Genomic DNA, 67002 nt, shown 5'->3' on the forward strand with positions numbered 1-67002 from the left:
CGAAGGTCGTTCTAGGATGGGGACACAGCGAGAACGTTCCGGGTTCTTGCGGGTTCGGAGGTAGCTAAAGCTCCCCCGTCGTGGACTCGATGTCCCAGCTGGGTGCAGAGATAGGCGAGCCAGCAAAGAGATGAGAAACATGGCCCTGGGGTGCCTGGCCGGCCTGGTCGGGGGACCTTGATGTCAGGACTGTGAGCTGGAACTCCGTGTTGGGTGTAGAGAGGACATAAACGTAAAACCTTTAACAAATAATAAATGGATGAACTAAGACAGCGTGACGTGGAAGGGGAGTGCTCGCTTCAGGACAAACCTCAGAGCGGACCATGTCTAGCCTGCGACCTGTTCTTGATGGCCCCGCTCGCTCTCCCGGGCCCAGATGACGGGGTCCCCCACGAGGGACGGTCCCGCCCGAGTGGGAGTGGGCCTCCTTCCCCGTAAGGCCCGTGCCTCCCCTCGTTCTGCAGGACAGAAGAGCCGGGAAGGCACGAGCTCGGGGGGATCAGCATAAACCTCGGCGATGGTCCTTCCCGATCCCGGGAGCCAGAGCTCGGCCTCCTTTTGGGACCCGACGTCCTAAAGAAGCCCGTGTGGTCAGTGGCTCGGATGCAGGGCGGAGGCCGACGGAGAATCAGGAAGAGCAAAATGGGGGGAGGCGGGGGGGACCAGAAGCTGAAGGAGAGGGGGACAGCTGTCAGCATCGGGAGCCTTCGCGGGGACCCGGCGTCCTTTCCCAGGAGGGGCCCCCCTCTGTAGGGTGCTTCCCGCCGCCCCGCGCTCCCCGTGGGCACCCGCAGGCGCATCCCCGGGCCTCCAGCGCCTCTGCAGCCGTGGTCTGGAGCGTCCTCCGTGTGTCCTACCGGGGACCCCAGCGTCACGTCTGTAACCGTCCGGCTGCTGTCTGACAACAGTCGGGGGATTCCGACGTTTGTTGGGTTTGGGGTGTGTGCCTGTCTGTCGCCGTGCCGCGATCTGATCCTCGGGCCGCGTCGTCCTGACGCCGAAACGGTTGAAACACCATCATTTCCGGTGCTGGCGCTGGGCGGCTAGCTGGGTTCTCCCGGCCGACCCGGGCCCCCTCGTGCCGTCCCGTGCCGTCCCGTGCCGTCCCGTCCCGCCGGGGGGTCAGCTGAGCTGGAAGGTCCGGCTCGGCCACATTCCCGTGGGTGGCAGCGGGTCCCCGCCGAGCGCCGGCCGCTTCTCTTCTCCCCGATGCCTCTCCAGCGGGGAGCCAGACCTCGGGGCCGCCCTGGGGGGAGCTCCTGAGGGGCCGGCTGCCCGTGGGGGGAGCCCTGGGGCTGCCTGTGTGTGTGTGTGTGTGTGTGTGGGAGTCGGGGTGGGGACGGGGCCGGGGTCCCTCGGTCCCCTGCGCTGCCTGCCCCCAGGCCGAGCCCCGCGCTCACCCAGCCCCTACTCTCCAGGGCGTGCAGGGTGCCCTCCACACTCTGGTGCGAGGGATCCAGCAGCACCGGGTGTGCACGCTGAGCCCGCCCGGTGAGGGTGGCCCAGGTGTGAGAGCTGCAAGGGCCTGCTGTCCTGACGTCCGCTCCGGGGCCACGCTGACCGCCCCGCGGGCCCTCTGTGCCCCAGGCGCACAGGCCCGGGGCGGGGAGGGGAGGAAGCGCCCCGGAGCCCGGGCAGCCCAGACCCCCTGGACAGAGGGGGCACAGACCTCCCAGGGCGCTTAGCACAGACCCTGGTGACCTGAGGCTCCCCGGCTGTCACTCTGTCCCAGGCCCGTCCTGGCCGCGGGCGCAGGCTGAGTCGCAGTAGAGTCTGCGGGGTCCTGACCCTGGCGTCTGGCCGCCCCGGGAAGGCACGTGGGGACGTCAGCCGTGTGTGCCTGGCGGCGCCCCCGCAGGGGCTGGTCGGGGCCTGGGCGGCGCCCCCTCCTCCTCTCTGGGGGTGTCTCCGCACCCCGTGCACAGAGCTCCGGGAGACGCAGAAACGAGCCGGCCGTGCCCTCTCACACAACAACACTTTATTGAACTTGCAACAGCAAACAGGGGCTCAGAGCCAAGGGTGCGCGCCTTCCCCTGGGAGACCTTCCTGTCCTTAGAGGAAAGCGGGAATCCCACAGGGGTGCGGGTGCTGGAGTCGTCCCCCGCCTGGGAGCCTGTGCGGACTCGACTCCGGGTGGGGGCGCGTGTCCTGAGGTCGGGGCGGTGAGAGGCGGTTCTGGGGGCGGCAGGGCTGACGTGGACCTACGGCCCATGGGCTCCTGCGCTGGGTCCCCGCAGGGCAGCTGGACCCCGGCCTCGGGCCCCCTGGGGCCGGGTGACTGACTGCTGGAGCCCCAGCGCGTGGAGGAGCCTGCCTCCTGGTGTGGGTGTGGGTGGGGGTGGGGGTGGGGGTGTGGGTGGGGCCCACGGGCCTGCCCCCGCTGCCCTGCCCTGGGGTGTCCCGGGATCCCCAGGGCTGCCCTAGGTCAGCGACCTGGGTCTGTGGGGCACGCCCAGGGCCCAGGAGGCCACATCCTGCTGTGAGAGGGCTCGTTCGGCCCGGGGCCAGAACGCAGGCCTGGCCAGGGCCCCGGGGCGCTGGATCCCATTAGCGCTGGGCCTGGGGCAGGCGCTCGAGTCGCCCCTGCCCCCACAGAGCCCGGGGCCAGGCCAGCCCAGGTCCCTCTGGGTCAGGGGCTGGTGTCCCGTGCGGGCGGTGCCGCCCTCCGGGAGGCACAGCGAGACGAGGCAGGGCACGGTGACGGCGGGCCGGAGCCTCCGGGCCCCCGCCCTCACCGCCACGCTCTGCCCCCGAGGCCCGCAAGCATCGAGCTGCCCCGTGGACGCGGGGGGCAGAGGGTCCCGGGCCTGTGCGGGGCCTCGGGGCAGCGGGCTCAGCGCCGCCCTGGCTCTGCCCTGGCTGTGCCCGTCACTGCCCAGCGAGGGGCACGAGCTGCAGTGGCCGCGGGGCAGGAAGGGTGTCCTGGGCCCGACAGCGTCATCCCTAGGGGGCTGGGGGGACCGCGTGATGGGAGTCCCGGGGGTGCTCCAGGGCCCGGTCCGTCGCGGGGCCTCTGGGGTGGCCCAGGCAGGTGCCAAATGGAAGGAGACCCCGTTTTCTGTCTTGAAGCCCGCCGTGTCCCGGGGCCGCCTGCCTGCACCGCCTTGTTGCCCCGGGAGGGTGGGGAGGGAGTTCCACCGCCGGGGCTGGGGGGCAAGTTGGACGATGGCCTGGCCGGGAGGGGGTCCGGGCGGCTCAGGCCGGGCGGCTGGGCCCGGGGAGGCCGGCTCCTCCACCCTGGGCGGTGGCTCAGAGGCCGGAGAAGGGAGGAGAGGCCCGGGCGCCGGGGACACTGGCTCCAGGCCCAGGGGCCTCGTGGGGAACTCCTCAGGTCCCGCTGGAAAGAGGCCGACGGGGTCAGCGTCTCCAGCAGGCTGTGTGTCCCCCGCTGGGGGCCCCGGGGGTCCTCACGGCTCCCGCATGACCCCCCCCCCCCCGGCCTGACCCTGTGCTCAGCCCCCCACACTGCCGCCCGGGCCCTGCAGTGGGTACCCGCCCGCCCAGCCCTGGCCTGGGGTCCCCGAGGCTGGAGCAGAAGAGGAGAGCCCCAGAGATGAGGACGGGGGCCCCGGGGGCTCTGTCCCCTGTGGGCGGCCCCAGCAGGCCGAGTCGGGAGGGGCCGGGGCCCTGAGCCCACCTGGCGGGGGCAGGTCGCACCGCATCCTGCGGAGCTGGGTCATGGAGGCCCGAAGGTGTCTCAGCACGGCCTCGTCCTCCAGGGCCCAGGGCTGGGCCAGAGAGTCCTGGAGGAACTCCCGGAGCCCTTCCAGGGGCAGCTTCAGGAGGCGCTCTGGGCGGTGGGCGAGAGTCAGACCCAGAGGGCCCCGCCCTGGGGCCCCCGGGGCCCCCAGGCCAGCGGCTGGGGTCCCGCTGTGCCCAGGAGCGCCGCGGGCAGTGCGCTGGCCGGGGTGGCCCCTGCCCGCTGCTCCACTCGGGGAGCCCCGCTGCACCCGCCTGCCCCGCCGTCCCCCCGCCCCAGGTCTGGGTGCTGCTCAGAGCCCAGGGTCACCGCCCCTGCCCCCCGCCCCCGGCACACCTGGGCTCCCGGGGGCTCACTTACTCCTGTGCACCTTGAGGATGGTATAGGCCATGGCCGTGAGCACCCTCTCCCCATCCAACACGTAGGCATCCCACAGCTTCAGGGTGAGCGAGAAGGGGGTCTAGGGGGACGGCGGGGTGGGAGGAGCGGCCTGAGCAGGGCCCCTGGGGGGCTCGGCTGGGGCTAGGCTAGGCCTGCCATCTGGCCCCCGGCTGCCTGCGACAAGGCCCCGCAGCGCCCGCCCCCCGCCCCCCGCCTCCCCGTGCGTGCCCTCCTCCCAGGGAGATCAGGGACTCCCGGCCGCTCCGGGTTCCGACCCCGGCCAGCACCTCCCGCACCCCTGGGGGCACAGACTCTGCCCGCACTTGACGACAGACACCACGCCTCGAGAGGACCCCAGGCTGGCCGCCCGATGGGCCGAGGGCCCGTCCACACCCCGGGCTGACCCGGCCTCCCCCGGGGGAGCTGAGGCAGAGACGGGCCGCCCCCCGGGACCTCGTCCAGGGACCCTCTGGGCTTCTCCAGGACGGGCTGGGCTGCGAGCCTCAGCCTCAGCCTCAGGACCCCGGGGTCGGGCCTGGCTCGTCTGGAGGGTGGGGCTGAGCTGGGCCCTCCCCGGGGGCAGGGGGCAGGTCCGGGAGCGGGGGTCCCGGGGGCGGGCCTCACCCGGCCGAGGAAGCACTGGAGAAACCATTTGGGGCTGTAGATGCCGGTGGACATCTGCTCCTCGTCCTGGCGGGAGGGCAGGGGGTGCTCAGGCCCCACGCCGCGGCCCCTGGAGCCGGGTGGACGCGCTCCCCGCGGCCCAGCCCAGCCCCGAGGGCGCCCCCGGGCCCCAGGGGGAGGAACGTGACCCCAACTCTGGGCAGCTCGGAGGGAGGGCCATGCCCCCCACCCCCTGCCCCGGGCTCCGGGGACGGAGCCTCAGGAGCTCCCACTCGCCCCCACTCGCCATGTGCTTCCTCAGGTCCGGGAGAGCTCTTTGGAGGACCCGCTCGTGATGTCTCTGGAACCTGAGGAGCTTCGGGAAGCCCGGGACGAAGAAGCCTGAGAAGGCCCCAGGCCCCCACGGTCAGGGCCTCCTCCTGCACCAGGCGGGGTGGGGGGTGTCGGGGCAGGGGCCTCCCCGCCACGCCCTGACCCCCGTGTGCCCACCGCCCTCGGAGCCCTGGCTGGATCCGCTCTTCCCAGAGGGCAGGGCCTGCCTCCCAGGCCGGGGGCGCGGGGCCCGGGGACCCTCGTCCTCACAGAGACCCCGCGGGGCGTGGGCTGGGGGCTGAGGACCGGGCCCGGCTGACCCAGCACCCTCTCTCCTGCGGGGGCCGCCGCGGGGACAGGCGGGTCCCCAGCCCCGAGGGGCAGCGGGTGCAGGCCACGGGGAGGGTGATGGGCGTGCACGGCCCTCTGCTGTGGGGCTTGGGAGTGAGGCTGGGGGCCCCCGGGAGGGGGAGACGCTGCCCCCTGGGCCCCGTGTGGCCGTGGGCTGGCAGGGGGGCCTGGGGGACAAGCCGGCGGCCCGGCGGGAGGCTGGGGGAGCAACGGGAGTGCGTGCCTGGCCTGCAGACGGTGGGGCGGGTGGCCGTGGCTCCGGGACCCCGAGGCCACCGGGGAGGCGGGGCCCTTGCCCGTGGGGGGGCGAGCTGGGGGGTCCCCGCCTGCCCCCCGGTGCAGCAGCCTGCAGGGAGGCCCTCCTGAGCTCCCCGGCGGGCCCCTACCGTGCATGGAGTGCCGGTCGCCCACCATCAGCTGGGCCAGCGCCCAGAAGGCGTCCTCCTCGGGCAGGAACATGAGGAGGACGGCCGCGATCTCGCTCATGCCCTGGCAGTAGCCCACCTCCTGCAAGAGCCAGAGCCCCACGGAGGGCGTGCGCCCCGAGGCCCCCTCTGAGCCCTCCCCGCGGGCGTCAGGCTCCCCCGGGTCCCTCCCAGCCCGGGCTCCCGGAGGGGGCTCCCAGAGGGCGGGGGAGCAGGTGAGGGCCACCCGGACCAGCTGGGGCGCGAGCACCCCGGGTCCCGCTACCGAGCCCTGCGGCCGCCGTGCCAGGACCCCCGTCCTCAGGCCAGCAGGAGGGGCCTCCGTGAGCTGTGCCAGGCTGTAGGGGACCCGCCAGGTCTGGAGACCCCCCAGAGGGCAGGTCGGCGGGGGGGTGGGGGGGCCTGACTGTGGCCCCTGGCAGGTCCCACGAGGGGAGCTGGGCCAGGACACCCCGCGGGGCCGGGGAGCGTGTGAGCTGGGGTCCTCGGGGACCCTTCTGGAATGCGCCGTGGAAGGGGGGCGGCCTCCTGGGCGCCTCGGCCTCGTTCCCTTCGGGGGAGTGGGAGCCTTCCCCGCCCGGGCTCTCGTCGGTAGTGCCGTCTGTCAGGGTCCAGACCCGAGCTCTAGGACGGCCGCGGTGCACGCGGGGGCCCCGGGCAGCCCCGGCCCTCGGGCACGCAGGCCCTGCCTCCCCTGGGAGGTCTGCACCCCGCCCCCTGCCCGTCCCGGAGGAGAGAGACCCTCCCCGGCATCTCGGGGGCCGTGGAGCCGGGGCCATAACTGTGAGTCCCGCTGGTCACCACCACTCAGGACAAGGCCGCCCGCGGGGCAGGAGGCGGGGGCAGGGACACTCACCGTGTCGTACAGCGAGTAGGCTGCCAGTACGCAGAACAGGGCTCGCTGCCTAGGAGGGGGGACAGCGGGGGGCTCTGCTCAGTCAGCCCCCGCCCAGCGAGGCCGCCGAGGTGCCGACACCGGCCCCGCAGGCCCCGCGGCCCGCAGGGCCCCTCCGCGGGGGCCGATCTCCGGGGTCAGGTCTGCGCACGGGGACAGGCGGCGACCTCACACGTGCAGCGTGCCGGGGGTTCAGTGCACCCTGGGGTGTCCGACGCCTCCGAGCGGCTCCCGCCGTGGGGTGTGCAGCTCCGGGCTCCCCCAGCGCCGCCAGCGCCCCGGGCCTCCAGCCCTGGAGCGGCCCCCCCCCCCCCCCCCCCCCGCACGCCCCCATGGGAGCCAGCGCTCCCCCTGCCCCGGTCCCCGCAGCCCCTGACGCCTCTCCTCCGCTGCCCTGGCCTGGCCCGGCCCCGTGTCCCGGGAACACCACCAGCCCCACGTGACCCCTGCCCCGAGCCCACGCAGCCGGGGCATCCGTGGCCCTGAGCGCACCCCCAGGTCTTCCCAGGTGTCCCTGGGCTGGACTCTGTGGGGGGCACCCCGGGCCCGCCCATCCCAGAGCATCTCGGGGCTCCAGGCCTGAGCCGCCGTGAGGAGAGCAGGGAACGTCGTGCAGGTGTGACCCCGATACAGGCTGCGAACCCCTGGGGTCACTATCTGAGCACGGGGGGGTACGGGGTGCGGCCCCCTCAGCGCTGCCAGGAGCCGCCCGATGCCCCCCGCACGGCGGCCTGAGTCTGCACCCCGGCTCCGCGGCCCCCGGGCCCGGGCTGCTGGAGGCCGGCTCCCCCCGGGCCGGGGGTCACAGGTCAGCCTGACCCGGCCGCGCTCTGAGGGCCGCGGGGGCCCCGGGGGGCAGCAGGTTCCCTGCAGGGAGGAGCACCGAGTTCTCGTGGGGAGACGGTCCGAGCGGCCCGCCCGGGAAGCCCAGCCACCCATGCCTGGCGTCTCCCCAGCCCCGCCCCTGGCGCCCCTGCAGGTCACCCCTGGGGTCCCGGGCTCCCACACACCCCGCCCGCTGCACACACAGGTAGCTGCACCCTATGCTCCACCCACCTGCAAGCCCCTGTCGGGGGGCTCCCTGCCTTCCCCACCTCCCCGCGGCCCCTGGGGACTCTGCGGGACACCCGGGCTTCTGACGGGAGCAGGCCGTCCAGAGAACCCCAAGGTGGCCGGGGAGGCTGAGCATGTCCCACAGGGGGCAGCTGCACCGCGTCCTCGTGGGGGTGGGGTGGGGGTGGGGGCGGGACCGATAGTGTAGGGGTGGGGGTCTGGGGTTGTGGGGGATGGTGTGGGGGGTGATGCAGGGGGATGGCGTGGGGGCGGTGGGTGAGGGGATGGGGTGGGGGGCTGCGGACACAGGGCACCCCCTTCTCTAAGGTGCACACGGAGACGTCTACAGATAAAGGCGACCCCAGTCTGGGGTTTGCTGTGACCCCTGCCCCTGCCCCTGGGGCCCCGTGTGCTCCGCGCAGGGCCTGCCTGGACCGGGGCGGCGTCTGGGGGGGGGGGGGGGGGCGTCATGCCGTGTGTGCTCACCAAGTGCAAATTGTCTAAAACAAAATGCCCAGAATTCAGAAGTACATAAAGCACCGGAGGGTGGGTGTCACCCTGACCTGTCCGACCCTCGTCGGGTCCACGTGTCCCGGTCCAGCCGCGGCCATGCACCCTGGCCCCAGGTCCCCTTCGTGCCCCCCACGCCCCCACCCCGGCCCCCTGCTCTTCACGGGGCCGCCCCTCACCCCCTTGGGGTTCAGCTCAGACGGTGACCCCTGGAGGCCCCGTCCTGCGGCCTCCCCATCCCCGAGACCCTGGGGTTGGGGGCACGGGGGTCATCCCCAGCACCCTACCACGTGGCAGTGTGTTGTTTGCTGCCGTCGCTCCCCCCGGCCTCGGAGACCCCGTGTCCCCGGCACAGAAGCCCCCGGGCCTCTCCCAGGCCGGGCCCCCGACCCCCGAACCCCGCTGGCCCAGCAGCCTCACCCGACCCCGTAGCGTTCCCAGAACATGGTGTGACTGCGGAACGTGCGGTTGACGTCCAGGTCGATCTGCACGATGTCCCGGGAGGAGACCAGGGCCGCCTCCTTCATTGCCTGCGGGGAGACCCCGGGAGGAGGAGCCGGCGTCAGGGACACAGACCCCGACCTGTCAGCAGCTGCCGTCCTGGGCAGGGAGCCCCGGGGCCACCACGGGAGTGTGTCCTGCAGGAACCTCCACCCTTCCCCTGGGAGGCCGGGGACGGCGGGAGTGCCCACCGTGCCCGCGGGGCCTGCGTGAGGGCCTGTGCCCAGCTGTCGTGGGCGGGGAGGGGACTGAGGGTCAGCCCTGGACAGGGAGGGGACGTGGAGGATCAGCCCGGGTGGGGAGGGGACACGGGAGTTCAGCCCCGGGTGGGGAGGGGTCACGGAGGGTCAGCCCTGGGCAGGGAGGGGACCGAGGGTCCACGGGGAGTAGACGGGTCGGGTCCCACCTGGTATTTCCCGGCATTGCTGGCCTTAACCTGGTCGACGTTCAGCAATCGCAGCCACACCTGTCCCCGCACCTGGGGCGGGACCCCCTTGTACACCCGGCGTCGCAGCTGCGGGGAGGAAGGCAGTGCTGGTGAGAGGGGCCCAGGGCGGCCCCTTGGAGCCCAGGGAACACGAGGCATCTAGAAGGTTCCGGCGTCGGCTCCAGGGTGTCTGCAGAGCGGCTGGGTCTCCCTGGATCTGGGCCCCCCCCCCACCCCGTCCCCCGCGAGGAGCAGGGACCCTGGCCCCGACCTGACGCTCCCCCACCGCCGTCCCGGGGCCTGGGGAGGGCGGCCCGGGCTCCCAGCAGACTCTCCCCAGGCAGGGGGCTCCCCCGAGGACGGGGCAGGAGGTCACTGAGGGCGGCCCCCCAGCCCCGTCAGGACGGAGAGCCCTCGGGGGCACCCAGCGCCCCACCTTCTCGCTGGGGAGGTAGTGGTCCCATCGCTTGAGCATTTTTATCCATTTGTCCGCGCGCCGGGTCTCCTGGCGGAGTTTCTGGGAGAGGACAGGCGGGGGCCGCAGGTGAGGCTCCCGCCGCGGGAGGTGGGCGCTCGGGCCGCGTCCAGTGCCCCGCGGGACCCGGAGGAGCCAGGAAGGCACAGGGCCCCCCGCGGACCGCGGCTCCGGGTCTCGGGTGCGTTCCCGGCGGCCCGTGCAGCGCTGGGACGGGGGACTGGGGAGACGCCCGGGGATGTCCTGGGGGACGCGGTGCAGACAGCTGGCCCCAGCTCCCCCCCACGTCCTGCCCGGGGCCCAGGACGGGCTCTCACCTTGGCCTCGCGGGGGCTGGGGTCGGGCAGCTCCCTGTCCCTGGAAGGCAGGAGACGCAGAGCCCTGAGGCCCCGGCCCCACAGCCACACACACACACACACACCCCGTCTGCACCCAGCGTCCTGGGGAGGGCAGGGCTCCCGCGGGGAGGGCAGGGGCTGCCAGCGGCCTGAGGGCGGGCGGGGGCGGCGTCTGGGGGGTCTGAGGAGGGTGTTTGCCGGTGGTGGGCTGGGCGGGGACCCCTCGGCGCCCCCAGGGGGTGACCTGCCCCCCTCCTCGATGGACCAGCCCGAGAGCTGTCAGCGTGGCCCGGGTGCCCCGTGACCGTCCCGCTGAGGTCCCCCCGCCTCCCCAGGGCCTGACTGCCCAGCGTCCAGCCGGCCTCCCCCTGCCCCCTGGCCGTCCCCCTGCTGTCCCCGGGCTCCCCTCTCTGCTGTCCCCTCTGCCACCCTGGCCCATTTCACCTCCCGTCCTGTCGGAGCCCCTGAGCACGACCACCCCTGAGCCATCCCAGCAGACACTGGGCCGTGAGCAGGGCCGAGGGGGCCCCACCTGGGGTCTCCAGCGTCCGTCAGGTTCTCGTGGGGCTGTTGACCCATCAGCCTCGTCCCCTGCGACCTAGGCCACTGGGCTGTCCCCTCCCTCCTTCCCGCCCAGGGCAGCCCCCTCCTCCTCTTGCCTCCTCCTGCCTGGTCGGGGCCTCCCTCTGCGGCCCCCCCCCTCCCTGCGCTGGCCTGGTCCCCGGCATCCACCTGCAGCCCCGCAAAAGCCTTCGGGTGTGGGCGAGAGCACCCCTGCGGACTCGGCCCAGACCAGGCCGTCCCCCTACGGAGAGCACGCCCCGGCCCCAGAGCCCCTCACGGGCGGGATCCCCTGCTGAAGGGACTGGACACCCCACCCCACCACCACCCCCGGATGCAGCAGGCTGACACCTGGGCCTGCCCAAAGCAGGCGTGGGGGCCCCTCCTCTGAGTGTCCAGGGGCCTCCCCCGGGCCCAGCTCCCTTCCTGCCCACGTCCCGGGTCGGCCTCCGGGGTGTCTCGGCTGCAACCCAGCGCAGACATGGCCCTCAGAGGGCTCCAGGGGACCAGGTCGCGACCTGGGGGCGGGGGGGTCAGCCTCCAGAGAGGTGTTCCTGCAAAGGCCACCCGCCCTGGGATGGATGAGGGGTGTCCAGGGGACTCACTGCAGAAAGCCCTGGTGGTCGGCGACCTTGCACAGTGACAGGTCCTGCGGAGACCCTGCTTGGGGCGCCTGCAACAGAGGGGGCTCCGTGGTGGGGACCGATCAGAGCAGGGGAGTGGGGACAGAGACAGGAGGGAGCAGAAGGGCTCCTCCCTCCCCTGGATCCTGAGGGAGCGCCGACCCTCTGAGATTGGCCGGGCGCCAGAGTGGGCGCAGCCTGGCAGCCTCACCTGCTTCTGTCTATCAGTGACGATCCCCCCCTGGGCCTCACCCGGACCCGGCGACTGTGGTCCCCACCTGGGCCTCACTTGACCTGGTGACTCTGATCCCTACCTGGCCCTCACCCAGGCCTGGTGACTCTAGTCCCCAACTGGGCTTCACCCAGGTGACTCTGGTCTCCACCTGAGCCTCATGTGGATCTGCGACTGTGGTCCCCACCTTGGCCTCACCTGAACCTGGTGACTCTGGTCCCCACCTGGGCTCACCTGGACCTGGTAGCTGTGGTCTTCATCTGGACCTGGTGACTCTGGTCCCCACCCGGGCCTCACCTGTACCTGGTGCCTGGGCTCCTCCGCTACCAATGACGAGGATCCAGGATGGACCCTTAGTTGCTACTGACACCGGGACCATCCCCAGGGTCTCACTTGTTCCTGGTGACTGTGGTCCTTGCCTGGGCTGACCTGGCTCATCCTTGGCTCTGATCCCCTCTTGAGCCTCACCTGCTCTTGCAGGTACGGTCCCCCCTGTCGTGGGTGTGTAGTGTCTATGGTCCCTTCTGGGCCTCACCTGATGGTACTGGGCCACGATATTGGCCCTTTGCAAGGCCAGCAGGGTCTCCGGGTCCTCCTGCATCGTGCTGCAATCCAAACACATCCAAGGATGACGGCGCGTGAGAACCTTCCGAGGACACATGCGTCCGGGTGCTCCCCGTGGGCGGGCGCCCCTCTGTCTGACCGGAGCCGGAGACAACCCCGTAGCCCCGAGGGGCACAGGCATCACACACGGGCCCTCGCTGCCTGTCTGTCCGTCGCCCACCGACAGTCCACCTTCCCAGCCACTGTCCCAGGGCACGCCGTCACGCTGGGGTCACAGAGTGCTCCCACCCCGGTATCAGGAGCACACGGGCGGGGGACCCAGGGGCTCCGGGGAACTGCCCACCTGATGCTCGGGGGTGACGTCTCCCAGCCCGGGGCCGGCGCAGAGATGGTGGTGGGTGGGCCGGCCAGCGAGTGTCCCTGCGGGCTTGGGGGGGCGGGGGGGCGGGAATGGAAGGTTTCTCCGAGATTCCACAAGCACACGACCAAGGGGAGAAAGCGACGGACTGGACTTCATCAAAACTAAAACCTGATGCCAGCAAGAGTGCGACCGAACTCCCCACCCTGAGGGCAGCGATGTGTGAATAGCCTGAGGGGGGCCCTGGGGGAGCACGAGGGACTCCACGTTCTTTGGAGCCTGAAGAGCAAGCCTGCTCACGGGCCAGGGGGACCCAGCGGGCACAGGGCGGGATGGGGGGGTGACAGTCACCCCTGTCGGGGTCCATGCGTCTAGGACATGCTGGAAAGGTCATGGCTTGGGTGCCTGCACAGCAGAGGGCTTACAGGGGAGCGGGGGTCCCGGGGGAGCTGCCTGAGTTCCGACTGCAGCCTCCTTCCCTGGACGGGGGCAGCAGGGTGGCCGCTCTCACCCCGTGGGGCTGTGGAAGGGCTGTGGGAGCTGCTCACGGTCATCGCATGGGGGTCGGGGTGTTGTGGACCCCAGCGCGGGAGGCCTGTGCCCCCACCCGGATCCACAGGCCCCACTGTGGCCCGCGGGGATCAGGGATCAGCTGCCACTCACCTGTGACCTGTCGCTGTGTGGGCGCCTCCTCTTTATGCACTGGGGTACTGGGGAGTGTGGGAGGGTGGGGGTACTGGGGAGAGTGGGAGGGTGGGGGTACTGGGGAGAGTGGGAGTAGCGGGGTACTGGGGAGAGTGGGAGGGTGGGGGTACTGGGGAGAGTGGGAGGGTGGGGGTACTGGGGAGAGTGGGAGTAGCGGGGTACTGGGGAGAGTGGGAGGGTGGGGGTACTGAGGAGAGACGAGTCCTGGGCTACTGGGGAGAGCAGGAGAGTCGGGTCGCTGCGAGCCAGATCCGGAGCACCGGTGCCTCCGAAGGTCTGCGGACGCAGAGTGGGCACCAGGCAGCGGTGGAACCCGGGGGCACCACAGTTCCGCCCAGAGCGGGGTCCCGCATCATCACTGTGGGCAGGCGGGGTCCAATCAGCACTCAGCCCTCACCCTGGTGGCCGAGGGTCCCGGGGGAGGGTCCTGTCCCCACGCCGGGCGGGAAGGCGATGCAGGCAGCCTCCCGCATCCTCAGTTCCCATCCTCGGGCCCTGCAGGCCTCCCGCCCTTCAAGGCAGACTGGGGGTCACAGATGCCCCCCTCCGCCCCCCAGGGTTCACAGCGTGGGGTTGCAGTTAGGAGCATTTGAGGGGCTCCTGGGTGGTTCCGTCCGTCGGTTCCACGTCGACTCTTGAGTTTGGCTCAAGCCAGGATCTCCAGGTTGTGGCGTGGAGCCTCGGGTGGGGCTCGGTCTCCGGTGGGTGAGGAGTCCGCTCCAGGTTCCCCCTGTCCCTCCGCCCCTGCCCCCCGCACCGTCTCCCAAGTACATCTTCTAAACATTAACATGAAGACACGTGAGCATCTGGATCCCCTCTGCAGAGGCGCCTTCGTGTGCGTCACGACCGTGTAAATGCCTTTCACGGACCCACCGGGATTCCCACCGGAAACCCCTTTTCCTTGGTATCTATTGAAGTGCCGTCGACACCCAAGGGGACAGTAGTTTCAGGGCTACAGCTGGCGACTTGACAATTCTGTGCCTCGCTCAGCTCTCCCCGCGAGAAGCGGCGTCACCGTCTGTCCCCGTACCGAGTTGTCCCCACGGTCCTGACTCTATTGCCAGGCCGTACTTTCTAAATTTCCGGGATTCCTTTATTTAGAACCACACGCTTGTAGCTTTCCCTATTTGTTCATCCACGTTGCCCACCTGCCCCCCGCGGCCCCTCTGATCACTCAGCACGATCCATCCCGTTAACCAGAGAAAGGACATGGGGCGGCCCGGGGCGGAGGGGGGCGGCGGGGCTCAGCGCTTCAGCGCCTGCCTTCCCTTCGGCCCAGGGCGTGATCCTGGAGTCCCGGGATCGAGTCCCACATCGGGCTCCCTGCACGGAGCCTTCTTCTCCCTCTGCCCGTGTCTCTGCCTCTCTCTCTCTCTCTCTCTCTCTCTCTCTCTCTCTCGTCTCTCGGTGTCTCTCAAGGATATATAAATAAAATCTTTAAAAAAACAACAAAAACAAAGAGAAAGGAGACGATCCCCTCAAGAGTCGCAGAAAACGCATTTGACAGAACAAAGCATGAAAAGCACAGGGGGTTTTAGGAAAGGTCTGTCAACAGAGGAGAGGCCGCGTAGGAAGGCCCGCAGCTGACGTCATCCCCGAGGGTGACGACCTGAAATCGTCTCCCCCGAGAGCAGGAACAAGCCACGGAGGTGCCCTCTCAGCGCTGGGAGTCCCACGTAGTCAACAGACGGGAAACAGCCGTGTGGGGGTCGCGTCCACGCCCACAGGGGCCCGGCCTCCTCAGGACCCACGGGGAGGCTTCCGGGTCAGGGTCAGGGTCAGGGTCAGGGTCAGGGTCAGGGTTAGGGTTAGGGTTGGCATATTGTGCTTAGCATAATACTCTTTCTAGGCTTTAATACTTCTTTAAATGTTTCATAGAATTCACTCATGAAGCCATCTGGTCGTGGACTTCTGCGTTTTGGGAATTTTTTTCCTATTACTCAACAGCTTCGCTGAGAATTGGTCTATTCAAATTTTCTATTTCTCTATGTGTCAGTTTTGGTAGGTTATATATTTTCTAGGAATTTAGCCACACACAAAAGTAAAATCAAAAACTAGAAATTTCATTCTTTGGCTTGTGTCTATCCAGTTTTTCCAACACCATTTGTAGATTTTTTTCCCCACTGGATATTCTTTCCAGCTTTATCAAGGATTAAACGACGACATAGTTGTGGGTTCATTTCTGGGAGGTCTGCTCTGTTCTCTTGGTCTGTGTGTCCGTTGTCGTGCCAGGACTGTACTGTCTTCATCACAACAGTTTTGTGACATAACTGGAAATCTAGCGATGTGAAGCTTCCTACTTTGCTTTTCTTTTGCAAGGCTGCTTCGCCTGTCTGGGGTCTTTTGAGGTTCCATGCAAAGTTGAAGATCATTTATCTTAGCTCTGTGAGAAATGCTGGGGGCATTTTGATAGGGTTTATAGGAATGTCTGGGCTGCTCTCGGTTGTGAAGACACTTCGTACCCTTTCAGTCCACGAGTGTGGAGTGTCTCTTCCCGTTTCTTTGTGTCATCGATTTCTTTCCATCATCGTCTTCAGAGTAAGTTTTTATAGCTGTTTCCTTAGGTTTTTTCTTAAGTATAATATTATTTTTTGTTTCATTTTAAGTTTATTTTTATTAATGTCTTAGTTTCTCTTTTTCTTACCTTCTTACTGAGGTATAGGAATGCAACAGAATTCTGTGCATTAATTATGTATCCTGTGACTTTACTGAATTCATTTACCGGTTCTAACATTTTTTTGTTTGTTCATTTTTGTAGTTTTCTATATATAGTGTCATGGTGTCCATTTCTTGTAGGTTGTCCTATTGGCATATAGTTTCTGATGTGCCATCAAGCCCTCTTGTCTCCACCGTTTCTGTCAGAACCCTGCGTTCACCCTGCCTGTGTCCGAGTTTTGTTTTGTTTTGTTTTTTTTCTTTTTATCTCGGACAAGTGACTGAGTTTCAAACCTCCAAGTTTTAGGGGCTGCCCTGGGGGAGACCCGTGCTCCTCCCGCCCGGGAGGGTCTCCTCCCACTTCTGGCCTTTGCTGGCCCGGCCCAGGGACGCGGCCCCGTGACCGCACAGGGGTTTGCAGTTTGTGGCCACACAGGGCAGACAGCTGGCCCTAGTCCTGCGGCCCTCGGCCGGGGTCCCCGCTCCTGGGCCTGGGAACCGTTGGCGCCACCGTCCTTGGGACCCCGGGGACCCTGAGCCCACCCTGTCGCTCCAGGGGCCGCCCCCCACTTCGCCTCCCGAGCACCGTCGAGGCCGGCGTGTCCCCCCCTCTAGCAGACTTCTGGAAGTTCTGACTTTGTGCTCTGCTGCTTCTAATAGTGTGCGTAGACCCGTCAGCTGGCTCCCTGCCCCTGTGGGATCCGGGGCTGTGTCTCCCCCAGACCGACTGACTGATTTTCTTTTTAAGATTTTATTTTTCTGTCATCTCTACACCCACATGGGGCTTGAACTCCCCGCCCCAAGAACAAGAGTCGCGTGTTCTTACCAACCACCCCAACCACCCCGAGAGCGGCCAGGCTCCCTTTGATTGATTGACAGGGAGTAACTGAAGCCGACGTGCTGCCTGTGTCGTGTCAGGGCAGAAACTGAGCCCCGGCGTCGAGGTGCGGTGGAGTCATTGGGACCTTGGTCGATGTTAAAGAAAGCGGAGCCTCCCCGGGAGCCCCGGGAGCCCAGGGAGCGGGGCCCACACACGTGACAAGTTGGCCGTTTCCTTGACCAGGAGTCATTGGGCTGGCTGCCGATTTATTTGAGTTGCTGTTCGACGGCGAAGGTCGTTCTAGGATGGGGACACAGCGAGAACGTTCCGGGTTCTTGCGGGTTCGGAGGTAGCTAAAGCTCCCCCGTCGTGGACTCGATGTCCCAGCTGGGTGCAGAGATAGGCGAGCCAGCAAAGAGATGAGAAACATGGCCCTGGGGTGCCTGGCCGGCCTGGTCGGGGACCTTGATGTCAGGACTGTGAGCTGGAACTCCGTGTTGGGTGTAGAGAGGACATAAACGTAAAACCTTTAACAAATAATAAATGGATGAACTAAGACAGCGTGACGTGGAAGGGGAGTGCTCGCTTCAGGACAAACCTCAGAGCGGACCATGTCTAGCCTGCGACCTGTTCTTGATGGCCCCGCTCGCTCTCCCGGGCCCAGATGACGGGGTCCCCCACGAGGGACGGTCCCGCCCGAGTGGGAGTGGGCCTCCTTCCCCGTAAGGCCCGTGCCTCCCCTCGTTCTGCAGGACAGAAGAGCCGGGAAGGCACGAGCTCGGGGGGATCAGCATAAACCTCGGCGATGGTCCTTCCCGATCCCGGGAGCCAGAGCTCGGCCTCCTTTTGGGACCCGACGTCCTAAAGAAGCCCGTGTGGTCAGTGGCTCGGATGCAGGGCGGAGGCCGACGGAGAATCAGGAAGAGCAAAATGGGGGGAGGCGGGGGGGACCAGAAGCTGAAGGAGAGGGGGACAGCTGTCAGCATCGGGAGCCTTCGCGGGGACCCGGCGTCCTTTCCCAGGAGGGGCCCCCCTCTGTAGGGTGCTTCCCGCCGCCCCGCGCTCCCCGTGGGCACCCGCAGGCGCATCCCCGGGCCTCCAGCGCCTCTGCAGCCGTGGTCTGGAGCGTCCTCCGTGTGTCCTACCGGGGACCCCAGCGTCACGTCTGTAACCGTCCGGCTGCTGTCTGACAACAGTCGGGGGATTCCGACGTTTGTTGGGTTTGGGGTGTGTGCCTGTCTGTCGCCGTGCCGCGATCTGATCCTCGGGCCGCGTCGTCCTGACGCCGAAACGGTTGAAACACCATCATTTCCGGTGCTGGCGCTGGGCGGCTAGCTGGGTTCTCCCGGCCGACCCGGGCCCCCTCGTGCCGTCCCGTGCCGTCCCGTGCCGTCCCGTCCCGCCGGGGGGTCAGCTGAGCTGGAAGGTCCGGCTCGGCCACATTCCCGTGGGTGGCAGCGGGTCCCCGCCGAGCGCCGGCCGCTTCTCTTCTCCCCGATGCCTCTCCAGCGGGGAGCCAGACCTCGGGGCCGCCCTGGGGGGAGCTCCTGAGGGGCCGGCTGCCCGTGGGGGGAGCCCTGGGGCTGCCTGTGTGTGTGTGTGTGTGGGAGTCGGGGTGGGGACGGGGCCGGGGTCCCTCGGTCCCCTGCGCTGCCTGCCCCCAGGCCGAGCCCCGCGCTCACCCAGCCCCTACTCTCCAGGGCGTGCAGGGTGCCCTCCACACTCTGGTGCGAGGGATCCAGCAGCACCGGGTGTGCACGCTGAGCCCGCCCGGTGAGGGTGGCCCAGGTGTGAGAGCTGCAAGGGCCTGCTGTCCTGACGTCCGCTCCGGGGCCACGCTGACCGCCCCGCGGGCCCTCTGTGCCCCAGGCGCACAGGCCCGGGGCGGGGAGGGGAGGAAGCGCCCCGGAGCCCGGGCAGCCCAGGCCCCCTGGACAGAGGGGGCACAGACCTCCCAGGGCGCTTAGCACAGACCCTGGTGACCTGAGGCTCCCCGGCTGTCACTCTGTCCCAGGGCCCGTCCTGGCCGCGGGCGCAGGCTGAGTCGCAGTAGAGTCTGCGGGGTCCTGACCCTGGCGTCTGGCCGCCCCGGGAAGGCACGTGGGGACGTCAGCCGTGTGTGCCTGGCGGCGCCCCCGCAGGGGCTGGTCGGGGCCTGGGCGGCGCCCCCTCCTCCTCTCTGGGGGTGTCTCCGCACCCCGTGCACAGAGCTCCGGGAGACGCAGAAACGAGCCGGCCGTGCCCTCTCACACGACAACACTTTATTGAACTTGCAACAGCAAACAGGGGCTCAGAGCCGAGGGTGCGCGCCTTCCCCTGGGAGACCTTCCTGTCCTTCGAGGAAAGCGGGAATCCCACAGGGGTGCGGGTGCTGGAGTCCCCCGCCTGGGAGCCTGTGCGGACTCGACTCCGGGTGGGGGCGCGTGTCCTGAGGTCGGGGCGGTGAGAGGCGGTTCTGGGGGCGGCAGGGCTGACGTGGACCTGCGGCCCATGGGCTCCTGCGCTGGGTCCCCGCAGGGCAGCTGGACCCCGGCCTCGGGCCCCCTGGGGCCGGGTGACTGACTGCTGGAGCCCCAGCGCGTGGAGGAGCCTGCCTCCTCGTGTGGGTGTGGGTGGGGGTGGGGGTGGGGGTGGGGGTGGGGGTGGGGCCCACGGGCCTGCCCCCGCTGCCCTGCCCTGGGGTGTCCCGGGATCCCCAGGGCTGCCCTAGGTCAGCGACCTGGGTCTGTGGGGCACGCCCAGGGCCCAGGAGGCCACATCCTGCTGTGAGAGGGCTCGCTCGGCCCGGGGCCAGAACGCAGGCCTGGCCAGGGCCCCGGGGCGCTGGATCCCATTAGCGCTGGGCCTGGGGCAGGCGCTCGAGTCGCCCCTGCCCCCACAGAGCCCGGGGCCAGGCCAGCCCAGGTCCCTCTGGGTCAGGGGCTGGTGTCCCGTGCGGGCGGTGCCGCCCTCCGGGAGGCACAGCGAGACGAGGCAGGGCACGGTGACGGCGGGCCGGAGCCTCCGGGCCCCCGCCCTCACCGCCACGCTCTGCCCCCGAGGCCCGCGAGCATCGAGCTGCCCCGTGGACGCGGGGGGCAGAGGGTCCCGGGCCTGTGCGGGGCCTCGGGGCAGCGGGCTCAGCGCCGCCCTGGCTCTGCCCTGGCTGTGCCCGTCACTGCCCAGCGAGGGGCACGAGCTGCAGTGGCCGCGGGGCAGGAAGGGTGTCCTGGGCCCGACAGCGTCATCCCTAGGGGGCTGGGGGCACCGCGTGATGGGAGTCCCGGGGGTGCTCCAGGGCCCGGTCCGTCGCGGGGCCTCTGGGGTGGCCCAGGCAGGTGCCAAATGGAAGGAGACCCCGTTTTCTGTCTTGAAGCCCGCCGTGTCCCGGGGCCGCCTGCCTGCACCGCCTTGTTGCCCCGGGAGGGTGGGGAGGGAGTTCCACCGCCGGGGCTGGGGGGCAAGTTGGACGATGGCCTGGCCGGGAGGGGGTCCGGGCGGCTCAGGCCGGGCGGCTGGGCCCGGGGAGGCCGGCTCCTCCACCCTGGGCGGTGGCTCAGAGGCCGGAGAAGGGAGGAGAGGCCCGGGCGCCGGGGACACTGGCTCCAGGCCCAGGGGCCTCGTGGGGAACTCCTCAGGTCCCGCTGGAAAGAGGCCGACGGGGTCAGCGTCTCCAGCAGGCTGTGTGTCCCCCGCTGGGGGCCCCGGGGGTCCTCACGGCTCCCGCGTGACCCCCCCCCCCCGGCCTGACCCTGTGCTCAGCCCCCCACACTGCCGCCCGGGCCCTGCAGTGGGTACCCGCCCGCCCAGCCCTGGCCTGGGGTCCCCGAGGCTGGCGCAGAAGAGGAGAGCCCCAGAGATGAGGACGGGGGCCCCGGGGGCTCTGTCCCCTGTGGGCGGCCCCAGCAGGCCGAGTCGGGAGGGGCCGGGGCCCTGAGCCCACCTGGCGGGGGCAGGTCGCACCGCATCCTGCGGAGCTGGGTCATGGAGGCCCGAAGGTGTCTCAGCACGGCCTCGTCCTCCAGGGCCCAGGGCTGGGCCAGAGAGTCCTGGAGGAACTCCCGGAGCCCTTCCAGGGGCAGCTTCAGGAGGCGCTCTGGGCGGTGGGCGAGAGTCAGACCCAGAGGGCCCCGCCCTGGGGCCCCCGGGGCCCCCAGGCCAGCGGCTGGGGTCCCGCTGTGCCCAGGAGCGCCGCGGGCAGTGCGCTGGCCGGGGTGGCCCCTGCCCGCTGCTCCACTCGGGGAGCCCCGCTGCACCCGCCTGCCCCGCCGTCCCCCCGCCCCAGGTCTGGGTGCTGCTCAGAGCCCAGGGTCACCGCCCCTGCCCCCCGCCCCCGGCACACCTGGGCTCCCGGGGGCTCACTTACTCCTGTGCACCTTGAGGATGGTATAGGCCATGGCCGTGAGCACCCTCTCCCCATCCAACACGTAGGCATCCCACAGCTTCAGGGTGAGCGAGAAGGGGGTCTAGGGGGACGGCGGGGTGGGAGGAGCGGCCTGAGCAGGGCCCCTGGGGGGCTCGGCTGGGGCTAGGCTAGGCCTGCCATCTGGCCCCCGGCTGCCTGCAACAAGGCCCCGCAGCGCCCCCCCCCCGCCCCCCGCCTCCCCGTGCGTGCCCTCCTCCCAGGGAGATCAGGGACTCCCGGCCGCTCCGGGTTCCGACCCCGGCCAGCACCTCCCGCACCCCTGGGGGCACAGACTCTGCCCGCACTTGACGACAGACACCACGCCTCGAGAGGACCCCAGGCTGGCCGCCCGATGGGCCGAGGGCCCGTCCACACCCCGGGCTGACCCGGCCTCCCCCGGGGGAGCTGAGGCAGAGACGGGCCGCCCCCCGGGACCTCGTCCAGGGACCCTCTGGGCTTCTCCAGGACGGGCTGGGCTGCGAGCCTCAGCCTCAGCCTCAGGACCCCGGGGTCGGGCCTGGCTCGTCTGGAGGGTGGGGCTGAGCTGGGCCCTCCCCGGGGGCAGGGGGCAGGTCCGGGAGCGGGGGTCCCGGGGGCGGGCCTCACCCGGCCGAGGAAGCACTGGAGAAACCATTTGGGGCTGTAGATGCCGGTGGACATCTGCTCCTCGGCCTGGCGGGAGGGCAGGGGGTGCTCAGGCCCCACGCCGCGGCCCCTGGAGCCGGGTGGACGCGCTCCCCGCGGCCCAGCCCAGCCCCGAGGGCGCCCCCGGGCCCCAGGGGGAGGAACGTGACCCCAACTCTGGGCAGCTCGGAGGGAGGGCCATGCCCCCCACCCCCTGCCCCGGGCTCCGGGGACGGAGCCTCAGGAGCTCCCACTCGCCCCCACTCGCCATGTGCTTCCTCAGGTCCGGGAGAGCTCTTTGGAGGACCCGCTCGTGATGTCTCTGGAACCTGAGGAGCTTCGGGAAGCCCGGGACGAAGAAGCCTGAGAAGGCCCCAGGCCCCCACGGTCAGGGCCTCCTCCTGCACCAGGCGGGGTGGGGGGTGTCGGGGCAGGGGCCTCCCCGCCACGCCCTGACCCCCGTGTGCCCACCGCCCTCGGAGCCCTGGCTGGATCCGCTCTTCCCAGAGGGCAGGGCCTGCCTCCCAGGCCGGGGGCGCGGGGCCCGGGGACCCTCGTCCTCACAGAGACCCCGCGGGGCGTGGGCTGGGGGCTGAGGACCGGGCCCGGCTGACCCAGCACCCTCTCTCCTGCGGGGGCCGCCGCGGGGACAGGCGGGTCCCCAGCCCCGAGGGGCAGCGGGTGCAGGCCAAGGGGAGGGTGATGGGCGTGCACGGCCCTCTGCTGTGGGGCTTGGGAGTGAGGCTGGGGGCCCCCGGGAGGGGGAGACGCTGCCCCCTGGGCCCCGTGTGGCCGTGGGCTGGCAGGGGGGCCTGGGGGACAAGCCGGCGGCCCGGCGGGAGGCTGGGGGAGCAACGGGAGTGCGTGCCTGGCCTGCAGACGGTGGGGCGGGTGGCCGTGGCTCCGGGACCCCGAGGCCACCGGGGAGGCGGGGCCCTTGCCCGTGGGGGGGCGAGCTGGGGGGTCCCCGCCTGCCCCCCGGTGCAGCAGCCTGCAGGGAGGCCCTCCTGAGCTCCCCGGCGGGCCCCTACCGTGCATGGAGTGCCGGTCGCCCACCATCAGCTGGGCCAGCGCCCAGAAGGCGTCCTCCTCGGGCAGGAACATGAGGAGGACGGCCGCGATCTCGCTCATGCCCTGGCAGTAGCCCACCTCCTGCAAGAGCCAGAGCCCCACGGAGGGCGTGCGCCCCGAGGCCCCCTCTGAGCCCTCCCCGCGGGCGTCAGGCTCCCCCGGCTCCCTCCCAGCCCGGGCTCCCGGAGGGGGCTCCCAGAGGGCGGGGGAGCAGGTGAGGGCCACCCGGACCAGCTGGGACGCGAGCACCCCGGGTCCCGCTACCGAGCCCTGCGGCCGCCGTGCCAGGACCCCCGTCCTCAGGCCAGCAGGAGGGGCCTCCGTGAGCTGTGCCAGGCTGTAGGGGACCCGCCAGGTCTGGAGACCCCCCAGAGGGCAGGTCGGCGGGGGGGTGGGGGGGCCTGACTGTGGCCCCTGGCAGGTCCCACGAGGGGAGCTGGGCCAGGACACCCCGCGGGGCCGGGGAGCGTGTGAGCTGGGGTCCTCGGGGACCCTTCTGGAATGCGCCGTGGAAGGGGGCGGCCTCCTGGGCGCCTCGGCCTCGTTCCCTTCGGGGGAGTGGGAGCCTTCCCCGCCCGGGCTCTCGTCGGTAGTGCCGTCTGTCAGGGTCCAGACCCGAGCTCTAGGACGGCCGCGGTGCACGCGGGGGCCCCGGGCAGCCCCGGCCCTCGGGCACGCAGGCCCTGCCTCCCCTGGGAGGTCTGCACCCCGCCCCCTGCCCGTCCCGGAGGAGAGAGACCCTCCCCGGCATCTCGGGGGCCGTGGAGCCGGGGCCATAACTGTGAGTCCCGCTGGTCACCACCACTCAGAACAAGGCCGCCCGCGGGGCAGGAGGCGGGGGCAGGGACACTCACCGTGTCGTACAGCGAGTAGGCTGCCAGTACGCAGAACAGGGCTCGCTGCCTAGGAGGGGGGACAGCGGGGGGCTCTGCTCAGTCAGCCCCCGCCCAGCGAGGCCGCCGAGGTGCCGACACCGGCCCCGCAGGCCCCGCGGCCCGCAGGGCCCCTCCGCGGGGGCCGATCTCCGGGGTCAGGTCTGCGCACGGGGACAGGCGGCGACCTCACACGTGCAGCGTGCCGGGGGTTCAGTGCACCCTGGGGTGTCCGACGCCTCCGAGCGGCTCCCGCCGTGGGGTGTGCAGCTCCGGGCTCCCCCAGCGCCGCCAGCGCCCCGGGCCTCCAGCCCTGGAGCGGCCCCCCCCCCCCCCCCCCCGCACGCCCCCATGGGAGCCAGCGCTCCCCCTGCCCCGGTCCCCGCAGCCCCTGACGCCTCTCCTCCGCTGCCCTGGCCTGGCCCGGCCCCGTGTCCCGGGAACACCACCAGCCCCACGTGACCCCTGCCCCGAGCCCACGCAGCCGGGGCATCCGTGGCCCTGAGCGCACCCCCAGGTCTTCCCAGGTGTCCCTGGGCTGGACTCTGTGGGGGGCACCCCGGGCCCGCCCATCCCAGAGCATCTCGGGGCTCCAGGCCTGAGCCGCCGTGAGGAGAGCAGGGAACGTCGTGCAGGTGTGACCCCGATACAGGCTGCGAACCCCTGGGGTCACTATCTGAGCACGGGGGGGTACGGGGTGCGGCCCCCTCAGCGCTGCCAGGAGCCGCCCGATGCCCCCCGCACGGCGGCCTGAGTCTGCACCCCGGCTCCGCGGCCCCCGGGCCCGGGCTGCTGGAGGCCGGCTCCCCCCGGGCCGGGGGTCACAGGTCAGCCTGACCCGGCCGCGCTCTGAGGGCCGCGGGGGCCCCGGGGGGCAGCAGGTTCCCTGCAGGGAGGAGCACCGAGTTCTCGTGGGGAGACGGTCCGAGCGGCCCGCCCGGGAAGCCCAGCCACCCATGCCTGGCGTATCCCCAGCCCCGCCCCTGGCGCCCCTGCAGGTCACCCCAGGGGTCCCGGGCTCCCACACACCCCGCCCGCTGCACACACAGGTAGCTGCACCCTATGCTCCACCCACCTGCAAGCCCCTGTCGGGGGGCTCCCTGCCTTCCCCACCTCCCCGCGGCCCCTGGGGACTCTGCGGGACACCCGGGCTTCTGACGGGAGCAGGCCGTCCAGAGAACCCCAAGGTGGCCGGGGAGGCTGAGCCTGTCCCACAGGGGGCAGCTGCACCGCGTCCTCGTGGGGGTGGGGTGGGGTGGGGGTGGGGGCGGGACCGATAGTGTAGGGGTGGGGGTCTGGGGTTGTGGGGGATGGCGTGGGGGGTGATGCAGGGGGATGGCGTGGGGGCGGTGGGTGAGGGGATGGGGTGGGGGGCTGCGGACACAGGGCACCCCCTTCTCTAAGGTGCACACGGAGACGCCTACAGATAAAGGCGACCCCAGTCTGGGGTTTGCTCTGACCCCTGCCCCTGCCCCTGGGGCCCCGTGTGCTCCGCGCAGGGCCTGCCTGGACCGGGGTGGCGTCTGGGGCGGGGGGGGGGGGGGGGCGGCGTCATGCCGTGTGTGCTCACCAAGTGCAAATTGTCTAAAACAAAATGCCCAGAATTCAGAAGTACATAAAGCACCGGAGGGTGGGTGTCACCCTGACCTGTCCGACCCTCGTCGGGTCCACGTGTCCCGGTCCAGCCGCGGCCATGCACCCTGGCCCCAGGTCCCCTTCGTGTCCCCCACGCCCCCACCCCGGCCCCCTGCTCTTCACGGGGCCGCCCCTCACCCCCTTGGGGTTCAGCTCAGACGGTGACCCCTGGAGGCCCCGTCCTGCGGCCTCCCCATCCCCGAGACCCTGGGGTTGGGGGCACGGGGGTCATCCCCAGCACCCTACCACGTGGCAGTGTGTTGTTTGCTGCCGTCGCTCCCCCCGGCCTCGGGGACCCCGTGTCCCCAGCACAGAAGCCCCCGGGCCTCTCCCAGGCCGGGCCCCCGACCCCCGAACCCCGCTGGCCCAGCAGCCTCACCCGACCCCGTAGCGGTCCCAGAACATGGTGTGACTGCGGAACGTGCGGTTGACGTCCAGGTCGATCTGCACGATGTCCCGGGAGGAGACCAGGGCCGCCTCCTTCATTGCCTGCGGGGAGACCCCGGGAGGAGGAGCCGGCGTCAGGGACACAGACCCCGACCTGTCAGCAGCTGCCGTCCTGGGCAGGGAGCCCCGGGGCCACCACAGGAGTGTGTCCTGCAGGAACCTCCACCCTTCCCCTGGGAGGCCGGGGACGGCGGGAGTGCCCACAGTGCCCGCGGGGCCTGCGTGAGGGCCTGTGCCCAGCTGTCGTGGGCGGGGAGGGGACTGAGGGTCAGCCCTGGACAGGGAGGGGACGTGGAGGATCAGCCCGGGTGGGGAGGGGACACGGGAGTTCAGCCCCGGGTGGGGAGGGGTCACGGAGGGTCAGCCCTGGGCAGGGAGGGGACCGAGGGTCCACGGGGAGTAGACGGGTCGGGTCCCACCTGGTATTTCCCGGCATTGCTGGCCTTAACCTGGTCGACGTTCAGCAATCGCAGCCACACCTGTCCCCGCACCTGGGGCGGGACCCCCTTGTACACCCGGCGTCGCAGCTGCGGGGAGGAAGGCAGTGCTGGTGAGAGGGGCCCAGGGCGGCCCCTTGGAGCCCAGGGAACACGAGGCATCTAGAAGGTTCCGGCGTCGGCTCCAGGGTGTCTGCAGAGAGGCTGGGTCTCCCTGGATCTGGGCCCCCCCCCCGCCCCCCCCCCCCCCGTCCCCCCGCGAGGAGCAGGGACCCTGGCCCCGACCTGACGCTCCCCCACCGCCGTCCCGGGGCCTGGGGAGGGAGGCCCGGGCTCCCAGCAGACTCTCCCCAGGCAGGGGGCTCCCCCGAGGACGGGGCAGGAGGACACTGAGGGCGGCCCCCCAGCCCCGTCAGGACGGAGAGCCCTCGGGGGCACCCAGCGCCCCACCTTCTCGCTGGGGAGGTAGTGGTCCCATCGCTTGAGCATTTTTATCCATTTGTCCGCGCGCCGGGTCTCCTGGCGGAGTTTCTGGGAGAGGACAGGCGGGGGCCGCAGGTGAGGCTCCCGCCGCGGGAGGTGGGCGCTCGGGCCGCGTCCAGTGCCCCGCGGGACCCGGAGGAGCCAGGAAGGCACAGGGCCCCCCGCGGACCGCGGCTCCGGGTCTCGGGTGCGTTCCCGGCGGCCCGTGCAGCGCTGGGACGGGGGACTGGGGAGACGCCCGGGGATGTCCTGGGGGACGCGGTGCAGACAGCTGGCCCCAGCTCCCCCCCACGTCCTGCCCGGGGCCCAGGACGGGCTCTCACCTTGGCCTCGCGGGGGCTGGGGTCGGGCAGCTCCCTGTCCCTGGAAGGCAGGAGACGCAGAGCCCTGAGGCCCCGGCCCCACAGACACACACACACACACACACACACACACACACACACACACACACACCCCGTCTGCACCCAGCGTCCTGGGGAGGGCAGGGCTCCCCCGGGGAGGGCAGGGGCTGCCAGCGGCCTGAGGGCGGGCGGGGGCGGCGTCTGGGGGGTCTGAGGAGGGTGTTTGCCGGTGGTGGGCTGGGCGGGGACCCCTCGGCGCCCCCAGGGGGTGACCTGCCCCCCTCCTCGATGGACCAGCCCGAGAGCTGTCAGCGTGGCCCGGGTGCCCCGTGACCGTCCCGCTGAGGTCCCCCCGCCTCCCCAGGGCCTGACTGCCCAGCGTCCAGCCGGCCTCCCCCTGCCCCCTGGCCGTCCCCCTGCTGTCCCCGGGCTCCCCTCTCTGCTGTCCCCTCTGCCACCCTGGCCCATTTCACCTCCCGTCCTGTCGGAGCCCCTGAGCACGACCACCCCTGAGCCATCCCAGCAGACACTGGGCCGTGAGCAGGGCCGAGGGGGCCCCACCTGGGGTCTCCAGCGTCCGTCAGGTTCTCGTGGGGCTGTTGACCCATCAGCCTCGTCCCCTGCGACCTAGGCCACTGGGCTGTCCCCTCCCTCCTTCCCGCCCAGGGCAGCCCCCTCCTCCTCTTGCCTCCTCCTGCCTGGTCGGGGCCTCCCTCTGCGGCCCCCCCCCCCCTCCCTGCGCTGGCCTGGTCCCCGGCATCCACCTGCAGCCCCGCAAAAGCCTTCGGGTGTGGGCGAGAGCACCCCTGCGGACTCGGCCCAGACCAGGCCGTCCCCCTACGGAGAGCACGCCCCGGCCCCAGAGCCCCTCACGGGCGGGATCCCCTGCTGAAGGGACTGGACACCCCACCCCACCACCACCCCCGGATGCAGCAGGCTGACACCTGGGCCTGCCCAAAGCAGGCGTGGGGGCCCCTCCTCTGAGTGTCCAGGGGCCTCCCCCGGGCCCAGCTCCCTTCCTGCCCACGTCCCGGGTCGGCCTCCGGGGTGTCTCAGCTGCAACCCAGCGCAGACATGGCCCTCAGAGGGCTCCAGGGGACCAGGTCCCGACCTGGGGGCGGGGGGGTCAGCCTCCAGAGAGGTGTTCCTGCAAAGGCCACCCGCCCTGGGATGGATGAGGGGTGTCCAGGGGACTCACTGCAGAAAGCCCTGGTGGTCGGCGACCTTGCACAGTGACAGGTCCTGCGGAGACCCTGCTTGGGGCGCCTGCAACAGAGGGGGGCTCCGTGGTGGGGACCGATCAGAGCAGGGGAGTGGGGACAGAGACAGGAGGGAGCAGAAGGGCTCCTCCCTCCCCTGGATCCTGAGGGAGCGCCGACCCTCTGAGATTGGCCGGGCGCCAGAGTGGGCGCAGCCTGGCAGCCTCACCTGCTTCTGTCTATCAGTGACGATCCCCCCCTGGGCCTCACCCGGACCCGGCGACTGTGGTCCCCACCTGGGCCTCACTTGACCTGGTGACTCTGATCCCTACCTGGCCCTCACCCAGGCCTGGTGACTCTAGTCCCCAACTGGGCTTCACCCAGGTGACTCTGGTCTCCACCTGAGCCTCATGTGGATCTGCGACTGTGGTCCCCACCTTGGCCTCACCTGAACCTGGTGACTCTGGTCCCCACCTGGGCTCACCTGGACCTGGTAGCTGTGGTCTTCATCTGGACCTGGTGACTCTGGTCCCCACCCGGGCCTCACCTGTACCTGGTGCCTGGGCTCCTCCGCTACCAATGACGAGGATCCAGGATGGACCCTTAGTTGCTACTGACACCGGGACCATCCCCAGGGTCTCACTTGTTCCTGGTGACTGTGGTCCTTGCCTGGGCTGACCTGGCTCATCCTTGGCTCTGATCCCCTCTTGAGCCTCACCTGCTCTTGCAGGTACGGTCCCCCCTGTCGTGGGTGTGTAGTGTCTATGGTCCCTTCTGGGCCTCACCTGATGGTACTGGGCCACGATATTGGCCCTTTGCAAGGCCAGCAGGGTCTCCGGGTCCTCCTGCATCGTGCTGCAATCCAAACACATCCAAGGATGACGGCGCGTGAGAACCTTCCGAGGACACATGCGTCCGGGTGCTCCCCGTGGGCGGGCGCCCCTCTGTCTGACCGGAGCCGGAGACAACCCCGTAGCCCCGAGGGGCACAGGCATCACACACGGGCCCTCGCTGCCTGTCTGTCTGTCCGTCGCCCACCGACAGTCCACCTTCCCAGCCACTGTCCCAGGGCACGCCGTCACGCTGGGGTCACAGAGCGCTCCCACCCCGGTATCAGGAGCACACGGGCGGGGGACCCAGGGGCTCCGGGGAACTGCCCACCTGATGCTCGGGGGTGACGTCTCCCAGCCCGGGGCCGGCGCAGAGATGGTGGTGGGTGGGCCGGCCAGCGAGTGTCCCTGCGGGCTTGGGGGGGCGGGGGGGCGGGAATGGAAGGTTTCTCCGAGATTCCACAAGCACACGACCAAGGGGAGAAAGCGACGGACTGGACTTCATCAAAACTAAAACCTGATGCCAGCAAGAGTGCGACCGAACTCCCCACCCTGAGGGCAGCGATGTGTGAATAGCCTGAGGGGGGCCCTGGGGGAGCACGAGGGACTCCACGTTCTTTGGAGCCTGAAGAGCAAGCCTGCTCACGGGCCAGGGGGACCCAGCGGGCACAGGGCGGGATGGGGGGGTGACAGTCACCCCTGTCGGGGTCCATGCGTCTAGGACATGCTGGAAAGGTCATGGCTTGGGTGCCTGCACAGCAGAGGGCTTACAGGGGAGCGGGGGTCCCGGGGGAGCTGCCTGAGTTCCGACTGCAGCCTCCTTCCCTGGACGGGGGCAGCAGGGTGGCCGCTCTCACCCCGTGGGGCTGTGGAAGGGCTGTGGGAGCTGCTCACGGTCATCGCATGGGGGTCGGGGTGTTGTGGACCCCAGCGCGGGAGGCCTGTGCCCCCACCCGGATCCACAGGCCCCACTGTGGCCCGCGGGGATCAGGGATCAGCTGCCACTCACCTGTGACCTGTCGCTGTGTGGGCGCCTCCTCTTTATGCACTGGGGTACTGGGGAGTGTGGGAGGGTGGGGGTACTGGGGAGAGTGGGAGGGTGGGGGTACTGGGGAGAGTGGGAGGGTGGGGGTACTGGGGAGAGTGGGAGGGTGGGGGTACTGGGGAGAGTGGGAGTAGCGGGGTACTGGGGAGAGTGGGAGGGTGGGGGTACTGAGGAGAGACGAGTCCTGGGCTACTGGGGAGAGCAGGAGAGTCGGGTCGCTGCGAGCCAGATCCGGAGCACCGGTGCCTCCGAAGGTCTGCGGACGCAGAGTGGGCACCAGGCAGCGGTGGAACCCGGGGGCACCACAGTTCCGCCCAGAGCGGGGTCCCGCATCATCACTGTGGGCAGGCGGGGTCCAATCAGCACTCAGCCCTCACCCTGGTGGCCGAGGGTCCCGGGGGAGGGTCCTGTCCCCACGCCGGGCGGGAAGGCGATGCAGGCAGCCTCCCGCATCCTCAGTTCCCATCCTCGGGCCCTGCAGGCCTCCCGCCCTTCAAGGCAGACTGGGGGTCACAGATGCCCCCCTCCGCCCCCCAGGGTTCACAGCGTGGGGTTGCAGTTAGGAGCATTTGAGGGGCTCCTGGGTGGTTCCGTCCGTCGGTTCCACGTCGACTCTTGAGTTTGGCTCAAGCCAGGATCTCCAGGTTGTGGCGTGGAGCCTCGGGTGGGGCTCGGTCTCCGGTGGGTGAGGAGTCCGCTCCAGGTTCCCCCTGTCCCTCCGCCCCTGCCCCCCGCACCGTCTCCCAAGTACATCTTCTAAACATTAACATGAAGACACGTGAGCATCTGGATCCCCTCTGCAGAGGCGCCTTCGTGTGCGTCACGACCGTGTAAATGCCTTTCACGGACCCACCGGGATTCCCACCGGAAACCCCTTTTCCTTGGTATCTATTGAAGTGCCGTCGACACCCAAGGGGACAGTAGTTTCAGGGCTACAGCTGGCGACTTGACAATTCTGTGCCTCGCTCAGCTCTCCCCGCGAGAAGCGGCGTCACCGTCTGTCCCCGTACCGAGTTGTCCCCACGGTCCTGACTCTATTGCCAGGCCGTACTTTCTAAATTTCCGGGATTCCTTTATTTAGAACCACACGCTTGTAGCTTTCCCTATTTGTTCATCCACGTTGCCCACCTGCCCCCCGCGGCCCCTCCGATCACTCAGCACGATCCATCCCGTTAACCAGAGAAAGGACATGGGGCGGCCCGGGGCGGAGGGGGGCGGCGGGGCTCAGCGCTTCAGCGCCTGCCTTCCCTTCGGCCCAGGGCGTGATCCTGGAGTCCCGGGATCGAGTCCCACATCGGGCTCCCTGCACGGAGCCTTCTTCTCCCTCTGCCCGTGTCTCTGCCTCTCTCTCTCTCTCTCTCTCTCTCTCTCTCTCTCTCTCTCGTCTCTCGGTGTCTCTCAAGGATATATAAATAAAATCTTTAAAAAAACAACAAAAACAAAGAGAAAGGAGACGATCCCCTCAAGAGTCGCAGAAAACGCATTTGACAGAACAAAGCATGAAAAGCACAGGGGGTTTTAGGAAAGGTCTGTCAACAGAGGAGAGGCCGCGTAGGAAGGCCCGCAGCTGACGTCATCCCCGAGGGTGACGACCTGAAATCGTCTCCCCCGAGAGCAGGAACAAGCCACGGAGGTGCCCTCTCAGCGCTGGGAGTCCCACGTAGTCAACAGACGGGAAACAGCCGTGTGGGGGTCGCGTCCACGCCCACAGGGGCCCGGCCTCCTCAGGACCCGCGGGGAGGCTTCCGGGTCAGGGTCAGGGTCAGGGTCAGGGTCAGGGTCAGGGTTAGGGTTAGGGTTGGCATATTGTGCTTAGCATAATACTCTTTCTAGGCTTTAATACTTCTTTAAATGTTTCATAGAATTCACTCATGAAGCCATCTGGTCGTGGACTTCTGCGTTTTGGGAATTTTTTTTCTATTACTCAACAGCTTCGCTGAGAATTGGTCTATTCAAATTTTCTATTTCTCTATGTGTCAGTTTTGGTAGGTTATGTATTTTCTAGGAATTTAGCCACACACAAAAGTAAAATCAAAAACTAGAAATTTCATTCTTTGGCTTGTGTCTATCCAGTTTTTCCAACACCATTTGTAGATTTTTCTCCCCACTGGATATTCTTTCCAGCTTTATCAAGGATTAAACGACGACATAGTTGTGGGTTCATTTCTGGGAGGTCTGCTCTGTGCTCTTGGTCTGTGTGTCCGTTGTCGTGCCAGGACCGTACTGTCTTCATCACAACAGTTTTGTGACATAACTGGAAATCTAGCGATGTGAAGCTTCCTACTTTGCTTTTCTTTTGCAAGGCTGCTTCGCCTGTCTGGGGTCTTTTGAGGTTCCATGCAAAGTTGAAGATCATTTATCTTAGCTCTGTGAGAAATGCTGGGGGCATTTTGATAGGGTTTATAGGAATGTCTGGGCTGCTCTCGGTTGTGAAGACACTTCGTACCCTTTCAGTCCACGAGTGTGGAGTGTCTCTTTCCGTTTCTTTGTGTCATCGATTTCTTTCCATCATCGTCTTCAGAGTAAGTTTTTATAGCTGTTTCCTTAGGTTTTTTCTTAAGTATAATATTATTTTTTGTTTCATTTTAAATTTATTTTTATTAATATCTTAGTTTCTCTTTTTCTTACCTTCTTACTGAGGTATAGGAATGCAACAGAATTCTGTGCATTAATTATGTATCCTGTGACTTTACTGAATTCATTTACCGGTTCTAACATTTTTTTGTTTGTTCATTTTTGTAGTTTTCTATATATAGTGTCATGGTGTCCATTTCTTGTAGGTCGTCCTATTGGCATATAGTTTCTGATGTGCCATCAAGCCCTCTTGTCTCCACCGTTTCTGTCTGTCAGAACCCTGCGTTCACCCTGCCTGTGTCCGAGTTTTGTTTTGTTTTGTTTTTTTTCTTTTTATCTCGGACAAGTGACTGAGTTTCAAACCTCCAAGTTTTAGGGGCTGCCCTGGGGGAGACCCGTGGTCCTCCCGCCCGGGAGGGTCTCCTCCCACTTCTGGCCTTTGCTGGCCCGGCCCAGGGACGCGGCCCCGTGACCGCACAGGGGTTTGCAGTTTGTGGCCACACAGGGCAGACAGCTGGCCCTAGTCCCGCGGCCCTCGGCCGGGGTCCCCGCTCCTGGGCCTGGGAACCGTTGGCGCCACCGTCCTTGGGACCCCGGGGACCCTGAGCCCACCCTGTCGCTCCAGGGGCCGCCCCCCACTTCGCCTCCCGAGCACCGTCGAGGCCGGCGTGTCCCCCCCTCTAGCAGACTTCTGGAAGTTCTGACTTTGTGCTCTGCTGCTTCTAATAGTGTGCGTAGACCCGTCAGCTGGCTCCCTGCCCCTGTGGGATCCGGGGCTGTGTCTCCCCCAGACCGACTGACTGATTTTCTTTTTAAGATTTTATTTTTCTGTCATCTCTACACCCACATGGGGCTTGAACTCCCCGCCCCAAGAACAAGAGTCGCGTGTTCTTACCAACCACCCCAACCACCCCGAGAGCGGCCAGGCTCCCTTTGATTGATTGACAGGGAGTAACTGAAGCCGACGTGCTGCCTGTGTCGTGTCAGGGCAGAAACTGAGCCCCGGCGTCGAGGTGCGGTGGAGTCATTGGGACCTTGGTCGATGTTAAAGAAAGCGGAGCCTCCCCGGGAGCCCCGGGAGCCCAGGGAGCGGGGCCCACACACGTGACAAGTTGGCCGTTTCCTTGACCAGGAGTCATTGGGCTGGCTGCCGATTTATTTGAGTTGCTGTTCGACGGCGAAGGTCGTTCTAGGATGGGGACACAGCGAGAACGTTCCGGGTTCTTGCGGGTTCGGAGGTAGCTAAAGCTCCCCCGTCGTGGACTCGATGTCCCAGCTGGGTGCAGAGATAGGCGAGCCAGCAAAGAGATGAGAAACATGGCCCTGGGGTGCCTGGCCGGCCTGGTCGGGGGACCTTGATGTCAGGACTGTGAGCTGGAACTCCGTGTTGGGTGTAGAGAGGACATAAACGTAAAACCTTTAACAAATAATAAATGGATGAACTAAGACAGCGTGACGTGGAAGGGGAGTGCTCGCTTCAGGACAAACCTCAGAGCGGACCATGTCTAGCCTGCGACCTGTTCTTGATGGCCCAGCTCGCTCTCCCGGGCCCAGATGACGGGGTCCCCCACGAGGGACGGTCCCGCCCGAGTGGGAGTGGGCCTCCTTCCCCGTAAGGCCCGTGCCTCCCCTCGTTCTGCAGGACAGAAGAGCCGGGAAGGCACGAGCTCGGGGGGATCAGCATAAACCTCGGCGATGGTCCTTCCCGATCCCGGGAGCCAGAGCTCGGCCTCCTTTTGGGACCCGACGTCCTAAAGAAGCCCGTGTGGTCAGTGGCTCGGATGCAGGGCGGAGGCCGACGGAGAATCAGGAAGAGCAAAATGGGGCGGGGGGGGGGGGGAACCAGAAGCTGAAGGAGAGGGGGACAGCTGTCAGCATCGGGAGCCTTCGCGGGGACCCGGCGTCCTTTCCCAGGAGGGGCCCCCCTCTGTAGGGTGCTTCCCGCCGCCCCGCGCTCCCCGTGGGCACCCGCAGGCGCATCCCCGGGCCTCCAGCGCCTCTGCAGCCGTGGTCTGGAGCGTCCTCCGTGTGTCCTACCGGGGACCCCAGCGTCCCGTCTGTAACCGTCCGGCTGCTGTCTGACAACAGTCGGGGGATTCCGACGTTTGTTGGGTTTGGGGTGTGTGCCTGTCTGTCGCCGTGCCGCGATCTGATCCTCGGGCCGCGTCGTCCTGACGCCGAAACGGTTGAAACACCATCATTTCCGGTGCTGGCGCTGGGCGGCTAGCTGGGTTCTCCCGGCCGACCCGGGCCCCCTCGTGCCGTCCCGTGCCGTCCCGTGCCGTCCCGTCCCGCCGGGGGGTCAGCTGAGCTGGAAGGTCCGGCTCGGCCACATTCCCGTGGGTGGCAGCGGGTCCCCGCCGAGCGCCGGCCGCTTCTCTTCTCCCCGATGCCTCTCCAGCGGGGAGCCAGACCTCGGGGCCGCCCTGGGGGGAGCTCCTGAGGGGCCGGCTGCCCGTGGGGGGAGCCCTGGGGCTGCCTGTGTGTGTGTGTGTGTGTGGGAGTCGGGGTGGGGACGGGGCCGGGGTCCCTCGGTCCCCTGCGCTGCCTGCCCCCAGGCCGAGCCCCGCGCTCACCCAGCCCCTACTCTCCAGGGCGTGCAGGGTGCCCTCCACACTCTGGTGCGAGGGATCCAGCAGCACCGGGTGTGCACGCTGAGCCCGCCCGGTGAGGGTGGCCCAGGTGTGAGAGCTGCAAGGGCCTGCTGTCCTGACGTCCGCTCCGGGGCCACGCTGACCGCCCCGCGGGCCCTCTGTGCCCCAGGCGCACAGGCCCGGGGCGGGGAGGGGAGGAAGCGCCCCGGAGCCCGGGCAGCCCAGACCCCCTGGACAGAGGGGGCACAGACCTCCCAGGGCGCTTAGCACAGACCCTGGTGACCTGAGGCTCCCCGGCTGTCACTCTGTCCCAGGCCCGTCCTGGCCGCGGGCGCAGGCTGAGTCGCAGTAGAGTCTGCGGGGTCCTGACCCTGGCGTCTGGCCGCCCCGGGAAGGCACGTGGGGACGTCAGCCGTGTGTGCCTGGCGGCGCCCCCGCAGGGGCTGGTCGGGGCCTGGGCGGCGCCCCCTCCTCCTCTCTGGGGGTGTCTCCGCACCCCGTGCACAGAGCTCCGGGAGACGCAGAAACGAGCCGGCCGTGCCCTCTCACACAACAACACTTTATTGAACTTGCAACAGCAAACAGGGGCTCAGAGCCGAGGGTGCGCGCCTTCCCCTGGGAGACCTTCCTGTCCTTAGAGGAAAGCGGGAATCCCACAGGGGTGCGGGTGCTGGAGTCGTCCCCCGCCTGGGAGCCTGTGCGGACTCGACTCCGGGTGGGGGCGCGTGTCCTGAGGTCGGGGCGGTGAGAGGCGGTTCTGGGGGCGGCAGGGCTGACGTGGACCTACGGCCCATGGGCTCCTGCGCTGGGTCCCCGCAGGGCAGCTGGACCCCGGCCTCGGGCCCCCTGGGGCCGGGTGACTGACTGCTGGAGCCCCAGCGCGTGGAGGAGCCTGCCTCCTCGTGTGGGTGTGGGTGGGGGTGGGGGTGGGGGTGGGGGTGGGGGTGTGGGTGGGGCCCACGGGCCTGCCCCCGCTGCCCTGCCCTGGGGTGTCCCGGGATCCCCAGGGCTGCCCTAGGTCAGCGACCTGGGTCTGTGGGGCACGCCCAGGGCCCAGGAGGCCACATCCTGCTGTGAGAGGGCTCGCTCGGCCCGGGGCCAGAACGCAGGCCTGGCCAGGGCCCCGGGGCCCTGGATCCCATTAGCGCTGGGCCTGGGGCAGGCGCTCGAGTCGCCCCTGCCCCCACAGAGCCCGGGGCCAGGCCAGCCCAGGTCCCTCTGGGTCAGGGGCTGGTGTCCCGTGCGGGCGGTGCCGCCCTCCGGGAGGCACAGCGAGACGAGGCAGGGCACGGTGACGGCGGGCCGGAGCCTCCGGGCCCCCGCCCTCACCGCCACGCTCTGCCCCCGAGGCCCGCGAGCATCGAGCTGCCCCGTGGACGCGGGGGGCAGAGGGTCCCGGGCCTGTGCGGGGCCTCGGGGCAGCGGGCTCAGCGCCGCCCTGGCTCTGCCCTGGCTGTGCCCGTCACTGCCCAGCGAGGGGCACGAGCTGCAGTGGCCGCGGGGCAGGAAGGGTGTCCTGGGCCCGACAGCGTCATCCCTAGGGGGCTGGGGGCACCGCGTGATGGGAGTCCCGGGGGTGCTCCAGGGCCCGGTCCGTCGCGGGGCCTCTGGGGTGGCCCAGGCAGGTGCCAAATGGAAGGAGACCCCGTTTTCTGTCTTGAAGCCCGCCGTGTCCCGGGGCCGCCTGCCTGCACCGCCTTGTTGCCCCGGGAGGGTGGGGAGGGAGTTCCACCGCCGGGGCTGGGGGGCAAGTTGGACGATGGCCTGGCCGGGAGGGGGTCCGGGCGGCTCAGGCCGGGCGGCTGGGCCCGGGGAGGCCGGCTCCTCCACCCTGGGCAGTGGCTCAGAGGCCGGAGAAGGGAGGAGAGGCCCGGGCGCCGGGGACACTGGCTCCAGGCCCAGGGGCCTCGTGGGGAACTCCTCAGGTCCCGCTGGAAAGAGGCCGACGGGGTCAGCGTCTCCAGCAGGCTGTGTGTCCCCCGCTGGGGGCCCCGGGGGTCCTCACGGCTCCCGCGTGACCCCCCCCCCCCGGCCTGACCCTGTGCTCAGCCCCCCACACTGCCGCCCGGGCCCTGCAGTGGGTACCCGCCCGCCCAGCCCTGGCCTGGGGTCCCCGAGGCTGGCGCAGAAGAGGAGAGCCCCAGAGATGAGGACGGGGGCCCCGGGGGCTCTGTCCCCTGTGGGCGGCCCCAGCAGGCCGAGTCGGGAGGGGCCGGGGCCCTGAGCCCACCTGGCGGGGGCAGGTCGCACCGCATCCTGCGGAGCTGGGTCATGGAGGCCCGAAGGTGTCTCAGCACGGCCTCGTCCTCCAGGGCCCAGGGCTGGGCCAGAGAGTCCTGGAGGAACTCCCGGAGCCCTTCCAGGGGCAGCTTCAGGAGGCGCTCTGGGCGGTGGGCGAGAGTCAGACCCAGAGGGCCCCGCCCTGGGGCCCCCGGGGCCCCCAGGCCAGCGGCTGGGGTCCCGCTGTGCCCAGGAGCGCCGCGGGCAGTGCGCTGGCCGGGGTGGCCCCTGCCCGCTGCTCCACTCGGGGAGCCCCGCTGCACCCGCCTGCCCCGCCGTCCCCCCGCCCCAGGTCTGGGTGCTGCTCAGAGCCCAGGGTCACCGCCCCTGCCCCCCGCCCCCGGCACACCTGGGCTCCCGGGGGCTCACTTACTCCTGTGCACCTTGAGGATGGTATAGGCCATGGCCGTGAGCACCCTCTCCCCATCCAACACGTAGGCATCCCACAGCTTCAGGGTGAGCGAGAAGGGGGTCTAGGGGGACGGCGGGGTGGGAGGAGCGGCCTGAGCAGGGCCCCTGGGGGGCTCGGCTGGGGCTAGGCTAGGCCTGCCATCTGGCCCCCGGCTGCCTGCAACAAGGCCCCGCAGCGCCCACCCCCGCCCCCCGCCCCCCGCCCCCCGCCTCCCCGTGCGTGCCCTCCTCCCAGGGAGATCAGGGACTCCCGGCCGCTCCGGGTTCCGACCCCGGCCAGCACCTCCCGCACCCCTGGGGGCACAGACTCTGCCCGCACTTGACGACAGACACCACGCCTCGAGAGGACCCCAGGCTGGCCGCCCGATGGGCCGAGGGCCCGTCCACACCCCGGGCTGACCCGGCCTCCCCCGGGGGAGCTGAGGCAGAGACGGGCCGCCCCCCGGGACCTCGTCCAGGGACCCTCTGGGCTTCTCCAGGACGGGCTGGGCTGCGAGCCTCAGCCTCAGCCTCAGGACCCCGGGGTCGGGCCTGGCTCGTCTGGAGGGTGGGGCTGAGCTGGGCCCTCCCCGGGGGCAGGGGGCAGGTCCGGGAGCGGGGGTCCCGGGGGCGGGCCTCACCCGGCCGAGGAAGCACTGGAGAAACCATTTGGGGCTGTAGATGCCGGTGGACATCTGCTCCTCGTCCTGGCGGGAGGGCAGGGGGTGCTCAGGCCCCACGCCGCGGCCCCTGGAGCCGGGTGGACGCGCTCCCCGCGGCCCAGCCCAGCCCCGAGGGCGCCCCCGGGCCCCAGGGGGAGGAACGTGACCCCAACTCTGGGCAGCTCGGAGGGAGGGCCATGCCCCCCACCCCCTGCCCCGGGCTCCGGGGACGGAGCCTCAGGAGCTCCCACTCGCCCCCACTCGCCATGTGCTTCCTCAGGTCCGGGAGAGCTCTTTGGAGGACCCGCTCGTGATGTCTCTGGAACCTGAGGAGCTTCGGGAAGCCCGGGACGAAGAAGCCTGAGAAGGCCCCAGGCCCCCACGGTCAGGGCCTCCTCCTGCACCAGGCGGGGTGGGGGGTGTCGGGGCAGGGGCCTCCCCGCCACGCCCTGACCCCCGTGTGCCCACCGCCCTCGGAGCCCTGGCTGGATCCGCTCTTCCCAGAGGGCAGGGCCTGCCTCCCAGGCCGGGGGCGCGGGGCCCGGGGACCCTCGTCCTCACAGAGACCCCGCGGGGCGTGGGCTGGGGGCTGAGGACCGGGCCCGGCTGACCCAGCACCCTCTCTCCTGCGGGGGCCGCCGCGGGGACAGGCGGGTCCCCAGCCCCGAGGGGCAGCGGGTGCAGGCCAAGGGGAGGGTGATGGGCGTGCACGGCCCTCTGCTGTGGGGCTTGGGAGTGAGGCTGGGGGCCCCCGGGAGGGGGAGACGCTGCCCCCTGGGCCCCGTGTGGCCGTGGGCTGGCAGGGGGGCCTGGGGGACAAGCCGGCGGCCCGGCGGGAGGCTGGGGGAGCAACGGGAGTGCGTGCCTGGCCTGCAGACGGTGGGGCGGGTGGCCGTGGCTCCGGGACCCCGAGGCCACCGGGGAGGCGGGGCCCTTGCCCGTGGGGGGGCGAGCTGGGGGGTCCCCGCCTGCCCCCCGGTGCAGCAGCCTGCAGGGAGGCCCTCCTGAGCTCCCCGGCGGGCCCCTACCGTGCATGGAGTGCCGGTCGCCCACCATCAGCTGGGCCAGCGCCCAGAAGGCGTCCTCCTCGGGCAGGAACATGAGGAGGACGGCCGCGATCTCGCTCATGCCCTGGCAGTAGCCCACCTCCTGCAAGAGCCAGAGCCCCACGGAGGGCGTGCGCCCCGAGGCCCCCTCTGAGCCCTCCCCGCGGGCGTCAGGCTCCCCCGGCTCCCTCCCAGCCCGGGCTCCCGGAGGGGGCTCCCAGAGGGCGGGGGAGCAGGTGAGGGCCACCCGGACCAGCTGGGACGCGAGCACCCCGGGTCCCGCTACCGAGCCCTGCGGCCGCCGTGCCAGGACCCCCGTCCTCAGGCCAGCAGGAGGGGCCTCCGTGAGCTGTGCCAGGCTGTAGGGGACCCGCCAGGTCTGGAGACCCCCCAGAGGGCAGGTCGGCGGGGGGGTGGGGGGGCCTGACTGTGGCCCCTGGCAGGTCCCACGAGGGGAGCTGGGCCAGGACACCCCGCGGGGCCGGGGAGCGTGTGAGCTGGGGTCCTCGGGGACCCTTCTGGAATGCGCCGTGGAAGGGGGCGGCCTCCTGGGCGCCTCGGCCTCGTTCCCTTCGGGGGAGTGGGAGCCTTCCCCGCCCGGGCTCTCGTCGGTAGTGCCGTCTGTCAGGGTCCAGACCCGAGCTCTAGGACGGCCGCGGTGCACGCGGGGGCCCCGGGCAGCCCCGGCCCTCGGGCACGCAGGCCCTGCCTCCCCTGGGAGGTCTGCACCCCGCCCCCTGCCCGTCCCGGAGGAGAGAGACCCTCCCCGGCATCTCGGGGGCCGTGGAGCCGGGGCCATAACTGTGAGTCCCGCTGGTCACCACCACTCAGAACAAGGCCGCCCGCGGGGCAGGAGGCGGGGGCAGGGACACTCACCGTGTCGTACAGCGAGTAGGCTGCCAGTACGCAGAACAGGGCTCGCTGCCTAGGAGGGGGGACAGCGGGGGGCTCTGCTCAGTCAGCCCCCGCCCAGCGAGGCCGCCGAGGTGCCGACACCGGCCCCGCAGGCCCCGCGGCCCGCAGGGCCCCTCCGCGGGGGCCGATCTCCGGGGTCAGGTCTGCGCACGGGGACAGGCGGCGACCTCACACGTGCAGCGTGCCGGGGGTTCAGTGCACCCTGGGGTGTCCGACGCCTCCGAGCGGCTCCCGCCGTGGGGTGTGCAGCTCCGGGCTCCCCCAGCGCCGCCAGCGCCCCGGGCCTCCAGCCCTGGAGCGGCCCCCCCCCCCCCCCCCCGCACGCCCCCATGGGAGCCAGCGCTCCCCCTGCCCCGGTCCCCGCAGCCCCTGACGCCTCTCCTCCGCTGCCCTGGCCTGGCCCGGCCCCGTGTCCCGGGAACACCACCAGCCCCACGTGACCCCTGCCCCGAGCCCACGCAGCCGGGGCATCCGTGGCCCTGAGCGCACCCCCAGGTCTTCCCAGGTGTCCCTGGGCTGGACTCTGTGGGGGGCACCCCGGGCCCGCCCATCCCAGAGCATCTCGGGGCTCCAGGCCTGAGCCGCCGTGAGGAGAGCAGGGAACGTCGTGCAGGTGTGACCCCGATACAGGCTGCGAACCCCTGGGGTCACTATCTGAGCACGGGGGGGTACGGGGTGCGGCCCCCTCAGCGCTGCCAGGAGCCGCCCGATGCCCCCCGCACGGCGGCCTGAGTCTGCACCCCGGCTCCGCGGCCCCCGGGCCCGGGCTGCTGGAGGCCGGCTCCCCCCGGGCCGGGGGTCACAGGTCAGCCTGACCCGGCCGCGCTCTGAGGGCCGCGGGGGCCCCGGGGGGCAGCAGGTTCCCTGCAGGGAGGAGCACCGAGTTCTCGTGGGGAGACGGTCCGAGCGGCCCGCCCGGGAAGCCCAGCCACCCATGCCTGGCGTATCCCCAGCCCCGCCCCTGGCGCCCCTGCAGGTCACCCCAGGGGTCCCGGGCTCCCACACACCCCGCCCGCTGCACACACAGGTAGCTGCACCCTATGCTCCACCCACCTGCAAGCCCCTGTCGGGGGGCTCCCTGCCTTCCCCACCTCCCCGCGGCCCCTGGGGACTCTGCGGGACACCCGGGCTTCTGACGGGAGCAGGCCGTCCAGAGAACCCCAAGGTGGCCGGGGAGGCTGAGCCTGTCCCACAGGGGGCAGCTGCACCGCGTCCTCGTGGGGGTGGGGTGGGGTGGGGGTGGGGGCGGGACCGATAGTGTAGGGGTGGGGGTCTGGGGTTGTGGGGGATGGCGTGGGGGGTGATGCAGGGGGATGGCGTGGGGGCGGTGGGTGAGGGGATGGGGTGGGGGGCTGCGGACACAGGGCACCCCCTTCTCTAAGGTGCACACGGAGACGTCTACAGATAAAGGCGACCCCAGTCTGGGGTTTGCTGTGACCCCTGCCCCTGCCCCTGGGGCCCCGTGTGCTCCGCGCAGGGCCTGCCTGGACCGGGGCGGCGTCTGGGGCGGGGGGGGGGGCGGCGTCATGCCGTGTGTGCTCACCAAGTGCAAATTGTCTAAAACAAAATGCCCAGAATTCAGAAGTACATAAAGCACCGGAGGGTGGGTGTCACCCTGACCTGTCCGACCCTCGTCGGGTCCACGTGTCCCGGTCCAGCCGCGGCCATGCACCCTGGCCCCAGGTCCCCTTCGTGCCCCCCACGCCCCCACCCCGGCCCCCTGCTCTTCACGGGGCCGCCCCTCACCCCCTTGGGGTTCAGCTCAGACGGTGACCCCTGGAGGCCCCGTCCTGCGGCCTCCCCATCCCCGAGACCCTGGGGTTGGGGGCACGGGGGTCATCCCCAGCACCCTACCACGTGGCAGTGTGTTGTTTGCTGCCGTCGCTCCCCCCGGCCTCGGAGACCCCGTGTCCCCGGCACAGAAGCCCCCGGGCCTCTCCCAGGCCGGGCCCCCGACCCCCGAACCCCGCTGGCCCAGCAGCCTCACCCGACCCCGTAGCGGTCCCAGAACATGGTGTGACTGCGGAACGTGCGGTTGACGTCCAGGTCGATCTGCACGATGTCCCGGGAGGAGACCAGGGCCGCCTCCTTCATTGCCTGCGGGGAGACCCCGGGAGGAGGAGCCGGCGTCAGGGACACAGACCCCGACCTGTCAGCAGCTGCCGTCCTGGGCAGGGAGCCCCGGGGCCACCACAGGAGTGTGTCCTGCAGGAACCTCCACCCTTCCCCTGGGAGGCCGGGGACGGCGGGAGTGCCCACCGTGCCCGCGGGGCCTGCGTGAGGGCCTGTGCCCAGCTGTCGTGGGCGGGGAGGGGACTGAGGGTCAGCCCTGGACAGGGAGGGGACGTGGAGGATCAGCCCGGGTGGGGAGGGGACACGGGAGTTCAGCCCCGGGTGGGGAGGGGTCACGGAGGGTCAGCCCTGGGCAGGGAGGGGACCGAGGGTCCACGGGGAGTAGACGGGTCGGGTCCCACCTGGTATTTCCCGGCATTGCTGGCCTTAACCTGGTCGACGTTCAGCAATCGCAGCCACACCTGTCCCCGCACCTGGGGCGGGACCCCCTTGTACACCCGGCGTCGCAGCTGCGGGGAGGAAGGCAGTGCTGGTGAGAGGGGCCCAGGGCGGCCCCTTGGAGCCCAGGGAACACGAGGCATCTAGAAGGTTCCGGCGTCGGCTCCAGGGTGTCTGCAGAGAGGCTGGGTCTCCCTGGATCTGGGCCCCCCCCCCCGCCCCCCCCCCCCCCCCGTCCCCCCGCGAGGAGCAGGGACCCTGGCCCCGACCTGACGCTCCCCCACCGCCGTCCCGGGGCCTGGGGAGGGAGGCCCGGGCTCCCAGCAGACTCTCCCCAGGCAGGGGGCTCCCCCGAGGACGGGGCAGGAGGACACTGAGGGCGGCCCCCCAGCCCCGTCAGGACGGAGAGCCCTCGGGGGCACCCAGCGCCCCACCTTCTCGCTGGGGAGGTAGTGGTCCCATCGCTTGAGCATTTTTATCCATTTGTCCGCGCGCCGGGTCTCCTGGCGGAGTTTCTGGGAGAGGACAGGCGGGGGCCGCAGGTGAGGCTCCCGCCGCGGGAGGTGGGCGCTCGGGCCGCGTCCAGTGCCCCGCGGGACCCGGAGGAGCCAGGAAGGCACAGGGCCCCCCGCGGACCGCGGCTCCGGGTCTCGGGTGCGTTCCCGGCGGCCCGTGCAGCGCTGGGACGGGGGACTGGGGAGACGCCCGGGGATGTCCTGGGGGACGCGGTGCAGACAGCTGGCCCCAGCTCCCCCCCACGTCCTGCCCGGGGCCCAGGACGGGCTCTCACCTTGGCCTCGCGGGGGCTGGGGTCGGGCAGCTCCCTGTCCCTGGAAGGCAGGAGACGCAGAGCCCTGAGGCCCCGGCCCCACAGACACACACACACACACACACACACACACACACACACACACCCCGTCTGCACCCAGCGTCCTGGGGAGGGCAGGGCTCCCCCGGGGAGGGCAGGGGCTGCCAGCGGCCTGAGGGCGGGCGGGGGCGGCGTCTGGGGGGTCTGAGGAGGGTGTTTGCCGGTGGTGGGCTGGGCGGGGACCCCTCGGCGCCCCCAGGGGGTGACCTGCCCCCCTCCTCGATGGACCAGCCCGAGAGCTGTCAGCGTGGCCCGGGTGCCCCGTGACCGTCCCGCTGAGGTCCCCCCGCCTCCCCAGGGCCTGACTGCCCAGCGTCCAGCCGGCCTCCCTCTGCCCCCTGGCCGTCCCCCTGCTGTCCCCGGGCTCCCCTCTCTGCTGTCCCCTCTGCCACCCTGGCCCATTTCACCTCCCGTCCTGTCGGAGCCCCTGAGCACGACCACCCCTGAGCCATCCCAGCAGACACTGGGCCGTGAGCAGGGCCGAGGGGGCCCCACCTGGGGTCTCCAGCGTCCGTCAGGTTCTCGTGGGGCTGTTGACCCATCAGCCTCGTCCCCTGCGACCTAGGCCACTGGGCTGTCCCCTCCCTCCTTCCCGCCCAGGGCAGCCCCCTCCTCCTCTTGCCTCCTCCTGCCTGGTCGGGGCCTCCCTCTGCGGCCCCCCCCCCCCTCCCTGCGCTGGCCTGGTCCCCGGCATCCACCTGCAGCCCCGCAAAAGCCTTCGGGTGTGGGCGAGAGCACCCCTGCGGACTCGGCCCAGACCAGGCCGTCCCCCTACGGAGAGCACGCCCCGGCCCCAGAGCCCCTCACGGGCGGGATCCCCTGCTGAAGGGACTGGACACCCCACCCCACCACCACCCCCGGATGCAGCAGGCTGACACCTGGGCCTGCCCAAAGCAGGCGTGGGGGCCCCTCCTCTGAGTGTCCAGGGGCCTCCCCCGGGCCCAGCTCCCTTCCTGCCCACGTCCCGGGTCGGCCTCCGGGGTGTCTCAGCTGCAACCCAGCGCAGACATGGCCCTCAGAGGGCTCCAGGGGACCAGGTCCCGACCTGGGGGCGGGGGGGTCAGCCTCCAGAGAGGTGTTCCTGCAAAGGCCACCCGCCCTGGGATGGATGAGGGGTGTCCAGGGGACTCACTGCAGAAAGCCCTGGTGGTCGGCGACCTTGCACAGTGACAGGTCCTGCGGAGACCCTGCTTGGGGCGCCTGCAACAGAGGGGGGCTCCGTGGTGGGGACCGATCAGAGCAGGGGAGTGGGGACAGAGACAGGAGGGAGCAGAAGGGCTCCTCCCTCCCCTGGATCCTGAGGGAGCGCCGACCCTCTGAGATTGGCCGGGCGCCAGAGTGGGCGCAGCCTGGCAGCCTCACCTGCTTCTGTCTATCAGTGACGATCCCCCCCTGGGCCTCACCCGGACCCGGCGACTGTGGTCCCCACCTGGGCCTCACTTGACCTGGTGACTCTGATCCCTACCTGGCCCTCACCCAGGCCTGGTGACTCTAGTCCCCAACTGGGCTTCACCCAGGTGACTCTGGTCTCCACCTGAGCCTCATGTGGATCTGCGACTGTGGTCCCCACCTTGGCCTCACCTGAACCTGGTGACTCTGGTCCCCACCTGGGCTCACCTGGACCTGGTAGCTGTGGTCTTCATCTGGACCTGGTGACTCTGGTCCCCACCCGGGCCTCACCTGTACCTGGTGCCTGGGCTCCTCCGCTACCAATGACGAGGATCCAGGATGGACCCTTAGTTGCTACTGACACCGGGACCATCCCCAGGGTCTCACTTGTTCCTGGTGACTGTGGTCCTTGCCTGGGCTGACCTGGCTCATCCTTGGCTCTGATCCCCTCTTGAGCCTCACCTGCTCTTGCAGGTACGGTCCCCCCTGTCGTGGGTGTGTAGTGTCTATGGTCCCTTCTGGGCCTCACCTGATGGTACTGGGCCACGATATTGGCCCTTTGCAAGGCCAGCAGGGTCTCCGGGTCCTCCTGCATCGTGCTGCAATCCAAACACATCCAAGGATGACGGCGCGTGAGAACCTTCCGAGGACACATGCGTCCGGGTGCTCCCCGTGGGCGGGCGCCCCTCTGTCTGACCGGAGCCGGAGACAACCCCGTAGCCCCGAGGGGCACAGGCATCACACACGGGCCCTCGCTGCCTGTCTGTCTGTCCGTCGCCCACCGACAGTCCACCTTCCCAGCCACTGTCCCAGGGCACGCCGTCACGCTGGGGTCACAGAGCGCTCCCACCCCGGTATCAGGAGCACACGGGCGGGGGACCCAGGGGCTCCGGGGAACTGCCCACCTGATGCTCGGGGGTGACGTCTCCCAGCCCGGGGCCGGCGCAGAGATGGTGGTGGGTGGGCCGGCCAGCGAGTGTCCCTGCGGGCTTGGGGGGGCGGGGGGGCGGGAATGGAAGGTTTCTCCGAGATTCCACAAGCACACGACCAAGGGGAGAAAGCGACGGACTGGACTTCATCAAAACTAAAACCTGATGCCAGCAAGAGTGCGACCGAACTCCCCACCCTGAGGGCAGCGATGTGTGAATAGCCTGAGGGGGGCCCTGGGGGAGCACGAGGGACTCCACGTTCTTTGGAGCCTGAAGAGCAAGCCTGCTCACGGGCCAGGGGGACCCAGCGGGCACAGGGCGGGATGGGGGGGTGACAGTCACCCCTGTCGGGGTCCATGCGTCTAGGACATGCTGGAAAGGTCATGGCTTGGGTGCCTGCACAGCAGAGGGCTTACAGGGGAGCGGGGGTCCCGGGGGAGCTGCCTGAGTTCCGACTGCAGCCTCCTTCCCTGGACGGGGGCAGCAGGGTGGCCGCTCTCACCCCGTGGGGCTGTGGAAGGGCTGTGGGAGCTGCTCACGGTCATCGCATGGGGGTCGGGGTGTTGTGGACCCCAGCGCGGGAGGCCTGTGCCCCCACCCGGATCCACAGGCCCCACTGTGGCCCGCGGGGATCAGGGATCAGCTGCCACTCACCTGTGACCTGTCGCTGTGTGGGCGCCTCCTCTTTATGCACTGGGGTACTGGGGAGTGTGGGAGGGTGGGGGTACTGGGGAGAGTGGGAGGGTGGGGGTACTGGGGAGAGTGGGAGGGTGGGGGTACTGGGGAGAGTGGGAGGGTGGGGGTACTGGGGAGAGTGGGAGTAGCGGGGTACTGGGGAGAGTGGGAGGGTGGGGGTACTGAGGAGAGACGAGTCCTGGGCTACTGGGGAGAGCAGGAGAGTCGGGTCGCTGCGAGCCAGATCCGGAGCACCGGTGCCTCCGAAGGTCTGCGGACGCAGAGTGGGCACCAGGCAGCGGTGGAACCCGGGGGCACCACAGTTCCGCCCAGAGCGGGGTCCCGCATCATCACTGTGGGCAGGCGGGGTCCAATCAGCACTCAGCCCTCACCCTGGTGGCCGAGGGTCCCGGGGGAGGGTCCTGTCCCCACGCCGGGCGGGAAGGCGATGCAGGCAGCCTCCCGCATCCTCAGTTCCCATCCTCGGGCCCTGCAGGCCTCCCGCCCTTCAAGGCAGACTGGGGGTCACAGATGCCCCCCTCCGCCCCCCAGGGTTCACAGCGTGGGGTTGCAGTTAGGAGCATTTGAGGGGCTCCTGGGTGGTTCCGTCCGTCGGTTCCACGTCGACTCTTGAGTTTGGCTCAAGCCAGGATCTCCAGGTTGTGGCGTGGAGCCTCGGGTGGGGCTCGGTCTCCGGTGGGTGAGGAGTCCGCTCCAGGTTCCCCCTGTCCCTCCGCCCCTGCCCCCCGCACCGTCTCCCAAGTACATCTTCTAAACATTAACATGAAGACACGTGAGCATCTGGATCCCCTCTGCAGAGGCGCCTTCGTGTGCGTCACGACCGTGTAAATGCCTTTCACGGACCCACCGGGATTCCCACCGGAAACCCCTTTTCCTTGGTATCTATTGAAGTGCCGTCGACACCCAAGGGGACAGTAGTTTCAGGGCTACAGCTGGCGACTTGACAATTCTGTGCCTCGCTCAGCTCTCCCCGCGAGAAGCGGCGTCACCGTCTGTCCCCGTACCGAGTTGTCCCCACGGTCCTGACTCTATTGCCAGGCCGTACTTTCTAAATTTCCGGGATTCCTTTATTTAGAACCACACGCTTGTAGCTTTCCCTATTTGTTCATCCACGTTGCCCACCTGCCCCCCGCAGCCCCTCTGATCACTCAGCACGATCCATCCCGTTAACCAGAGAAAGGACATGGGGCGGCCCGGGGCGGAGGGGGGCGGCGGGGCTCAGCGCTTCAGCGCCTGCCTTCCCTTCGGCCCAGGGCGTGATCCTGGAGTCCCGGGATCGAGTCCCACATCGGGCTCCCTGCACGGAGCCTTCTTCTCCCTCTGCCCGTGTCTCTGCCTCTCTCTCTCTCTCTCTCTCTCTCTCTCTCTCTCTCTCTCGTCTCTCGGTGTCTCTCAAGGATATATAAATAAAATCTTTAAAAAAACAACAAAAACAAAGAGAAAGGAGACGATCCCCTCAAGAGTCGCAGAAAACGCATTTGACAGAACAAAGCATGAAAAGCACAGGGGGTTTTAGGAAAGGTCTGTCAACAGAGGAGAGGCCGCGTAGGAAGGCCCGCAGCTGACGTCATCCCCGAGGGTGACGACCTGAAATCGTCTCCCCCGAGAGCAGGAACAAGCCACGGAGGTGCCCTCTCAGCGCTGGGAGTCCCACGTAGTCAACAGACGGGAAACAGCCGTGTGGGGGTCGCGTCCACGCCCACAGGGGCCCGGCCTCCTCAGGACCCACGGGGAGGCTTCCGGGTCAGGGTCAGGGTCAGGGTCAGGGTCAGGGTCAGGGTCAGGGTTAGGGTTGGCATATTGTGCTTAGCATAATACTCTTTCTAGGCTTTAATACTTCTTTGAATGTTTCATAGAATTCACTCATGAAGCCATCTGGTCGTGGACTTCTGCGTTTTGGGAATTTTTTTCCTATTACTCAACAGCTTCGCTGAGAATTGGTCTATTCAAATTTTCTATTTCTCTATGTGTCAGTTTTGGTAGGTTATGTATTTTCTAGGAATTTAGCCACACACAAAAGTAAAATCAAAAACTAGAAATTTCATTCTTTGGCTTGTGTCTATCCAGTTTTTCCAACACCATTTGTAGATTTTTCTCCCCACTGGATATTCTTTCCAGCTTTATCAAGGATTAAACGACGACATAGTTGTGGGTTCATTTCTGGGAGGTCTGCTCTGTGCTCTTGGTCTGTGTGTCCGTTGTCGTGCCAGGACCGTACTGTCTTCATCACAACAGTTTTGTGACATAACTGGAAATCTAGCGATGTGAAGCTTCCTACTTTGCTTTTCTTTTGCAAGGCTGCTTCGCCTGTCTGGGGTCTTTTGAGGTTCCATGCAAAGTTGAAGATCATTTATCTTAGCTCTGTGAGAAATGCTGGGGGCATTTTGATAGGGTTTATAGGAATGTCTGGGCTGCTCTCGGTTGTGAAGACACTTCGTACCCTTTCAGTCCACGAGTGTGGAGTGTCTCTTTCCGTTTCTTTGTGTCATCGATTTCTTTCCATCATCGTCTTCAGAGTAAGTTTTTATAGCTGTTTCCTTAGGTTTTTTCTTAAGTATAATATTATTTTTTGTTTCATTTTAAATTTATTTTTATTAATGTCTTAGTTTCTCTTTTTCTTACCTTCTTACTGAGGTATAGGAATGCAACAGAATTCTGTGCATTAATTATGTATCCTGTGACTTTACTGAATTCATTTACCGGTTCTAACATTTTTTTGTTTGTTCATTTTTGTAGTTTTCTATATATAGTGTCATGGTGTCCATTTCTTGTAGGTTGTCCTATTGGCATATAGTTTCTGATGTGCCATCAAGCCCTCTTGTCTCCACCGTTTCTGTCAGAACCCTGCGTTCACCCTGCCTGTGTCCGAGTTTTGTTTTGTTTTGTTTTTTTTCTTTTTATCTCGGACAAGTGACTGAGTTTCAAACCTCCAAGTTTTAGGGGCTGCCCTGGGGGAGACCCGTGGTCCTCCCGCCCGGGAGGGTCTCCTCCCACTTCTGGCCTTTGCTGGCCCGGCCCAGGGACGCGGCCCCGTGACCGCACAGGGGTTTGCAGTTTGTGGCCACACAGGGCAGACAGCTGGCCCTAGTCCCGCGGCCCTCGGCCGGGGTCCCCGCTCCTGGGCCTGGGAACCGTTGGCGCCACCGTCCTTGGGACCCCGGGGACCCTGAGCCCACCCTGTCGCTCCAGGGGCCGCCCCCCACTTCGCCTCCCGAGCACCGTCGAGGCCGGCGTGTCCCCCCCTCTAGCAGACTTCTGGAAGTTCTGACTTTGTGCTCTGCTGCTTCTAATAGTGTGCGTAGACCCGTCAGCTGGCTCCCTGCCCCTGTGGGATCCGGGGCTGTGTCTCCCCCAGACCGACTGACTGATTTTCTTTTTAAGATTTTATTTTTCTGTCATCTCTACACCCACATGGGGCTTGAACTCCCCGCCCCAAGAACAAGAGTCGCGTGTTCTTACCAACCACCCCAACCACCCCGAGAGCGGCCAGGCTCCCTTTGATTGATTGACAGGGAGTAACTGAAGCCGACGTGCTGCCTGTGTCGTGTCAGGGCAGAAACTGAGCCCCGGCGTCGAGGTGCGGTGGAGTCATTGGGACCTTGGTCGATGTTAAAGAAAGCGGAGCCTCCCCGGGAGCCCCGGGAGCCCAGGGAGCGGGGCCCACACACGTGACAAGTTGGCCGTTTCCTTGACCAGGAGTCACTGGGCTGGCTGCCGATTTATTTGAGTTGCTGTTCGACGGCGAAGGTCGTTCTAGGATGGGGACACAGCGAGAACGTTCCGGGTTCTTGCGGGTTCGGAGGTAGCTAAAGCTCCCCCGTCGTGGACTCGATGTCCCAGCTGGGTGCAGAGATAGGCGAGCCAGCAAAGAGATGAGAAACATGGCCCTGGGGTGCCTGGCCGGCCTGGTCGGGGGACCTTGATGTCAGGACTGTGAGCTGGAACTCCGTGTTGGGTGTAGAGAGGACATAAACGTAAAACCTTTAACAAATAATAAATGGATGAACTAAGACAGCGTGACGTGGAAGGGGAGTGCTCGCTTCAGGACAAACCTCAGAGCGGACCATGTCTAGCCTGCGACCTGTTCTTGATGGCCCCGCTCGCTCTCCCGGGCCCAGATGACGGGGTCCCCCACGAGGGACGGTCCCGCCCGAGTGGGAGTGGGCCTCCTTCCCCGTAAGGCCCGTGCCTCCCCTTGTTCTGCAGGACAGAAGAGCCGGGAAGGCACGAGCTCGGGGGGATCAGCATAAACCTCGGCGATGGTCCTTCCCGATCCCGGGAGCCAGAGCTCGGCCTCCTTTTGGGACCCGACGTCCTAAAGAAGCCCGTGTGGTCAGTGGCTCGGATGCAGGGCGGAGGCCGACGGAGAATCAGGAAGAGCAAAATGGGGGGAGGCGGGGGGGACCAGAAGCTGAAGGAGAGGGGGACAGCTGTCAGCATCGGGAGCCTTCGCGGGGACCCGGCGTCCTTTCCCAGGAGGGGCCCCCCTCTGTAGGGTGCTTCCCGCCGCCCCGCGCTCCCCGTGGGCACCCGCAGGCGCATCCCCGGGCCTCCAGCGCCTCTGCAGCCGTGGTCTGGAGCGTCCTCCGTGTGTCCTACCGGGGACCCCAGCGTCACGTCTGTAACCGTCCGGCTGCTGTCTGACAACAGTCGGGGGATTCCGACGTTTGTTGGGTTTGGGGTGTGTGCCTGTCTGTCGCCGTGCCGCGATCTGATCCTCGGGCCGCGTCGTCCTGACGCCGAAACGGTTGAAACACCATCATTTCCGGTGCTGGCGCTGGGCGGCTAGCTGGGTTCTCCCGGCCGACCCGGGCCCCCTCGTGCCGTCCCGTGCCGTCCCGTGCCGTCCCGTCCCGCCGGGGGGTCAGCTGAGCTGGAAGGTCCGGCTCGGCCACATTCCCGTGGGTGGCAGCGGGTCCCCGCCGAGCGCCGGCCGCTTCTCTTCTCCCCGATGCCTCTCCAGCGGGGAGCCAGACCTCGGGGCCGCCCTGGGGGGAGCTCCTGAGGGGCCGGCTGCCCGTGGGGGGAGCCCTGGGGCTGCCTGTGTGTGTGTGTGTGTGGGAGTCGGGGTGGGGACGGGGCCGGGGTCCCTCGGTCCCCTGCGCTGCCTGCCCCCAGGCCGAGCCCCGCGCTCACCCAGCCCCTACTCTCCAGGGCGTGCAGGGTGCCCTCCACACTCTGGTGCGAGGGATCCAGCAGCACCGGGTGTGCACGCTGAGCCCGCCCGGTGAGGGTGGCCCAGGTGTGAGAGCTGCAAGGGCCTGCTGTCCTGACGTCCGCTCCGGGGCCACGCTGACCGCCCCGCGGGCCCTCTGTGCCCCAGGCGCACAGGCCCGGGGCGGGGAGGGGAGGAAGCGCCCCGGAGCCCGGGCAGCCCAGGCCCCCTGGACAGAGGGGGCACAGACCTCCCAGGGCGCTTAGCACAGACCCTGGTGACCTGAGGCTCCCCGGCTGTCACTCTGTCCCAGGGCCCGTCCTGGCCGCGGGCGCAGGCTGAGTCGCAGTAGAGTCTGCGGGGTCCTGACCCTGGCGTCTGGCCGCCCCGGGAAGGCACGTGGGGACGTCAGCCGTGTGTGCCTGGCGGCGCCCCCGCAGGGGCTGGTCGGGGCCTGGGCGGCGCCCCCTCCTCCTCTCTGGGGGTGTCTCCGCACCCCGTGCACAGAGCTCCGGGAGACGCAGAAACGAGCCGGCCGTGCCCTCTCACACGACAACACTTTATTGAACTTGCAACAGCAAACAGGGGCTCAGAGCCGAGGGTGCGCGCCTTCCCCTGGGAGACCTTCCTGTCCTTCGAGGAAAGCGGGAATCCCACAGGGGTGCGGGTGCTGGAGTCCCCCGCCTGGGAGCCTGTGCGGACTCGACTCCGGGTGGGGGCGCGTGTCCTGAGGTCGGGGCGGTGAGAGGCGGTTCTGGGGGCGGCAGGGCTGACGTGGACCTGCGGCCCATGGGCTCCTGCGCTGGGTCCCCGCAGGGCAGCTGGACCCCGGCCTCGGGCCCCCTGGGGCCGGGTGACTGACTGCTGGAGCCCCAGCGCGTGGAGGAGCCTGCCTCCTCGTGTGGGTGTGGGTGGGGGTGGGGGTGGGGGTGGGGGTGGGGGTGTGGGTGGGGCCCACGGGCCTGCCCCCGCTGCCCTGCCCTGGGGTGTCCCGGGATCCCCAGGGCTGCCCTAGGTCAGCGACCTGGGTCTGTGGGGCACGCCCAGGGCCCAGGAGGCCACATCCTGCTGTGAGAGGGCTCGCTCGGCCCGGGGCCAGAACGCAGGCCTGGCCAGGGCCCCGGGGCGCTGGATCCCATTAGCGCTGGGCCTGGGGCAGGCGCTCGAGTCGCCCCTGCCCCCACAGAGCCCGGGGCCAGGCCAGCCCAGGTCCCTCTGGGTCAGGGGCTGGTGTCCCGTGCGGGCGGTGCCGCCCTCCGGGAGGCACAGCGAGACGAGGCAGGGCACGGTGACGGCGGGCCGGAGCCTCCGGGCCCCCGCCCTCACCGCCACGCTCTGCCCCCGAGGCCCGCGAGCATCGAGCTGCCCCGTGGACGCGGGGGGCAGAGGGTCCCGGGCCTGTGCGGGGCCTCGGGGCAGCGGGCTCAGCGCCGCCCTGGCTCTGCCCTGGCTGTGCCCGTCACTGCCCAGCGAGGGGCACGAGCTGCAGTGGCCGCGGGGCAGGAAGGGTGTCCTGGGCCCGACAGCGTCATCCCTAGGGGGCTGGGGGCACCGCGTGATGGGAGTCCCGGGGGTGCTCCAGGGCCCGGTCCGTCGCGGGGCCTCTGGGGTGGCCCAGGCAGGTGCCAAATGGAAGGAGACCCCGTTTTCTGTCTTGAAGCCCGCCGTGTCCCGGGGCCGCCTGCCTGCACCGCCTTGTTGCCCCGGGAGGGTGGGGAGGGAGTTCCACCGCCGGGGCTGGGGGGCAAGTTGGACGATGGCCTGGCCGGGAGGGGGTCCGGGCGGCTCAGGCCGGGCGGCTGGGCCCGGGGAGGCCGGCTCCTCCACCCTGGGCGGTGGCTCAGAGGCCGGAGAAGGGAGGAGAGGCCCGGGCGCCGGGGACACTGGCTCCAGGCCCAGGGGCCTCGTGGGGAACTCCTCAGGTCCCGCTGGAAAGAGGCCGACGGGGTCAGCGTCTCCAGCAGGCTGTGTGTCCCCCGCTGGGGGCCCCGGGGGTCCTCACGGCTCCCGCGTGACCCCCCCCCCGGCCTGACCCTGTGCTCAGCCCCCCACACTGCCGCCCGGGCCCTGCAGTGGGTACCCGCCCGCCCAGCCCTGGCCTGGGGTCCCCGAGGCTGGAGCAGAAGAGGAGAGCCCCAGAGATGAGGACGGGGGCCCCGGGGGCTCTGTCCCCTGTGGGCGGCCCCAGCAGGCCGAGTCGGGAGGGGCCGGGGCCCTGAGCCCACCTGGCGGGGGCAGGTCGCACCGCATCCTGCGGAGCTGGGTCATGGAGGCCCGAAGGTGTCTCAGCACGGCCTCGTCCTCCAGGGCCCAGGGCTGGGCCAGAGAGTCCTGGAGGAACTCCCGGAGCCCTTCCAGGGGCAGCTTCAGGAGGCGCTCTGGGCGGTGGGCGAGAGTCAGACCCAGAGGGCCCCGCCCTGGGGCCCCCGGGGCCCCCAGGCCAGCGGCTGGGGTCCCGCTGTGCCCAGGAGCGCCGCGGGCAGTGCGCTGGCCGGGGTGGCCCCTGCCCGCTGCTCCACTCGGGGAGCCCCGCTGCACCCGCCTGCCCCGCCGTCCCCCCGCCCCAGGTCTGGGTGCTGCTCAGAGCCCAGGGTCACCGCCCCTGCCCCCCGCCCCCGGCACACCTGGGCTCCCGGGGGCTCACTTACTCCTGTGCACCTTGAGGATGGTATAGGCCATGGCCGTGAGCACCCTCTCCCCATCCAACACGTAGGCATCCCACAGCTTCAGGGTGAGCGAGAAGGGGGTCTAGGGGGACGGCGGGGTGGGAGGAGCGGCCTGAGCAGGGCCCCTGGGGGGCTCGGCTGGGGCTAGGCTAGGCCTGCCATCTGGCCCCCGGCTGCCTGCGACAAGGCCCCGCAGCGCCCGCCCCCCGCCCCCCGCCTCCCCGTGCGTGCCCTCCTCCCAGGGAGATCAGGGACTCCCGGCCGCTCCGGGTTCCGACCCCGGCCAGCACCTCCCGCACCCCTGGGGGCACAGACTCTGCCCGCACTTGACGACAGACACCACGCCTCGAGAGGACCCCAGGCTGGCCGCCCGATGGGCCGAGGGCCCGTCCACACCCCGGGCTGACCCGGCCTCCCCCGGGGGAGCTGAGGCAGAGACGGGCCGCCCCCCGGGACCTCGTCCAGGGACCCTCTGGGCTTCTCCAGGACGGGCTGGGCTGCGAGCCTCAGCCTCAGCCTCAGGACCCCGGGGTCGGGCCTGGCTCGTCTGGAGGGTGGGGCTGAGCTGGGCCCTCCCCGGGGGCAGGGGGCAGGTCCGGGAGCGGGGGTCCCGGGGGCGGGCCTCACCCGGCCGAGGAAGCACTGGAGAAACCATTTGGGGCTGTAGATGCCGGTGGACATCTGCTCCTCGTCCTGGCGGGAGGGCAGGGGGTGCTCAGGCCCCACGCCGCGGCCCCTGGAGCCGGGTGGACGCGCTCCCCGCGGCCCAGCCCAGCCCCGAGGGCGCCCCCGGGCCCCAGGGGGAGGAACGTGACCCCAACTCTGGGCAGCTCGGAGGGAGGGCCATGCCCCCCACCCCCTGCCCCGGGCTCCGGGGACGGAGCCTCAGGAGCTCCCACTCGCCCCCACTTGCCATGTGCTTCCTCAGGTCCGGGAGAGCTCTTTGGAGGACCCGCTCGTGATGTCTCTGGAACCTGAGGAGCTTCGGGAAGCCCGGGACGAAGAAGCCTGAGAAGGCCCCAGGCCCCCACGGTCAGGGCCTCCTCCTGCACCAGGCGGGGTGGGGGGTGTCGGGGCAGGGGCCTCCCCGCCACGCCCTGACCCCCGTGTGCCCACCGCCCTCGGAGCCCTGGCTGGATCCGCTCTTCCCAGAGGGCAGGGCCTGCCTCCCAGGCCGGGGGCGCGGGGCCCGGGGACCCTCGTCCTCACAGAGACCCCGCGGGGCGTGGGCTGGGGGCTGAGGACCGGGCCCGGCTGACCCAGCACCCTCTCTCCTGCGGGGGCCGCCGCGGGGACAGGCGGGTCCCCAGCCCCGAGGGGCAGCGGGTGCAGGCCAAGGGGAGGGTGATGGGCGTGCACGGCCCTCTGCTGTGGGGCTTGGGAGTGAGGCTGGGGGCCCCCGGGAGGGGGAGACGCTGCCCCCTGGGCCCCGTGTGGCCGTGGGCTGGCAGGGGGGCCTGGGGGACAAGCCGGCGGCCCGGCGGGAGGCTGGGGGAGCAACGGGAGTGCGTGCCTGGCCTGCAGACGGTGGGGCAGGTGGCCGTGGCTCCGGGACCCCGAGGCCACCGGGGAGGCGGGGCCCTTGCCCGTGGGGGGGCGAGCTGGGGGGTCCCCGCCTGCCCCCCGGTGCAGCAGCCTGCAGGGAGGCCCTCCTGAGCTCCCCGGCGGGCCCCTACCGTGCATGGAGTGCCGGTCGCCCACCATCAGCTGGGCCAGCGCCCAGAAGGCGTCCTCCTCGGGCAGGAACATGAGGAGGACGGCCGCGATCTCGCTCATGCCCTGGCAGTAGCCCACCTCCTGCAAGAGCCAGAGCCCCACGGAGGGCGTGCGCCCCGAGGCCCCCTCTGAGCCCTCCCCGCGGGCGTCAGGCTCCCCCGGCTCCCTCCCAGCCCGGGCTCCCGGAGGGGGCTCCCAGAGGGCGGGGGAGCAGGTGAGGGCCACCCGGACCAGCTGGGGCGCGAGCACCCCGGGCCCCGCTACCGAGCCCTGCGGCCGCCGTGCCAGGACCCCCGTCCTCAGGCCAGCAGGAGGGGCCTCCGTGAGCTGTGCCAGGCTGTAGGGGACCCGCCAGGTCTGGAGACCCCCCAGAGGGCAGGTCGGCGGGGGGGTGGGGGGGCCTGACTGTGGCCCCTGGCAGGTCCCACGAGGGGAGCTGGGCCAGGACACCCCGCGGGGCCGGGGAGCGTGTGAGCTGGGGTCCTCGGGGACCCTTCTGGAATGCGCCGTGGAAGGGGGGCGGCCTCCTGGGCGCCTCGGCCTCGTTCCCTTCGGGGGAGTGGGAGCCTTCCCCGCCCGGGCTCTCGTCGGTAGTGCCGTCTGTCAGGGTCCAGACCCGAGCTCTAGGACGGCCGCGGTGCACGCGGGGGCCCCGGGCAGCCCCGGCCCTCGGGCACGCAGGCCCTGCCTCCCCTGGGAGGTCTGCACCCCGCCCCCTGCCCGTCCCGGAGGAGAGAGACCCTCCCCGGCATCTCGGGGGCCGTGGAGCCGGGGCCATAACTGTGAGTCCCGCTGGTCACCACCACTCAGGACAAGGCCGCCCGCGGGGCAGGAGGCGGGGGCAGGGACACTCACCGTGTCGTACAGCGAGTAGGCTGCCAGTACGCAGAACAGGGCTCGCTGCCTAGGAGGGGGGACAGCGGGGGGCTCTGCTCAGTCAGCCCCCGCCCAGCGAGGCCGCCGAGGTGCCGACACCGGCCCCGCAGGCCCCGCGGCCCGCAGGGCCCCTCCGCGGGGGCCGATCTCCGGGGTCAGGTCTGCGCACGGGGACAGGCGGCGACCTCACACGTGCAGCGTGCCGGGGGTTCAGTGCACCCTGGGGTGTCCGACGCCTCCGAGCGGCTCCCGCCGTGGGGTGTGCAGCTCCGGGCTCCCCCAGCGCCGCCAGCGCCCCGGGCCTCCAGCCCTGGAGCGGCCCCCCCCCCCCCCCCCCGCACGCCCCCATGGGAGCCAGCGCTCCCCCTGCCCCGGTCCCCGCAGCCCCTGACGCCTCTCCTCCGCTGCCCTGGCCTGGCCCGGCCCCGTGTCCCGGGAACACCACCAGCCCCACGTGACCCCTGCCCCGAGCCCACGCAGCCGGGGCATCCGTGGCCCTGAGCGCACCCCCAGGTCTTCCCAGGTGTCCCTGGGCTGGACTCTGTGGGGGGCACCCCGGGCCCGCCCATCCCAGAGCATCTCGGGGCTCCAGGCCTGAGCCGCCGTGAGGAGAGCAGGGAACGTCGTGCAGGTGTGACCCCGATACAGGCTGCGAACCCCTGGGGTCACTATCTGAGCACGGGGGGGTACGGGGTGCGGCCCCCTCAGCGCTGCCAGGAGCCGCCCGATGCCCCCCGCACGGCGGCCTGAGTCTGCACCCCGGCTCCGCGGCCCCCGGGCCCGGGCTGCTGGAGGCCGGCTCCCCCCGGGCCGGGGGTCACAGGTCAGCCTGACCCGGCCGCGCTCTGAGGGCCGCGGGGGCCCCGGGGGGCAGCAGGTTCCCTGCAGGGAGGAGCACCGAGTTCTCGTGGGGAGACGGTCCGAGCGGCCCGCCCGGGAAGCCCAGCCACCCATGCCTGGCGTATCCCCAGCCCCGCCCCTGGCGCCCCTGCAGGTCACCCCAGGGGTCCCGGGCTCCCACACACCCCGCCCGCTGCACACACAGGTAGCTGCACCCTATGCTCCACCCACCTGCAAGCCCCTGTCGGGGGGCTCCCTGCCTTCCCCACCTCCCCGCGGCCCCTGGGGACTCTGCGGGACACCCGGGCTTCTGACGGGAGCAGGCCGTCCAGAGAACCCCAAGGTGGCCGGGGAGGCTGAGCCTGTCCCACAGGGGGCAGCTGCACCGCGTCCTCGTGGGGGTGGGGTGGGGTGGGGGTGGGGGCGGGACCGATAGTGTAGGGGTGGGGGTCTGGGGTTGTGGGGGATGGCGTGGGGGGTGATGCAGGGGGATGGCGTGGGGGCGGTGGGTGAGGGGATGGGGTGGGGGGCTGCGGACACAGGGCACCCCCTTCTCTAAGGTGCACACGGAGACGTCTACAGATAAAGGCGACCCCAGTCTGGGGTTTGCTGTGACCCCTGCCCCTGCCCCTGGGGCCCCGTGTGCTCCGCGCAGGGCCTGCCTGGACCGGGGCGGCGTCTGGGGCGGGGGGGGGGGGCGGCGTCATGCCGTGTGTGCTCACCAAGTGCAAATTGTCTAAAACAAAATGCCCAGAATTCAGAAGTACATAAAGCACCGGAGGGTGGGTGTCACCCTGACCTGTCCGACCCTCGTCGGGTCCACGTGTCCCGGTCCAGCCGCGGCCATGCACCCTGGCCCCAGGTCCCCTTCGTGCCCCCCACGCCCCCACCCCGGCCCCCTGCTCTTCACGGGGCCGCCCCTCACCCCCTTGGGGTTCAGCTCAGACGGTGACCCCTGGAGGCCCCGTCCTGCGGCCTCCCCATCCCCGAGACCCTGGGGTTGGGGGCACGGGGGTCATCCCCAGCACCCTACCACGTGGCAGTGTGTTGTTTGCTGCCGTCGCTCCCCCCGGCCTCGGGGACCCCGTGTCCCCAGCACAGAAGCCCCCGGGCCTCTCCCAGGCCGGGCCCCCGACCCCCGAACCCCGCTGGCCCAGCAGCCTCACCCGACCCCGTAGCGGTCCCAGAACATGGTGTGACTGCGGAACGTGCGGTTGACGTCCAGGTCGATCTGCACGATGTCCCGGGAGGAGACCAGGGCCGCCTCCTTCATTGCCTGCGGGGAGACCCCGGGAGGAGGAGCCGGCGTCAGGGACACAGACCCCGACCTGTCAGCAGCTGCCGTCCTGGGCAGGGAGCCCCGGGGCCACCACAGGAGTGTGTCCTGCAGGAACCTCCACCCTTCCCCTGGGAGGCCGGGGACGGCGGGAGTGCCCACAGTGCCCGCGGGGCCTGCGTGAGGGCCTGTGCCCAGCTGTCGTGGGCGGGGAGGGGACTGAGGGTCAGCCCTGGACAGGGAGGGGACGTGGAGGATCAGCCCGGGTGGGGAGGGGACACGGGAGTTCAGCCCCGGGTGGGGAGGGGTCACGGAGGGTCAGCCCTGGGCAGGGAGGGGACCGAGGGTCCACGGGGAGTAGACGGGTCGGGTCCCACCTGGTATTTCCCGGCATTGCTGGCCTTAACCTGGTCGACGTTCAGCAATCGCAGCCACACCTGTCCCCGCACCTGGGGCGGGACCCCCTTGTACACCCGGCGTCGCAGCTGCGGGGAGGAAGGCAGTGCTGGTGAGAGGGGCCCAGGGCGGCCCCTTGGAGCCCAGGGAACACGAGGCATCTAGAAGGTTCCGGCGTCGGCTCCAGGGTGTCTGCAGAGAGGCTGGGTCTCCCTGGATCTGGGCCCCCCCCCCCGCCCCCCCCCCCCCCGTCCCCCCGCGAGGAGCAGGGACCCTGGCCCCGACCTGACGCTCCCCCACCGCCGTCCCGGGGCCTGGGGAGGGAGGCCCGGGCTCCCAGCAGACTCTCCCCAGGCAGGGGGCTCCCCCGAGGACGGGGCAGGAGGACACTGAGGGCGGCCCCCCAGCCCCGTCAGGACGGAGAGCCCTCGGGGGCACCCAGCGCCCCACCTTCTCGCTGGGGAGGTAGTGGTCCCATCGCTTGAGCATTTTTATCCATTTGTCCGCGCGCCGGGTCTCCTGGCGGAGTTTCTGGGAGAGGACAGGCGGGGGCCGCAGGTGAGGCTCCCGCCGCGGGAGGTGGGCGCTCGGGCCGCGTCCAGTGCCCCGCGGGACCCGGAGGAGCCAGGAAGGCACAGGGCCCCCCGCGGACCGCGGCTCCGGGTCTCGGGTGCGTTCCCGGCGGCCCGTGCAGCGCTGGGACGGGGCACTGGGGAGACGCCCGGGGATGTCCTGGGGGACGCGGTGCAGACAGCTGGCCCCAGCTCCCCCCCACATCCTGCCCGGGGCCCAGGACGGGCTCTCACCTTGGCCTCGCGGGGGCTGGGGTCGGGCAGCTCCCTGTCCCTGGAAGGCAGGAGACGCAGAGCCCTGAGGCCCCGGCCCCACAGACACACACACACACACACACACACACACACACACACACACCCCGTCTGCACCCAGCGTCCTGGGGAGGGCAGGGCTCCCCCGGGGAGGGCAGGGGCTGCCAGCGGCCTGAGGGCGGGCGGGGGCGGCGTCTGGGGGGTCTGAGGAGGGTGTTTGCCGGTGGTGGGCTGGGCGGGGACCCCTCGGCGCCCCCAGGGGGTGACCTGCCCCCCTCCTCGATGGACCAGCCCGAGAGCTGTCAGCGTGGCCCGGGTGCCCCGTGACCGTCCCGCTGAGGTCCCCCCGCCTCCCCAGGGCCTGACTGCCCAGCGTCCAGCCGGCCTCCCCCTGCCCCCTGGCCGTCCCCCTGCTGTCCCCGGGCTCCCCTCTCTGCTGTCCCCTCTGCCACCCTGGCCCATTTCACCTCCCGTCCTGTCGGAGCCCCTGAGCACGACCACCCCTGAGCCATCCCAGCAGACACTGGGCCGTGAGCAGGGCCGAGGGGGCCCCACCTGGGGTCTCCAGCGTCCGTCAGGTTCTCGTGGGGCTGTTGACCCATCAGCCTCGTCCCCTGCGACCTAGGCCACTGGGCTGTCCCCTCCCTCCTTCCCGCCCAGGGCAGCCCCCTCCTCCTCTTGCCTCCTCCTGCCTGGTCGGGGCCTCCCTCTGCGGCCCCCCCCCCCCTCCCTGCGCTGGCCTGGTCCCCGGCATCCACCTGCAGCCCCGCAAAAGCCTTCGGGTGTGGGCGAGAGCACCCCTGCGGACTCGGCCCAGACCAGGCCGTCCCCCTACGGAGAGCACGCCCCGGCCCCAGAGCCCCTCACGGGCGGGATCCCCTGCTGAAGGGACTGGACACCCCACCCCACCACCACCCCCGGATGCAGCAGGCTGACACCTGGGCCTGCCCAAAGCAGGCGTGGGGGCCCCTCCTCTGAGTGTCCAGGGGCCTCCCCCGGGCCCAGCTCCCTTCCTGCCCACGTCCCGGGTCGGCCTCCGGGGTGTCTCAGCTGCAACCCAGCGCAGACATGGCCCTCAGAGGGCTCCAGGGGACCAGGTCCCGACCTGGGGGCGGGGGGGTCAGCCTCCAGAGAGGTGTTCCTGCAAAGGCCACCCGCCCTGGGATGGATGAGGGGTGTCCAGGGGACTCACTGCAGAAAGCCCTGGTGGTCGGCGACCTTGCACAGTGACAGGTCCTGCGGAGACCCTGCTTGGGGCGCCTGCAACAGAGGGGGGCTCCGTGGTGGGGACCGATCAGAGCAGGGGAGTGGGGACAGAGACAGGAGGGAGCAGAAGGGCTCCTCCCTCCCCTGGATCCTGAGGGAGCGCCGACCCTCTGAGATTGGCCGGGCGCCAGAGTGGGCGCAGCCTGGCAGCCTCACCTGCTTCTGTCTATCAGTGACGATCCCCCCCTGGGCCTCACCCGGACCCGGCGACTGTGGTCCCCACCTGGGCCTCACTTGACCTGGTGACTCTGATCCCTACCTGGCCCTCACCCAGGCCTGGTGACTCTAGTCCCCAACTGGGCTTCACCCAGGTGACTCTGGTCTCCACCTGAGCCTCATGTGGATCTGCGACTGTGGTCCCCACCTTGGCCTCACCTGAACCTGGTGACTCTGGTCCCCACCTGGGCTCACCTGGACCTGGTAGCTGTGGTCTTCATCTGGACCTGGTGACTCTGGTCCCCACCCGGGCCTCACCTGTACCTGGTGCCTGGGCTCCTCCGCTACCAATGACGAGGATCCAGGATGGACCCTTAGTTGCTACTGACACCGGGACCATCCCCAGGGTCTCACTTGTTCCTGGTGACTGTGGTCCTTGCCTGGGCTGACCTGGCTCATCCTTGGCTCTGATCCCCTCTTGAGCCTCACCTGCTCTTGCAGGTACGGTCCCCCCTGTCGTGGGTGTGTAGTGTCTATGGTCCCTTCTGGGCCTCACCTGATGGTACTGGGCCACGATATTGGCCCTTTGCAAGGCCAGCAGGGTCTCCGGGTCCTCCTGCATCGTGCTGCAATCCAAACACATCCAAGGATGACGGCGCGTGAGAACCTTCCGAGGACACATGCGTCCGGGTGCTCCCCGTGGGCGGGCGCCCCTCTGTCTGACCGGAGCCGGAGACAACCCCGTAGCCCCGAGGGGCACAGGCATCACACACGGGCCCTCGCTGCCTGTCTGTCTGTCCGTCGCCCACCGACAGTCCACCTTCCCAGCCACTGTCCCAGGGCACGCCGTCACGCTGGGGTCACAGAGCGCTCCCACCCCGGTATCAGGAGCACACGGGCGGGGGACCCAGGGGCTCCGGGGAACTGCCCACCTGATGCTCGGGGGTGACGTCTCCCAGCCCGGGGCCGGCGCAGAGATGGTGGTGGGTGGGCCGGCCAGCGAGTGTCCCTGCGGGCTTGGGGGGGCGGGGGGGCGGGAATGGAAGGTTTCTCCGAGATTCCACAAGCACACGACCAAGGGGAGAAAGCGACGGACTGGACTTCATCAAAACTAAAACCTGATGCCAGCAAGAGTGCGACCGAACTCCCCACCCTGAGGGCAGCGATGTGTGAATAGCCTGAGGGGGGCCCTGGGGGAGCACGAGGGACTCCACGTTCTTTGGAGCCTGAAGAGCAAGCCTGCTCACGGGCCAGGGGGACCCAGCGGGCACAGGGCGGGATGGGGGGGTGACAGTCACCCCTGTCGGGGTCCATGCGTCTAGGACATGCTGGAAAGGTCATGGCTTGGGTGCCTGCACAGCAGAGGGCTTACAGGGGAGCGGGGGTCCCGGGGGAGCTGCCTGAGTTCCGACTGCAGCCTCCTTCCCTGGACGGGGGCAGCAGGGTGGCCGCTCTCACCCCGTGGGGCTGTGGAAGGGCTGTGGGAGCTGCTCACGGTCATCGCATGGGGGTCGGGGTGTTGTGGACCCCAGCGCGGGAGGCCTGTGCCCCCACCCGGATCCACAGGCCCCACTGTGGCCCGCGGGGATCAGGGATCAGCTGCCACTCACCTGTGACCTGTCGCTGTGTGGGCGCCTCCTCTTTATGCACTGGGGTACTGGGGAGTGTGGGAGGGTGGGGGTACTGGGGAGAGTGGGAGGGTGGGGGTACTGGGGAGAGTGGGAGTAGCGGGGTACTGGGGAGAGTGGGAGGGTGGGGGTACTGGGGAGAGTGGGAGGGTGGGGGTACTGGGGAGAGTGGGAGGGTGGGGGTACTGGGGAGAGTGGGAGGGTGGGGGTACTGGGGAGAGTGGGAGTAGCGGGGTACTGGGGAGAGTGGGAGGGTGGGGGTACTGAGGAGAGACGAGTCCTGGGCTACTGGGGAGAGCAGGAGAGTCGGGTCGCTGCGAGCCAGATCCGGAGCACCGGTGCCTCCGAAGGTCTGCGGACGCAGAGTGGGCACCAGGCAGCGGTGGAACCCGGGGGCACCACAGTTCCGCCCAGAGCGGGGTCCCGCATCATCACTGTGGGCAGGCGGGGTCCAATCAGCACTCAGCCCTCACCCTGGTGGCCGAGGGTCCCGGGGGAGGGTCCTGTCCCCACGCCGGGCGGGAAGGCGATGCAGGCAGCCTCCCGCATCCTCAGTTCCCATCCTCGGGCCCTGCAGGCCTCCCGCCCTTCAAGGCAGACTGGGGGTCACAGATGCCCCCCTCCGCCCCCCAGGGTTCACAGCGTGGGGTTGCAGTTAGGAGCATTTGAGGGGCTCCTGGGTGGTTCCGTCCGTCGGTTCCACGTCGACTCTTGAGTTTGGCTCAAGCCAGGATCTCCAGGTTGTGGCGTGGAGCCTCGGGTGGGGCTCGGTCTCCGGTGGGTGAGGAGTCCGCTCCAGGTTCCCCCTGTCCCTCCGCCCCTGCCCCCCGCACCGTCTCCCAAGTACATCTTCTAAACATTAACATGAAGACACGTGAGCATCTGGATCCCCTCTGCAGAGGCGCCTTCGTGTGCGTCACGACCGTGTAAATGCCTTTCACGGACCCACCGGGATTCCCACCGGAAACCCCTTTTCCTTGGTATCTATTGAAGTGCCGTCGACACCCAAGGGGACAGTAGTTTCAGGGCTACAGCTGGCGACTTGACAATTCTGTGCCTCGCTCAGCTCTCCCCGCGAGAAGCGGCGTCACCGTCTGTCCCCGTACCGAGTTGTCCCCACGGTCCTGACTCTATTGCCAGGCCGTACTTTCTAAATTTCCGGGATTCCTTTATTTAGAACCACACGCTTGTAGCTTTCCCTATTTGTTCATCCACGTTGCCCACCTGCCCCCCGCGGCCCCTCTGATCACTCAGCACGATCCATCCCGTTAACCAGAGAAAGGACATGGGGCGGCCCGGGGCGGAGGGGGGCGGCGGGGCTCAGCGCTTCAGCGCCTGCCTTCCCTTCGGCCCAGGGCGTGATCCTGGAGTCCCGGGATCGAGTCCCACATCGGGCTCCCTGCACGGAGCCTTCTTCTCCCTCTGCCCGTGTCTCTGCCTCTCTCTCTCTCTCTCTCTCTCTCTCTCTCTCTCTCTCTCGTCTCTCGGTGTCTCTCAAGGATATATAAATAAAATCTTTAAAAAAACAACAAAAACAAAGAGAAAGGAGACGATCCCCTCAAGAGTCGCAGAAAACGCATTTGACAGAACAAAGCATGAAAAGCACAGGGGGTTTTAGGAAAGGTCTGTCAACAGAGGAGAGGCCGCGTAGGAAGGCCCGCAGCTGACGTCATCCCCGAGGGTGACGACCTGAAATCGTCTCCCCCGAGAGCAGGAACAAGCCACGGAGGTGCCCTCTCAGCGCTGGGAGTCCCACGTAGTCAACAGACGGGAAACAGCCGTGTGGGGGTCGCGTCCACGCCCACAGGGGCCCGGCCTCCTCAGGACCCACGGGGAGGCTTCCGGGTCAGGGTCAGGGTCAGGGTCAGGGTCAGGGTCAGGGTTAGGGTTAGGGTTGGCATATTGTGCTTAGCATAATACTCTTTCTAGGCTTTAATACTTCTTTAAATGTTTCATAGAATTCACTCATGAAGCCATCTGGTCGTGGACTTCTGCGTTTTGGGAATTTTTTTCCTATTACTCAACAGCTTCGCTGAGAATTGGTCTATTCAAATTTTCTATTTCTCTATGTGTCAGTTTTGGTAGGTTATATATTTTCTAGGAATTTAGCCACACACAAAAGTAAAATCAAAAACTAGAAATTTCATTCTTTGGCTTGTGTCTATCCAGTTTTTCCAACACCATTTGTAGATTTTTTTCCCCACTGGATATTCTTTCCAGCTTTATCAAGGATTAAACGACGACATAGTTGTGGGTTCATTTCTGGGAGGTCTGCTCTGTTCTCTTGGTCTGTGTGTCCGTTGTCGTGCCAGGACCGTACTGTCTTCATCACAACAGTTTTGTGACATAACTGGAAATCTAGCGATGTGAAGCTTCCTACTTTGCTTTTCTTTTGCAAGGCTGCTTCGCCTGTCTGGGGTCTTTTGAGGTTCCATGCAAAGTTGAAGATCATTTATCTTAGCTCTGTGAGAAATGCTGGGGGCATTTTGATAGGGTTTATAGGAATGTCTGGGCTGCTCTCGGTTGTGAAGACACTTCGTACCCTTTCAGTCCACGAGTGTGGAGTGTCTCTTTCCGTTTCTTTGTGTCATCGATTTCTTTCCATCATCGTCTTCAGAGTAAGTTTTTATAGCTGTTTCCTTAGGTTTTTTCTTAAGTATAATATTATTTTTTGTTTCATTTTAAGTTTATTTTTATTAATGTCTTAGTTTCTCTTTTTCTTACCTTCTTACTGAGGTATAGGAATGCAACAGAATTCTGTGCATTAATTATGTATCCTGTGACTTTACTGAATTCATTTACCGGTTCTAACATTTTTTTGTTTGTTCATTTTTGTAGTTTTCTATATATAGTGTCATGGTGTCCATTTCTTGTAGGTTGTCCTATTGGCATATAGTTTCTGATGTGCCATCAAGCCCTCTTGTCTCCACCGTTTCTGTCAGAACCCTGCGTTCACCCTGCCTGTGTCCGAGTTTTGTTTTGTTTTGTTTTTTTTCTTTTTATCTCGGACAAGTGACTGAGTTTCAAACCTCCAAGTTTTAGGGGCTGCCCTGGGGGAGACCCGTGCTCCTCCCGCCCGGGAGGGTCTCCTCCCACTTCTGGCCTTTGCTGGCCCGGCCCAGGGACGCGGCCCCGTGACCGCACAGGGGTTTGCAGTTTGTGGCCACACAGGGCAGACAGCTGGCCCTAGTCCCGCGGCCCTCGGCCGGGGTCCCCGCTCCTGGGCCTGGGAACCATTGGCGCCACCGTCCTTGGGACCCCGGGGACCCTGAGCCCACCCTGTCGCTCCAGGGGCCGCCCCCCACTTCGCCTCCCGAGCACCGTCGAGGCCGGCGTGTCCCCCCCTCTAGCAGACTTCTGGAAGTTCTGACTTTGTGCTCTGCTGCTTCTAATAGTGTGCGTAGACCCGTCAGCTGGCTCCCTGCCCCTGTGGGATCCGGGGCTGTGTCTCCCCCAGACCGACTGACTGAT

The 67002-nt window shown here is 68.7% G+C and overlaps 2 protein-coding genes across 2 annotated transcripts; both read right to left on the minus strand.

The window, feature by feature from the left end:
• Nucleotides 1-2943: 2943 nt before the first annotated feature.
• On the minus strand, nucleotides 2944-6694 carry LOC140597356 (USP6 N-terminal-like protein). Its single transcript, XM_072745599.1, has 8 exons — nucleotides 6650-6694; nucleotides 5755-5875; nucleotides 4992-5086; nucleotides 4706-4771; nucleotides 4061-4160; nucleotides 3638-3790; nucleotides 2987-3337; nucleotides 2944-2951 (listed from the first exon to the last, which is right to left on the minus strand). The coding sequence occupies exons 2-8, from the start codon at nucleotides 5852-5854 to the stop codon at nucleotides 2944-2946; spliced, it is 873 nt and encodes a 290-aa protein (XP_072601700.1). The 5' UTR covers nucleotides 5855-5875; nucleotides 6650-6694.
• A 16155-nt stretch (nucleotides 6695-22849) lies between these two features.
• Nucleotides 22850-57169, minus strand: LOC140597357 (uncharacterized). The gene is made up of 15 exons (XM_072745600.1): nucleotides 57125-57169; nucleotides 56230-56350; nucleotides 55467-55561; nucleotides 55181-55246; nucleotides 54536-54635; nucleotides 54113-54265; nucleotides 53440-53815; nucleotides 40301-40349; nucleotides 39407-39527; nucleotides 38644-38738; nucleotides 38358-38423; nucleotides 37700-37799; nucleotides 37277-37429; nucleotides 36842-36977; nucleotides 22850-22859 (listed from the first exon to the last, which is right to left on the minus strand). Exons 2-15 carry the CDS (start codon nucleotides 56327-56329, stop codon nucleotides 22850-22852), a joined length of 1620 nt encoding a protein of 539 aa, XP_072601701.1. The 5' UTR covers nucleotides 56330-56350; nucleotides 57125-57169.
• Nucleotides 57170-67002: the final 9833 nt, after the last annotated feature.

This window comes from Vulpes vulpes, unplaced genomic scaffold (genome assembly GCF_048418805.1).
Source record: "Vulpes vulpes isolate BD-2025 unplaced genomic scaffold, VulVul3 u000000710, whole genome shotgun sequence".
NCBI lineage: Eukaryota > Metazoa > Chordata > Mammalia > Carnivora > Canidae > Vulpes > Vulpes vulpes.

Bases quoted from the DNA above. Each gene is read 5' to 3' on its own strand.
- LOC140597356 (XM_072745599.1), bottom strand. From the start codon at position 5,854: ATGAGCGAGATCGCGGCCGTCCTCCTCATGTTCCTGCCCGAGGAGGAC. The intron at 4,161-4,705 runs GTGAGGCCCGCC...CCGTCCCCCTAG, and splicing joins TCCAGTGCTTCCTCGGCCGG to ACCCCCTTCTCGCTCACCCT. The intron at 3,338-3,637 runs GTGGGCTCAGGG...GCCTCTTTCCAG, and splicing joins GTGCGACCTGCCCCCGCCAG to CGGGACCTGAGGAGTTCCCC.
- LOC140597357 (XM_072745600.1), bottom strand. From the start codon at position 56,329: ATGAGCGAGATCGCGGCCGTCCTCCTCATGTTCCTGCCCGAGGAGGAC. The intron at 55,562-56,229 runs GTAGGGGCCCGC...GGGCCTTCTCAG, and splicing joins CGACCGGCACTCCATGCACG to GCTTCTTCGTCCCGGGCTTC. The intron at 39,528-40,300 runs GTGAGTGTCCCT...TGGCTCTTGCAG, and splicing joins CCTACTCGCTGTACGACACG to GAGGTGGGCTACTGCCAGGG.